The sequence below is a fragment of the Corythoichthys intestinalis genome, chromosome 11 (genome assembly GCF_030265065.1).
Source record: "Corythoichthys intestinalis isolate RoL2023-P3 chromosome 11, ASM3026506v1, whole genome shotgun sequence".
Classification (NCBI taxonomy): Eukaryota; Metazoa; Chordata; class Actinopteri; order Syngnathiformes; family Syngnathidae; genus Corythoichthys; species Corythoichthys intestinalis.
The window spans coordinates 12,294,624-12,354,488 of record NC_080405.1 but is presented as its reverse complement, the minus strand read 5'-3'; the positions used below and the strand labels follow the sequence as shown (position 1 = coordinate 12,354,488).

The 59,865-nt window shown below is 41.5% G+C and overlaps 4 protein-coding genes and 1 long non-coding RNA gene across 8 annotated transcripts; 3 read left to right on the top strand and 2 right to left on the bottom strand.

Annotated features, from left to right (window-relative positions):
- The first annotated feature begins 458 nt into the window (after positions 1–458).
- Positions 459–7,549, top strand: LOC130924408 (uncharacterized). The gene is made up of 4 exons (XM_057850954.1): positions 459–1,069; positions 2,852–3,010; positions 5,360–5,494; positions 7,452–7,549. The coding sequence occupies exons 1-4, from the start codon at positions 823–825 to the stop codon at positions 7,547–7,549; spliced, it is 639 nt and encodes a 212-aa protein (XP_057706937.1). The 5' UTR covers positions 459–822.
- Positions 5,359–13,466, top strand: LOC130924406 (uncharacterized). Its single transcript, XM_057850953.1, has 9 exons — positions 5,359–5,494; positions 7,442–7,594; positions 7,914–8,066; positions 8,283–8,435; positions 8,754–8,906; positions 9,138–9,290; positions 9,507–9,625; positions 9,979–10,132; positions 13,399–13,466. The coding sequence occupies exons 2-9, from the start codon at positions 7,564–7,566 to the stop codon at positions 13,464–13,466; spliced, it is 984 nt and encodes a 327-aa protein (XP_057706936.1). The 5' UTR covers positions 5,359–5,494; positions 7,442–7,563.
- On the bottom strand, positions 12,798–41,679 carry ogt.1 (O-linked N-acetylglucosamine (GlcNAc) transferase, tandem duplicate 1). Of its 3 annotated transcripts, none has more exons than XM_057850392.1 (22): positions 41,288–41,679; positions 30,932–31,112; positions 26,764–27,007; positions 24,260–24,328; positions 20,966–21,082; positions 20,789–20,868; positions 20,452–20,647; positions 20,200–20,340; positions 20,017–20,117; positions 18,454–18,607; positions 18,109–18,210; positions 17,842–18,021; positions 17,507–17,665; positions 16,581–16,670; positions 16,384–16,509; positions 16,138–16,308; positions 15,921–16,037; positions 15,547–15,717; positions 14,494–14,646; positions 14,139–14,391; positions 13,948–14,071; positions 12,798–13,775 (listed from the first exon to the last, which is right to left on the bottom strand). In XM_057850392.1, exons 1-22 carry the CDS (start codon positions 41,322–41,324, stop codon positions 13,595–13,597), a joined length of 3,147 nt encoding a protein of 1,048 aa, XP_057706375.1. In that variant the 5' UTR covers positions 41,325–41,679; the 3' UTR covers positions 12,798–13,594. The 3 variants fall into 3 exon arrangements, with proteins under 3 accessions (XP_057706375.1, XP_057706376.1, XP_057706377.1); XM_057850393.1 differs by having other exon boundaries at positions 30,932–31,082; XM_057850394.1 differs by lacking the exons at positions 30,932–31,112; positions 41,288–41,679 and having other exon boundaries at positions 22,366–24,328; positions 26,764–26,852.
- An 8,685-nt stretch (positions 41,680–50,364) lies between these two features.
- LOC130923631 (uncharacterized) lies at positions 50,365–51,715 on the bottom strand. The gene is made up of 3 exons (XR_009064738.1): positions 51,458–51,715; positions 51,278–51,339; positions 50,365–50,890 (listed from the first exon to the last, which is right to left on the bottom strand). It is a non-coding gene; the product is annotated as an uncharacterized LOC130923631 (long non-coding RNA).
- Positions 51,716–51,821: 106 nt separating this feature from the next.
- LOC130923630 (skin secretory protein xP2-like) lies at positions 51,822–58,254 on the top strand. 2 transcript variants are annotated; one of them, XM_057849433.1, is made up of 4 exons: positions 51,822–51,885; positions 55,862–56,017; positions 57,159–57,214; positions 57,306–58,254. In XM_057849433.1, exons 1-4 carry the CDS (start codon positions 51,873–51,875, stop codon positions 58,173–58,175), a joined length of 1,095 nt encoding a protein of 364 aa, XP_057705416.1. In that variant the 5' UTR covers positions 51,822–51,872; the 3' UTR covers positions 58,176–58,254. The 2 variants fall into 2 exon arrangements, with proteins under 2 accessions (XP_057705416.1, XP_057705417.1); XM_057849434.1 differs by having other exon boundaries at positions 51,860–51,885; positions 55,072–56,017.
- Positions 58,255–59,865: the final 1,611 nt, after the last annotated feature.

The following is a 59,865-nucleotide window of genomic DNA, read 5'->3' as shown; positions in this document are numbered from 1 at the left end:
TTGAGTAAATTGTTTTATAAAGTATTTTTTTTTAAAACTAAATATTAGACATCAATTAATGATTCTAGGCTAAAAATGACAGAAATTTTGAATAATAAATATAATTACCTTCGTTTTATGGCTGGGTTGAAACAAAAGCAGTTGCGCGACGCCTGTAAACGGGGGTTTCCCGGGTAAAACGGGCAAATTAAAAATTGTTCGAGGGCTTAATGCGCCATGAATCTGCTATGGCAGCATATAGACATATTGTTCAATCAAACACAACAGTTGTTTTGGCTTAAAATACAGCAGTTTCTTTTAAAGAGGAGTGCAAGACCAGAAACTGTTTTTTCAGTCTTGTCTGAAAATCTGTCAATTTTATTTAAACCTTGAAAATAAAACCGGAATAAAAATAAATTGTGTGTAATGTGTAGTCTTACATTTTATATCTGAAAAAAGTTATATTTCATTTTGTGTCCTTTTAATGTCATGTATTTCAAGCATTCGTGCTTTTTCAATTCTATTTCATTCTAAACTATCAAATTTCTAAATGAAATAGGTGTTTAGTTTGAACTCCAAGAAACAAATGTTGGAGATGGGCGGAGCAATAGGTTCGGATAGGATAGCTTGTGTACAGTACTTGATTTGATGCAAGCTCGCACTGTCAACCGACAATACATTCCATCCATGATGTCATTCGAATAAGCAAACAAGTAGGAACAAGCAGAGAAGCAGACTTCAGATCAGATATCAGATTGTTTTTGTCAGAGCAACAAAAGCCTCCTTTGCTCACTCACACATTGCCTGTGAGTCTCAGCATTTCCAGTCCAGCAATGACTCGAGATGGACACCGAAACGCTTGCCATCTTGTGGTCTTTAGAGAGCTTGTCCAAGGACGACTATGACAGGTTCTGCTTTGCTCTGGTGGACCGGCGCCCCGAACCGCGGGTGTCACGGCGTAAAGTGGAGAACAAGCCTCCCACGGAGGTGGCCAGAGTGCTGGTGGCAACCTACACCGCTGCAGGAGCTCCAGCTGTTGTTTCTGAGCTCCTCAGGCGCACCCGTTGCTTGGACGAGGCCAAAAATTTGGGTATGAGTGCAACTTTTTCTCCGGGAATATGGAGATGGTCTGGTTTATTTTCACTTCGGAGTGTGTGTAAGATTTACTTGAACAGAGTGGGTTGACTTGTTTTTCAGGTTTAGTCATCTTGTCTAAGTGTTTCCATTCAAATAGTCCCATGTGTTTTTTTCACATATCACACAAATAACATCCAGTTTGAGCACTTTGTTGCAATGGTTTTGTCACAGTACATGATTCCACTTGGGACAAGATCGCACTTGAACACCATCTTCTAGATCCTTTTTAAGTTACTCTTAGGGCCCAAGTACACAAGATGCATGATCGTTGCGGTTCCGGTCCGACTCCGGTAAAAAATAGCGCCGGAGCCAATCCGTTCCCATTATATCCTATTGTTCAACGTATACCGGCCGCGTCAGTGCTCCGGATGCGAACCATCTCCGGTGTGCCGCATGCCCGCCAGATGGTATAGGCTATTTTCTATTTTTGCCGGACACGCATCCGACAAAATGGGCGGAGCTGGGCCTGGACGTAACAGCCCAGTTGCTTATTCACGGTTTAAACACCAGCGAACATGGACGAAGAACGTTTCGTCATGGAGGTGGAAAGTCACAAAGTGATATACGATGCAGCAGATCGTTATTTTAAGGACAGCATTAAAAGAGAAGCTGCAAGGTGTCCTATTATGTGTGTTTTTCTGGCAATGATATCAAACACGACGTGCTGACAACTTTGAGCGGAAAAAAAAAGCGGCGTATCTGGAAGTGGTTCCACTGCAGAAATTCTCGTGCCCGGCGCATATGGGATGCCGTTTGAGTCGAGGGGGAAAAGTACGAAAGAGAATAAAGAGACACCCACAAGTTTCGACCTGGTGGTCTGTTCAAGACGTTTCTCTTTCTTTCCTTCATTTTACTTGACTTTTTATAGAAAAACCAACAGTTTGCGCTGGGCACAGGAATCTGCAGTGTTGAGACACCAATTCCAAGTACGCTGTTTTTTAGTTCGTGTCGTATATAATTTGCTATCCATTTTATAAATATTACAGAATATTTAACAGTTGTTTATACCAGCTCTATGAGATGTTATGTACCATAAATTTTAAATATGCACAAAGATATAAACCCACCGACACAATCAAGGGCATAACAGGGACCCGCCCCCCCTACCCCCCACACACGGAGCCCTGATCTCAACATGATGCAGTCAATCTGGAATTAAAAGACACATAACTAAAATACCAATATGCAAAGAAAAAATGTGCTCTCTTTCTGCTTCACTAATGAGTATAGACTCCATGTGTTTTTCGTTGTTTTAAATGGCACATTATAGCGCGCGATCACGCGAGCGCTCAAGAGGGAATGGAGTTGGCGGACTGTAGCCGTGCGCAGCCGGTATGATTTGCCTTTTTTTGACATACTGCGTGGCACGCAGTCAACACTGAACCGGACCGGAACCGCAACGATCATGCATCTGGTGTATTTGGGCCCTTACACACTACATAACACATCATAATCAGAATTATCTTTTTTCCCTTAATCATTCTTACACCACACATTAATCAATTAGGATGTTTTTTATGAACTCTAAACCACATAATGACCCTGACTTATTCATCAGTGTTGAAAAGGCTCAATTTGACTGAACTGTAAGTAAAGCTCCTGTTTTGCAAATGCCCAAATTGCTCAAATTAACAAAAGGTCATTGACTGCAACTCCTGACAAATGTGAGTCTTTTTATTTTTGTTTCTGTTTTAAAAAATTTTATTTTGATCTCTGATTTTTTTGGTTTCCAAAGCGTGCTCTGCGACAGACTGGCTGCCAGCTCATGATGCAGTTGGCCCCTCACCTAGTGTCAGCTGTAATAAGCTCCAGCGAACCACGCCCCGAAGGAGGCGCAGAAGAAAGGACAAGGAAAGAATGGATGTTTCCACAGCGGAAGAACATCTTGTTGAGGGTGATATTCTCAGGGAAAAAACACCTGTTTGCTCTAGGGACAAAGACGCACTCCACAGTAGATGACAATCAATTACAATCATCATTTATACTCACTCCCAACACCCCATGATAATCATACGGGACCATCTTTTTTCAGTCATCCTTAATATATTCCACACAATACACACAATCAGCATGATTTAGAATAAATAAAATAAAAAACAAACACTCTACACCATTTGTTAATTAAGATTTTTTTTTAAAAAATCAAATCTCGCTTAATATAACCCATTTAACATGATAATCAATCAGGATCATCTTCTTTTTAAATTACTCTTGATGCACCCCAAGCACATGATAATAAATGATATTTTTTTCATCATTCCCAAATCCCGAGAATAAACACTCAGGGTCATATTTGGTTTTTCCTATCATCCTTGACATACCCCTCACCACACAACAATTTTTTGAATTACTCTTAACACACACTACCCCATATGTTAATCAGGTAGGAATGATATATTTTTTGTATTAAATCACTCTTATTCTCTTAAAAAAATCACATGATGCATCCAGCCCATCTTTTCCAGACATCAGATGGATGTGGATTCCTTTACTGCAGTCTCCTCAATTATTTTCTGTTACGCCCCCCGCAGGAAGACGTAAATGTTTTGTGCCCCCCCCCCAAAAAAAAAAAACTCAGCCACCACTGTAAATAGTATCATTTGTCTATAAAATTATTATTATGAGTACACCTCTGCCTTACAATGTGTCCTTTTTTTCTGTTAAAGAAGAGAAAACACTCCCCCTCACCCTTGTGTTCATTACACTGCGAGTCATGTATGTGTGTTATTGACTGCTTTACCGTCAATTTGCACTGTTTATTGCATCAGCACTTATTTTCTTTCCTTTCAGAACCACAGACATACTCACACATTCCAGTCTTCTTCCACACACATACAAATACATCACATCTTTCCACGCATGCTCTCACCCGCTCATTGAGTGATTCTCATATCAAGTGCCATTGCTTGTATATAGTTGTGCCTGTTGCCAAGTTGGATTTAAAGTGCCAAAGACCAACTCCACTCTCCACTCCTTATTTTCTAACCGACACCTTGAGGCGAATGAACCGTAAAACATATTGAGCCCAGAACCTCATACAGTCCATTAGTCCAAATTAGAATCGATAGGAGAATCGATAAAGAATCGAATCTTTAAGCAATATCAATAATGGAATCGGAATCGTAAAAATCTTCTTAATTCCCATCCCTACTCAAGGTACATTTTTGACCATTTGTTACTATAATAAAAATGTAAAATGTGTATTAAAAAAAAAATGTGTAAAATCAACAAATAATAAATTCAAATTGATTAGCAACATTAACCCACGAGGACAATATGCCAAACAATTTGACCCAAAAAACAAAACTGAATATAGGAAAAACAACAGTGCTATTGGACAGAGGGACAGTTTTTATTATTGCTGCTTGCAATATCAGCTCCTTTGCAATGGTGTGGGGTTATTTTACACTGAGCATGCTAACAGTGCTCGCTGGTTTACTGAGGTAACACTGACAAAGCGAGACAATTGTTGACAATATTCGGCACGTTTTCGCAGAAAAACAGTCAAGCGGGTTATCAATGAGATCGGGGTCTAATGTCTTTAAGTGACGTCTTAATTGATTCGGCTTCCCGCTGTCTGCTACAAACATTTTTAGACACAATAAACTGGTCTTTCCTCATATCCCACTTTATTAAAAGTCAAAGTCAAATGGCCCGAAAACAGCTCGTTTTTGGGGGGGGAAATCGGAGGTGAGGGTGGTCGTCGTAACGATCCAAAGCCGAAAATGGCACTTCTCGGGTGGACACGTGAGAACCGGAGAAGACAGTGGGTCGCTACGTGAGCCCAGCCGGAAAACGGCGCATAGCTCTTCATATCTCTCTTGCTTGGTTCAAAAATACTGCGCACACTCTGAAAATGAGAGCGCCACTGCCACCAACTGAGTGGATGTGGGAATACACTTTATTCTAGTACGGCAAAAAAAAGTATGTTTCTTGAGGTCACATGCGCCACCCCCAGCATCGCTCTGCACCCCCCTGGGGGGGCGCCCCACTATTTGAGAAGTACTGCTTTACTGACTTTGATAAAACAGGTAGAAAAAAAATAAATAAGAAAAGGCTAAATTTTACTGGGTCAAAAATGGTTGTATTCCATTTCAATCTGTTTCTCACACGATCAAATTGACAAAGTCATTGATTGCAACACTGCATCAATTAGAGTAGTTTGTATTTCTTTTTTTTTTTTTTTTTTTTTGGCTATTTTACTCAGTTTCATCTTCAAACTTGATTTTGTTTGTTTCCAAAGCATGCCCTGCGACCTACTGGTGTCCAGTACAGGGTGCAGATGGCCCTTCAACCAGAGTCAGCTGTGAAAGGATCCAGCAACCCGAGACCCGAAGGAGGATGAATAGGCAAGAAAACACAGTGAAAGAACTTTTAGGTGAGGTTCATATTCTCAGGAAAGACTCTTTTCTCTTGGAACATAAAAAAGGCAACTAAGAGAAAAAAATGTAGCTTATAGCTGTGGTAAAAGTGGTCAAATTCAATGTTTTCCAAAATGTTCTGTAATCCTGGAGAGGTGCAGAAGTTAAGTTTGAAAGTTGCTCATCCAGAAACTCCTGCTTTAATATGAGCTATAAACTAAAAGTTGCGCGGCATTGGATTTGGCTATCATAGGCACATTAATAGATTCCTACCAGTTACTGTATGGAAACGATTTGTTTGATATTTCGGCCGCAGTAATTTGTGAATGGCAGTGTCAAAAGTAAATGCTATGAGTAGACCATACAAAAACATTGCGCTGTAAAGCAGGGGTATCCAAACCGGTCCTCAGGCGCCCTGTGGGTGCTGGATTTTGTTCCAACTGGTCAAGCACAGACAGTTGAACCAATGAGGTTTCTGCTAAAACAAGCAGCACCTGACATCAATCAACTGATTGCACTTGCAAGGCACCAGATTTGTGAAAAGGTGTTATCTTGTTAAATTGGAATTAAATCCTACACCCACAGCAGGACTTTGTGGAATAGGTCTAACTCCTGCTGTAAAGAACTGTTACCAAACCAATTCCGTAAATGGCCAAGTGTGTGCACGTTTTCGTTCCAACCAATGAAGAGGACACCATCCATCCATTATCTACCGCTTAATCCGGGGTCAGGTCGCTCGGGTAGCTGCTTTAGCAGGGAAGCCCAGACTCCCCTGTCCCTAGCAACTTCAACCAGCTCCTCCGGCGGGATTCCAAGGCGTTCCGAGGCCAGCCGAGAGACAAAATCTCTCCATTGTGTCCTGGGTCGTCCCTGGGGCCTCCCGCTGGTGGGGCATGCCCAGAACACCCATCTGGGGAGACGTCCAGGAAGCATCCGAACCAGATGCCCGAGCCACTTCAGCTGGCTCCTATCAACACGGAGGAATAGCGGCTCGACCCTGAGTCTCTCCCAGATTACCGAGCTTCTCACTCTATCTCTAAGAGAGCCCGAACACCCTGCGGTGGAAACTAATTTCGACCGCTTGTATCCAGGATCTTGTTCTTTCGATCACAATCCACAGCTCATGACCATAGGTGAGGGTAGGAACGTAGATCGACTGGTAAATTGCCTTTTGGCACAGCTACTTTTTTACCACAACGAACCGGTACAGCGTCCACATCACTCCAGACGCTGCACCGATCCACCTGTCGATCTCCCTCTCCCTTGTACCCTCACTCATGAACAAAACCTCAAGAAACTTAAACTCCTCCACTTGGGGCAAGATCTTAACCCCGTCCCGGAGAGGGCACACCACCCTTTTCAAATTGAGGACCATGGTCATGGATTTGGAGGTGCTGATCTTTATCCCAACCGCTTCACATTCGGCTGTGAACCGCTCCAGTGAGAGTTGGAGATCTCGGCTTGATAAAGCCAACAGCACTACATCATCTGCAAAAAGCAGAGATGCACATCTGAGGCCATTAAACCAGACCCCCTCAATGCCTCGGCTGCGCCAGAAATTCTGTCCATAGAAATTATGAACAGATCAGTGACAAAGGGCAACCTTGGTGGAGTCCAACCCTCACCGGGAACGAATCCGAATTACTGCCGGCAATGCGGACCAAACTCCAGTCGTACAGGGACAGAACAGCCCTTACCAATGGGCTCGGTACCCCGTACTCCCAAAGCACACCCCACAGGACATCACGGGGGACACGTGCCAAGATGGATGGAAAAAGCGTCGTTTGACCCAATTGTCGGTACATGTGTGCATTGCACTGAAATGTCCACATTTTGCAGATTCCCAAATTACCGCGATCGACAGTTATTGAATGAAACTTCTGATCAACATGAGACTTTTCCCTTTTTTGGAATTTTGCAGCAAATAACAGCAAATTAAACTTGGATTTTGTTTGTTTCCAAAGTATGCCCCAGGACCAACTGGCGACGAGTCCAGGGTGCAGTCAGTCCTTCACCTAGATTCAGCTGTGATGAGCTGCAATGACCCGAGGCCCAAAGGAGGAGCAGCGTGAAAGAAAACAAAAATATGGATTTTTCCACACCTGGAAGATATCAAGGTGTATATGATATTCACAGGAAAAAGACATGTTTCCTTTCGAGAAGTCATGGGTAACGTAAGCGAATTATGTGGTTGTAGCCAGAAGTGGCAAAAGTGACCAAATTCTCTTTAATGAAGCCGCTGGTGAAGAATAATTTTATTTGCCCAAATTCGTTGTCATCATCGATGATCAGTCAGGAGAGCTACAGTATTTTGCGAAACATCCTCATGTAGTCATACAGCATTCTAGTCAAATCCCACCAGACTCTCTGTAAGGTAAATTACACGACACGTTTAATGCAAAAGAACTTCAACTTTCTTTGACATTGTTTCCAAAGCACACCTTGCGGCCGACCTACAACCAGTCCAGGGTGCAGTGGGTCCTTCACCTGAAATCAGCTTTGAGCAACTCCAGCGTTCCGAGACACGAAGGAGGAGCAGCGTTAAAGGAAACGAAAACATGGCTTTTTGCACACCTGGTGAACGCCCAGGTGAATGTGCTATTCTCAGGGAAAAGACACATTTCCTTTTGAAAAGTCATGGGTTATCCATTCTAATTATGTAGTTTTGGCAAAAGTGATCAAATTGTCTTTAATGAGGCCACTGGTGAAGAATGATTTATCTTCCCAAATTTGTTGATCAATCTGGATACATTTTTTGACACGTTTGATGCAATAGAACTTCAACTTTCTGTGATGTTTCCAAAGCACGACTTGCGACTAGCCTGCAACCAGTCCAGGGTGCAGTCGGTCCTTCACCTGGAATCAGCTGTGATGGAATCCAGCGACCCGAGACACGGAGGAGGAGCAGCATGAAAGGGAACATAACAATGGATTTTTCCAAACCTGAAGAACACCTAGGTGAATATGACTTTCTTAGCAAAAAGACACGTTTCCTTTTGAAATGTCATGAATTATGGAATCTAATTATGTAGTTAGAGCCAAACCTGGCAAAAGTGATCAAATTCTCCTTAAAGAGGCCACTGGTAAAGAATGATTTATCTCCCCAAATTTGTTGTCATCATTGATGATCAATTTGGATAGCTACAGTATTTTGCGAAACATCATCGTGTAGTGATACAGCGTACAAGTCAAATCCCACCAGACTCCCTGTAAGGTAAATTAAACGGCACGTTTAATGCAAAAGAACTTCAACTTTCTTAAACTTTGTTTCCAAAGCATACCTTTCAACCGACTGGCAACTAGTCCAGGGTGCGGTCAGTCCTTCACATAGATTCAGCTGTGATGGGCTGCAACGACCAGAGGGCCATAGGATGAGCAGCGTCAAAGAAAACGAAAAGATGGATTTCTCCACACCTGGAGAACGCCTAGGTGAATGTGCTATTCTCAGAAAAAAGACACGTTTCCTTTTAAAAAGTCATGGGTTATGGAATCTAATTATGTACTTGAAGCCAAAAGTGATCCAATTGTCTTTAATGGGGCCACTGGTGAAGATTGATTTATTTCCCCAAACTTGTTGTGTCATCATCTATGATCAATCTGGATACAGTCTTTGACACGTTGGATGCAATAGAACTTCAACTTTCTGTGATGTTTCCAAAGCACGACTTGCGACTAGCCTGCAACCAGTCCAGGGTGCAGTCGGTCCTTCTCCTGGAATCAGCTGTAATGGAATCCAGCGACCCGAGACACGGAGGAGGAGCAGCATGAAAGGAAACGAAACGGTGTATTTTTCCACACCTGGAGAACGCATAGGTGAATATGATACTCAGGAAAAAGACATATTTCCTTTTGAAAAGTCATGGGTTATGGAATTTAATTATGTAGTTGTATCCAAAAGTGGCATTTGTGATCAAATTCTTTAACAAGGCCACTGGTGAAGAATAATTTGTCTCCCCAAATTTGTTGGATACAGTTTTCGACACGTTTGATGCAATAGAACTTCAACTTTCTTTGACTTTGTTTTCAAAGCACGCCTTGAGACCAGCCTTTCATCAGTCCAGAGTGCAGTCTGTCTTTTACCTGGAAGCACCTGTGATAGGCTCCAGCGAACCGAGATCCCTATGAGGGGCATCAGTAATGGAAACGGAGTAAGGGATGCATCCACAGCAGCAAATCGTTCATCGGATTTTATTGTTTTCACCCAAGAAGCCGTTTGCCATCCGTATGTCAGTGGTAATGAAAGCAGAAATTATCCAACCTTTAGCTGCAATTGACGGCAATGGAAGTCAAATCCATTTGAACTGGGAAGGCTGATCTCTGCCAACTCTCCTAGTTCAAATGGATTGGGCCTCAATTGCCGTTAAAGGTAATGTCTGACCTCATCCCATCTTTTGTCATCATCGTTAACTCTTGTTTTCAACTCACACGCAAAGAACAAGGTATTTTACCTTAAATGGGAATATACAAACAAATGAACCTATACTGTCCTTTCCTTCCACAGCAGAAAGATGGAGGCCTGAAGGTTCCATATACAATGTCAACGGTGACGGTAGCAGTGACGATAGCAGTGATGACAGCGGCCTCTCCTGCGACAGTGCTGAAAATGAAGTTATGGGAGCTGCATTATATTTTCTTAAGTTTTTATGAAAAAGCATGTACATCTAAAAAAAATAATAATAAAATCTGCATTATTTTTGATTTTCCTTTCCTAATTTAAAACTTGAAAGTACATGTTGATAACGCAAAGCAACAAAGCTCATGAAATTATGAATTACATATTTTTCTTTTTTCTATTCTGTATATTCGAATGATGCATTATTAGGTCGGTAAGCATACGTGAGCCACACTTCTGTATATTCGGAAAATGCATTATTAGGTCGGTAAGCATACCTGAGCCACACTTCTGTATATTCAGATGATGCATTATTAGGTCGGTAAGCATACCTGAGCCACACTTCTGTATATTCAGATGATGCATTATTTGGTCGCTAAGCCTACCTGAGCCACACATACAAGTCAGTATTTTCAATAGACCTTAACCTTTCTTCCCAACCACATAACAGATGATTCAGAAGATAATGGTATTTTGGGAGACATTTTGTAACATTTAGTTGTGTGTTTGTCTTTTTTTTTTTATCCGGGATTTTACTGAAGACTGCTTTGACCAAGTGACAGGTTTTTCCAATGAAGAGTTGTTGACAGTGACTTTGGAACCGCACTAACAAGGTATTAGCAGGTGTTGTTGGCTTGTTGCCAAGAGTGCAACAGTGTGTATAACCTGATTTTAATATTTTCAGCGGATACATTTTCCAATCACTATGTAGTATATATATAATGTTGTAAGTTAAGTTGAGTCATCAACATGCCCCCCCCCCAACAAAAGACAAACTCCGCCTATGCCTCTGGCCCATTTTCAATTTTGTATTCCAACTCGTCATGTGGTAAAGTCAACGAGTCTCAACTAGTTTTCACTGACTCATATTCCTTTTGATGTTATCAGTTTCAACGATACCGAGGCAAACCACTACATAAATTGTTTGTATCGCACAATTTTAATAGTTGTGTGAGTCTTATTAGTGTAAGCGCTGCAAATACATCATGTCCTTTTGCTCCATAAAAATATATATTGTAGGTTGACCAAACGTCCTCTTTTGCCCGGACAAGTCCTCTTTTCACGTCCTCTCCGTAGCGTCTGGCCAGGTTTTATGAATTCATGAAAATGTCCAATTTTCACGATTTTTCACAGGACCAATTTGAAGAGAATCCTTCTAGCCGCTGGGGGGAAACGCCTGCCAGCCTTGACGTGGCTCCTACCAATAGGGGGAGAAGGAGTACTTCTACTTAATTTTGTTGGCAGTTTACTCCTTGTATCATGGGGCATTACCGCCATCTACTGGATTGACGGTTTGGCAAGAGATCAGGCAGTTACAGACTACAAATAGGGAGTAGTTCTAAGAGACATTTATGCTGTTGTATTGTGTTCATAGTGCTCCATACACTTTTCTGTTGGTTTTTCTCCTGTTCATGTCAAACATGTCTTCTGTTGTATATTGGATTATATGTGTACAGAGATGCAGTAGAGTGTATTAGTCTTGTATTAATGCTTCTGCGTTCGTGTATTTGGTTGAATGTTAGAATTACTGTATATTCTAAGTAGCCGTTTTTTGTTTTTAAATATGCGTCATCTATGTTAATAAAAGGAAATTACACAGAATACTACGGTACTGCTGCCTGTGACGTGTTCCCAGAAAAATGTTTAGTTGGCACTTAGCCTACTGTGTGTGTGTGTATTGACTGGACTATTTCCATGGGTCTGTATTACAAGTCACCTGAATGTTTTCCGCCATATATACTCTGTGTGTGTGTGTGTGTGTATATATATATATATATATATGTGTGTGTGTGTGTGTGTGTGTGTGTGATTGTATACACACATAAACATGTCCGTGTTGCCCAACGACAGCCCCAAAACATCACTGCTCTAGAGGAGATCTGCATGGAGGAATTGGGCCAAAATACCAGCAACAGTGTGTGAAAAGCTTATGAAGAGTTACAGAAAACGTTTGGCCTCCGTTACTGCCAACAAAGGGTACATAACAAAGTATTGAGATGAACTTTTGGTATTGACCAAATACTTATTTTCCACCATGATTTGCAAATAAATTTAAAAATCAAACCATGTGTGTTTTTTTTCCCCACTCTCTCATGGTTGAGGTTTAACCAGGTTGACAATTACAGGCCTCTCTAATATTTTCAAGTGGGAGAACTTGCACAATTAGTGGTTGACTAAATACTTATTTGCCCCATTGTGTATATATATGTGTATACACACACACATATATATACACACATACATACACATATTATATATATATATATATATACATATGCATATACGGTATATTTTTTTCCTAATTTTATTATACTTGCCTTTTATCTATCATGTACTATATATTGATTTCTTGTAAAGCAGTTTGAGGACCAAGTTTTTGTCAAGGGCAAAATAAATGTGTATATATATATATATATTATATAAATTTTACACAAAATTTTTTTGTAAAGGCTTGTGTAAAACAATACTGAAATTCTCCGGTTTCCGACGTTGATAACGTCAGGTTTTGACCCAAGCTAATGAGGAAGATTGTGACTAGCTTTATCTAGTGTTAAAGCTGAGAAGTGCAACAGAATGTAGTCTGAATTCAAGCTTCATGTGCATGCCAGATTGAATATTTGCATTATTTGCTGCAGGCCAAGAAAAAGAGCCAGGTTTGGACATTTCTGATCCACGATATCTACACAATTAAAAAAAAAAGCTCCACAGAAATTTGAAATTGCCGTCTTTATTTTCCCTATATTCAGAGCAAACCTTACGTGATAAACTCATGACCATACAAAAAAAAAAAAAAACTGCTAAGAAAATACTTACCTAGGCTCTTCCTTCAAGTGTGATTTAAAGAGAGATCGATCCACTTTCAGTGATACTGCAATTTCTAACATGAGCTTTTTTTGTCCAAACGACCATTCGTGCTAGTTAGTGTAACATCAAAACAGGACGACAGCTAAATTTTAGATTTGGCAAGGAGAGGATTTCGCATTACACACAAAAAAAATACTACTCCTTTAGTCATTAAATAACATCTTAGGAGAAATTGGAGAGCAGTTACAATTTCTGCTAAAATGACATTGATGGTCGAAGAACTTAATAAAAAAATTTCCATTGTGCGACATTCTCATACAGACAAAAAAATGGATCCTTTTATAAATACAACTATATGTGTTGGATATTTTCTTCACGAACTGCAGTTACTCCTGTACACATACACGCGCACAAACACAGCCGCACAAACAAAACTACTACTGATCAAAGTATTTAAGAGTGTTCAGTGGTTGCTCAATTGTCTCATGTTTTCTTCTATTTTAGTCTCAAAATGTAATGGGGAAGAGATGTGTGTCAATGACACGCTGAGTCCCACTTCCAAGACATCGTGACAAAATCTTTCACAGGAGAGTGCTGCAAGTAATCCATACCAACTAGGATCTCCGTTCATGATTTTGGGGGGAAAAGATGGTGGGGAAGAACACTGGCATTCTGAAAAAGTTAGCAAGGGTATATCAATTCAGGCACTGTCACTGCTTTCTACAGTGTGGACTTTAAACATGTTTTCAGGTTTGTTGCCGTTGCTGTGGTGCTCCCACATCTGCAAGTAAAGTTTTTCCAGGTCCATCGTGTACTGCTTGGTGTTGAAGAGAGGACTGCAGATACGCTGCTTCCAAACACGTGCCCGGATCATCTTTAGGCTGGGAGTGAAGGGGAAGGAAAAAGAAAATATCCATCAGCCACAAATTCAACAAGGTAGGCTTTTCAAAAGGTATTAATTCAGGATGTCCTGATCACATATTCAACACAGTTTTCCCAATTCTAAGGTTTCTTAGAAATGCATCCATAGTTTTAATAAAAATGTTTTCTTACTATTCCATGTCAGAGCCCAGCTTGACCGCTATGTCTTCATACTCCTGTCGACTATGAGCGATGAGTTCTGGACAGCCAAGGCAGCTAAGTTGTGAAGCTGCTACTCGTGAAGCAAGAGTTTCACCTTGACAAGGATTTTAATGGGTAAGAATAAGTTAACACTGTTTATTCTTCTTGAACTGAAGCCTCACCTGGCATTGTGACCATGGGTGTCCCAGCCCACAAGACATCCATGCCTGTGGTGTGACCGTTGCATAGAGGTGTGTCTAAGCACACGTCAGCTAGCTGACCCCTCCTTACATGCTCTTCTTTGGGGGCCACAGGAGAGAAGATGATGCGAGAACTAGGTAGGCCCATGTTCTGAGCATACTGCTGGATGTTGGGCTCACCCACCGCGGGGAACCGAAGGAGCCACAAGACACTGTTCTGCACACGTTTTAGGATCTGTAGGGAAAGCAGTTTAAAACATTAAAAAAATTAAAAAAATAAAAAAATAAAAAGAAGGATTTTCATGTATAGTCCAGAGTAGAGGCATCTCTGACTTACATTGGCCCACATTTGGAGGGTTGGTGGGTCAATCTTGTAGAGTTGGTTGAAATTACAGTAAACAATGGAGTCCTCTGGAAGACCATACTGGGATCGCGTTGTCACAACAATTGTGCGTGGCACCTCCTCGCCAGTGGCAGCTTTATTATTGATCTAAACATTTTTTTAAAGACAAGAATGTACAAAACAATATAGCACCATTAGAGAAAATGTCCATCCTCACTGGTTAGATAAATACAGGTAGTTCCCAGGTTATAAACGAGTTCCGTTCCTATGCTGGCGACATAACCCAAATTTCCACCTAAGTTGGAATTAACCCTCTAAATATCCCTAAATACCTTCTAAATCTCAAAATAACTAAGCAAAAACATGTATTATACGTCATTGTAATGTCCGTTGGAGCTAAGCCCTAGCTAGACACTGAGCTAAATTCAGAAATGTCAGACTTCGGTGGTTTACTGACTTCATTCAGCTGCTCATGACATTTGCAGAATGAAACTATAATAAAATAAAAATTAAATTAAATCAGTTTCATCTTTAATAACAGCAACTCAAATGTGCCTTTATAACTAGCTGCTGATACATCTATAACAACCCACACAAATGATTAGCATATATCAGTGTCTGCACATCATCAAAAACAATCACATAAACTCGAACCCTAGTATTCCACCACAATTGAAAACGCACAATAAATAATACAAAAGGTGTTGCCTTTGTGGATGCTTCACAAGAAACAAATGTGCGCACAGGCTTGCAGCCGTTCTTTTCCCTCTCTCAGCTGCCCAACTTTTTTGTGGGAGCAAATAGGTTCGTGTGTAGATGCGCGCTTACTCGCGTGCACAAGTACTACCTGCTCTACGCTTCCTGCTCCAAAATAAAAGCATGCATCACAAAACAAAAGTCAAGATTATTTAAGAAGAAAAAAACAAAACAACTGGAGACAAAATGGCGGTTGAGACTCCGATGTCGTGAAGTCAAATCACGGAAGTCGGGAACGTCATAAACAGGGGACTACCTGTATAGGAAAATAATCAAGAGTTGAACGCATACCTGTGTGGTAGCAAGGCCATTGCTGACAGTAAAGCTGTTGATGGTGACTTGTATTTGGCCTTGGTTGATCATGTTGATGATTGCCTCAGCAGCTGTGTTCATGGGGATCACAGGCATTGACAAAGCTCCATTTGTGTCTGTAGCAGGTTCCTGATTGTTGTCACATTTCATCTGGCCAAGTGAATGGATTCAAAATTATTGCTGCAGCCAAATTTTGAGTACCAAATTCAACAAATCGCAACCAAACGCACACGCACAAAAACCATCGTCATTCAAGTATTGCGAATATGTGTCATTATCTGACTAGATTAGCAGTTATAAATCATCATCATCAATGATCAGCATTCCCATCAAAAATTAAAAATGTCATTCACCTTTATCACTTTAACATCTGGCAGACTGTCCAAGAAGGCTTTCAGATCAATACCGTTGAGAACAATTCGGTTGTCAAAGATGTGTCCATTTGATTTGAAATCAATCACTGCCTTTTTCTGTGGGTAAGAGAAAGCGGCACCATTATGTTTCAGCAACTATTGAAGAAGGCAAGCAAAACACTCAAAGTAAGTGACAGCACAATGAGGCAGGACAAACCTTTAGATGAGGAAACATGTTGGCATGATCTCCAATGAAGAAGGTATGAGGCATGTATGCAACCTTCTCAGAATATTGCTCAACTACTTCCCCAGGTGAAGTTTCCTTGTCGGTGATGATATAGTCCATGAAGGGAGCACCACTGGTTCCAGGGTAACCTAGCCACATCGCCTGATCCAAAAGGAGAAAATTAAATGACTTTTGTTGGGAGGGCGGCTTTCAGTACCACTCTAATGTTAACCGTACCTGAATAGGTGCTGGGCGTAGGGCGAACAGCTCATTTCTGGCCCCTTTGGTGTAGCCATTCATGTTAATCAGAATGTGGACTCCATCCTGGTGAATGCGATCAGCTGCTTTGCCATTGCAAGGAATCTACAAGAAGAGGTACAAGCATCTGTAAAAATCGGTACACGTGCCATCGGTAGGAAATAAGAATACTTTACCTGAGATAGGTCTGTGAAATTATGAGCCTCTGCCACCACTTTTACTCTGAAATTTGTACTGTCATCAGGGCTCAGGGCATAGCAAAACACCTTGGCGTAGAAGAGAATGGCACAAAAAAATTATAATTGATTGAATATGACTTTACAAACAGTAATCAGGAGGGTAAAATGTGAGGTAAAGCACAACCCGATACGGGCAGTTCAGTCTCCGTATGCCAGCAGTGAACTGTATTCATTTCTAGTGAGGGTTGGACTCTGCCAAGGCAGCCCTTTCCCAGAGTTTCAGTTCATAACCTTCATAAACAGAAAATGTAGGTGCACTTGGGGTGTTGAGGGAGTCCAGTTTGGCAGTCTCAGTATTGCATTCGCTGCTTACAGCAGAATATATAGAAGATCACGAACCAAACCAAAAAATTCATTTCCACTGGATCGGTTTGAAATTTAACAAGTTCAAAACATGTTACTGTACTGTATTGTTTACAGTACTTGCTCTTCTTCAGGGAGTGTTGCAAAGTATAAAATCTTTATATTTTTGTTTGTTTTGGCAATGCCATTGTATTTCTAGATAGCCCTTAAAACATGAAAAAATATATTTTTTAATTAAAAACCCGATCCTTTTCACCCGATTCCGATCCTCTGAAAAATGGCTCGATCGGCCCGATTTCCAATCACATGATTGGATATAAAGTACTGTTAACATGGCAGTTAATCAGGCTGGAGGTTGACCATCGGTTGACAATTAAACAATACATAGATTCAGAAGTACACAGTCCAATGACTTATGTTGTGGATCGAATGGTCAAGTGCTAACCAACGTCAGTCTCCATTGAGCACGAAACATCTAGCCAGATATATGATATCTATGGGAAACACTACCAATCACGTTAGCAGCTAGAAAATTGACATTTAAACTGAAGTTGACTCACTTCAAATTTCTCAGAATTATGCATCCCAGGAATAGATTGCATCAAATGAGAAGTCGGGTGGTTTCCAAAGTCTGAGCTGACATAGCCAACACGCAGACGCCCACCGCTGGCTGTCAGATCTTTTGGATGCTCGTAGGCAGGTTTGTGCAAAGCATTGATCTGTGCAAGAAGCAAATATTTAGGGTTGGGATAGTGAGGAGTTTATTGCAGATTCTACACAAGAAGTTTGATGGTGACTTTGGAACATCATCCTCAATATATTTTGCTAATCAGTATCCCCTGACCCATAACACAAAATTTTCCCAAATGACGTTTGCTCTCAACAGAGCGTGTACCTTGTCAAGGCAGAGGTTTCCATGGCGCTCAGCAATGGCCTTGCGAAATGCGTGGGAGAGCGGGTACAACATACTGTGGTGAGGATGTACTGATGGTAAACGGTTTTTCTCCAGCTGGTCAGCAACAATGCTCACTAATTTTTTCATCCTGTCATCATAATCTGTCCAATCACACACAATCTACAGAAAAAGAAATTACAAATGTTGTCATAAATTACCACAGTCATTTCAGGAATACACGGCACACACACTAAAAATCACACTAACCTGTAAGCAATGTGCAAGGTTACAGTAAGCATCAGGGAAATCAGGCTTGAGTTTCAAGGCGGTGCGGTAAGATGCAATGGCCTCTGGGATGTTCCCAGAATCCTAAAAGTCCAGCAACACCAAATAGTTCAATATATTTGAAATGTATTATATTCATATTTCAAATAATCAGGAAGTCATAACTGCGCAAGTACTTTGTCCTTTGATCCATGCACTTTATAGCAGGAAAGATCCTACAACTATGGTTTCTAGTTCTAATAGTACATGCAATAGGATAGGTATAGTGAATACATTTTAAAGGGGTAATCAGTGTGTCAGCCAAAAGCAAATTACAATAACACATACTTTGTGTATTGACGCCAAATTGCTGTGAGCATCTGCAAAAGCAGGATTGATTTGGATGGCACGTGTGTAGCACTGGAGGGCTCCTTGAACATCTTGCATTTCCTTCAATGTGTTGCCCATGTTTGAGTAAGCATCTGCAAATGTGGGGCTAATTCTGTAAATCACATAAAAAGTGTTCAGAAGTTTAATTGAATGCACATTGTGATCTGCGATTATAGAGACAGATTTGGTATTGTGGCTGTTATGACAGCACTCTATATTCAGACCCCCTTAAATGTTACTACAGCAGCCATTTGCTGAAATCATTAGATCATTTTTTTCCCCTCAATAATTTACATACAACTTGAGAAATTATTGCAGATTTTTTAAAAAATACATACATATCACCTGGCCATAAGTATTCAGACCTTTTAAAGAACTCACAAAGGAGATCAGCTACTCAGAAGCTACAATAGCAGATGTCATCTCAGCAGCCACAGCACTCAGTTATTGGAGAGACAAGCAGACAGACCAGGGTGTGGCTACAGCCAAAGCAACACTGCTGGAGGCCGTCTTGAGATGATTCAGCGGCTTTGAACATGAGCCCCTGGACCACTTTTCTTGAGCCAAGGCAAGAATAAATATTGTTTATGTATTTTTTGTAATTACCGATGACCTACCAATATATTTACAAATCTATTTTACAATGAAACTTTTTTTCTTCTGAAACAGGGCCCCGGACTGCGACCAAATGGTCGCATTTTGAGACAAATTAGAGCTAGTACGAGTAATTATTTGTATTTTATTTGTTGTGACAAGCTCCTTTCAAGGTTAAATCCACTAGTTGGCAGTAATGTAACAATGTAACAATTGCCAAGGGAACATACACTTGGCAACATACAACAGAAAAAGAAGGTTTAGGTGGGCGATATGTGGAGCAGATTATAATTTGGGTAGCAGGAAAACTTGACAGCACTTGTGAACAATTGCGAAAAGGACAATAAGTGAGTAGTTTCTTTCCAAAAAACCCGCCAGCACCATTTCAGGCTGTACAAGTCCGACACGGCATGGGAGGGGATGGTGAAATGCGAAAGTCATCGCTGTTGAGCTGAACGCCAACACATGGGGCGTGATGCAACTACAGCGGTAAGCGACAGCAAAATTAAAGGAAAACTTTGCAAGTCGATTTACAGTGTGCACCTCCAAAATCTCTGCTCCTAGTAAAAAATGTTAGCCTAGAGCCCTGTGAACTATATTTCCCCGTTTGAAATTGATGAAAATTAATGCGTAGAAAACAGGATGATCAACATACATCTTAATTTGAAACTAGAATGAAGAATCACTACTTTTCAGAAGTCAATAATGAAATAAAATCTAGTTGTGAAAAACATTCCCCTAAAAGACTATTGGCTGTATTAGCTCGTAAGGGTGCTTTTACCAAGTACCTATTGAGACCACTTATGGCTGTGTTATATTTCAATCAACATTTAAGTGGGTCTACTCTGAATATTTTCCATTCCCACTGTAAATTTTCTTGACAAATAGCCAGTCACTCATAAATATTCTTACTGCACGAATACAAACCTGATGGCCTCCTTGTAGTGCATGAGGGCTTCCTGAAGTTTGCCCTGCTGTTGTAAGACACTGGCCAAGTTGGAGTGAGCTGCAGCAAACTCTGGGAACACCTGTGAATAGCCATTTTGGTAATCATGTTTAACGTCTTAAACGTTTTAAACATTGGTAAAAACAACTATCTTCAAGCTGTACCTCTAGGGCCTTCCTATAAAGCTGAACTGCCTCCTCAATGTTGCCTTGTTCACGTTTGATATTAGCTAGATTGTTAAGGGAGTCAGCGTGTGTTGGGCACAAGCGTAAAGCTGTGTTGTAGCACTCTTCTGCCTCGGACACCTGGAAAGACATCGGCCAGTTTAACATTAATCAGAGACTTGTATTATGTTGTAAAAGATACTCAAAACTACTTTACATTTATGCAAATCTGTGGACAAGTTGTTGCCTTACATTGCCTTTCTCCTTTAGGGCATTTGCCAAATTGCAGTAGGCATCTGGAAAGTGTGGCTGCAGTTCAATAGCTCGACGGTAGGTGTCAATAGCAAGGTCAATAAGGCCTTGCTCATAGTAGACACAAGCCAGGTTTCCATGAACAACTGCATGGTTAGGACTAAGACTCAAAGCTCTCAAATATCCAGCCACAGCTCTGAAAACATGATATAGTATGCCCAACGTGAATATTTAAGCAACCACCTAAAATTGAATGCAGCTTTGTAATTTAACAACATTTCATCTTAACAGACGGGATAGGAATACATGGCAAAATAGCGTGAGGGAAATGACTGACCTGTCAAAGATTCGGGCTTCCTTCAAGACATTTCCTAAATTGATGTATGCATCAAGGAAATTTGGATCCAGTGTCACAGCCTTTAATATGATAGCAATATGTATATAATAGGCATTAATAATATCACAATATTTGTTATTACAGTCATACCATATATTGTAAAATAAAACAACTGACCTTTTCAAAATGGTGTATGGCCAGCCATATTTCCCCCTGGGCATTGAACACACAGCCAAGGTTGCTCCATGCCACTGCGAAGTTGGGCTGTGTTTCAATGGCTTTCAGGTAGCAAGCCTTGAATTTTCAATGGAAAAAGCAACAGGAGAGGAAGAGAATAGGTAGGGAGGGCAAGTATAGTAAAGAGAGGACAAGGGATTGTAAAATAAAAAAAATAGGTTGAGAATAAAAGCAAGAAAAAAAAAACAAACAAGGGCAGAGAAAGTAAAATTAGTGACCAATCTCAGGGAAAACAAAAAGTGAGTCTACAGCATGGGCTCGCATGCGCTTAAATCTGCTGCGCTAAGCTGCATTGCTTGTTCCTACGCTGCGCGGATCCAACCAACACCAACACATTGGCCCTCATCGTGCAGTTATGGCCACATTTTTAAAAGATTTGTGGCAAAATACGTACATACATTACGATCTCATCAAAACACCCTTCCTTTACTGTTACATTGTATTATTTGGCAACCTGTTTGTTTAATCTGGACATGACATTTCACAACCTCCGATGGAGAACATTGTGCAGGTGATGGTCCCTGAAATGCATGCGCGACAAAATCACAGGCGCGCGGGGTGTCTGTATTGCCGCCACCACCACAATGCACCACGCTTGCGCGGCTTTGCTCTTGGCAAAAGCCATTGCTTTACTGCTTCGCTTGCTGAATGACCTGGTTCAACAGCTACAGACCTTCTCCCTATGACAGACAACCTGCCAAACCAGACTGGCACACACCCATACCCACTCATTAAATAAATGGGTTTTTGAAAAAAATTAAATAATAATAAGCAATAAGTAAGTGCCTACATTGTAACGCGAATAAGAAAAATTTTATGTCAGTAGCGACTGTGGAGAGCAAACTTGTACATGACAAAGTTCAGAGATATCGGGGTATTTGGGAGCGAGGCTGGTTGTAAGGGTAGAGCGGTCTGCAACCGAGAGGCCATAGGGATTGGGGTAGGGGTCGCATGCTGGCGCGCTGTGCCTTTTTAGTTGCCTGGTAGGCATCGCTGCGCAGCCCCTGCGTCGCTGTAGACTCACAGCGCGATATCTGCATCATCAGAGCGCTGCAACCCAATAAAGAAGGAAAAAATAAAACAAAACTGGAAAAAAATAATCAAGAGTTACGTAAGAGTTAGGGTGTTCTTACTTGTTTTTCACCACTATTGCGTCCAAATCCAAGTTTCTATATACCTAATATAGAATTCAGTAATATGTATAAGCATATCTTAAAAATGCTTACTGTAATTTTTGCTATTTTTTTTTTTTCATTTGCTCTTCAAGAGATGCCACAAGAGAGGAGCTCAAGCATGAAGTGAAGTGGTTTTTCTTTTGCTGGCCGTTACAAACCCGTTACCATATTTTTGGACTTTGTCAGAGTGGTGGCCGCGGCTGGCTGGAAGAAGAGAAGACTGACGCTGCCCCTAGTGTTCCTTTCCGCCGGGCCCCTACGCAGGAATAGTGTCACCCACCTGAAACCTTCTATGCAACAATTTCAGTTGAGGAAAAACCAAAAGAGACAAAATCAGAAACAACATTGTTAGTAAATTTGATAAACAATGCATGTCTTTCAATATGGAAATGTAGCAGGTTCTTCCAAAACACAACAAACATAACACAGCACAGTATATTTAGTAGTATTTCATGCGAAAAACGTTTAGTTGAAAAGAAAATACAAAAATGTTTTGGGGTTGCTGTGGGGAAGAAAGGCTTTTCTGTGTCCGTAGGTTCAATTTCAATCGGTTGCAAGGATTTAACTTCGTTACCACAACAGGACGGCAGTTACTGGCTCGATCATCAACATAATGAACTGATCCCATTGCTTTGGGGGAATTACAGATCTGAAGCAAAATGGAAGAAGAATTAATCATTGATTTTCTGCCTTTTAGCCTTTACAGGAAAAGTTTTAATACTTAAAATGCTTTGTCCTGGCCTGCTCTCTTGAATCCTGGCCAATGGGGTAGGGAGAAAAGTCTGTGGTTTATTTGGATCTAGAAGTCTCCACAGCTCTGAAATGAAGAAGTCATCGCTGTTGCTGCGCACGCCTGTCCTTTTAGAACCGCATCTGACGCAGGTGGTGGAGCACAGAATGTGAACTGTCTGCCTGACACCAATGGAAGGGACTGTCCAGAAAGGCACCCACGTTTTAGGATTTTACAACTGTATGGTTGACTATTTGAGGGATAATAGAAAATATGGGACAAATAACTGGTAACAGCAATTAGTGCGTGTAGAGCACTGCTAAAGAGCTCTCTGGCACTTTGGGACGATGGGCGAAAGGTCAGGAAGACAGCTCTTGGCGCGCACACTCCACCAATCCTTAGCATGCGCGCGGGGGGTGGAGCGACAGAGCAGAGGAGTTTGACGCTCCCTGATACTCCATCCCCACTCCTCAACCCCCCATCTATCATAAAGTAAGATGGCCTGTAACCACTCGGACAACTGCACATCTCCAGATTTGACCCGATCTAGGGAACCCCATTTAATGGAAAAAGAACTGAAGTGGCAAATGGGAGCCTAAAAGTACTCAGTCTGAATGGGGGTGGGGGGGAGCAGGTGTAATGTCTATTAATTGTTGAAAATACTGGAGTACAGTGGTGAGGTTACAAACCATCTTACCTTTAGCATTGCAGATATAGTCTAGTAATTTATCAGTTCATATATTCTTCACTGACCTAGCCAGCATTTTCCGCCCCTGAATCAACAATCAAATTCACAGAAAGATTACAATGTGTTGTATTTGAGTTAATGCAGCCTTTCTTCCTAAAGGGAAGGATGACCTTTATAAAAGGTCAAGGTAAAATAAAAATGAATAAAGACAAATGGTAATATACGGGGTTGAGGGGGAAATTTAAAATGTTTAAACTGGGGGGAAACTAAAAGGGGAAAAAAATGTTTCAATTTTATCAAAAAATTTTCAGAATAAAAATGAAGCAAATATAATTTTTTTTCAAATGTCCTTCAGACAATTTATGGTCCGAAACACCAAAGGGATTTAATACTATGCAATGCATACTGACATACTTACTTATACTACACTACATTTTCTGATATACTGGACAAAAAAAGGCTAAAGATGGGAGGGGGGTAGCTAATTGTTAAAAACAATAATAGGTCAGTGAAAAAAGATGACTTTAGTAAGAGGGGTCACACTTAAAAAGAACACAGGAACGAAAAAAAAAACAAAAACAAACAAACAAAAAAACAATCAAATGCCCCATCACTGTCAGCGGCAGACCTGAATGACATACCTTGGCCTCTTCCAAGCGCCCGAGCGCCTTAAGCAAGTTTCCCAAGTCACTACGAACACAGTATAGATCCTGGTAAAGAGAAAACACACCTTTCAATATGATGCAAAGGACTGCTTTACGCTAACATTTGTTTACCTTACTGATGAATACATCTAACTTTTAAGTAGACATGTGCCGATTACCGGTTTCAAGGTATACCGAGGTATGAAAACGTCGCGTTTTCAAAACCGCAAAAAATTTCCATCATACCGTCCCTAAGGTATTGGCTATATTTTATGTCCCAAAAATGCAGGGAGAAATCCCTCGCTTGCAGCTGCAACGCTCAACCCTCCCTCAATGGTTGTTGCTTATTGTCAGTGAGTCAGCTGTGCTACACGATGGCTGGAGGTGGTGAAGTCCTGAACTTTTTCCCCATAAAAGAAAAAGGAAATCCTTGGTATGGGAATACTTTGGCTACAGAAAAGCAGACGGCCGCGGCTTAGAGGAGGGCCAACTGACATGTAAAACATGTTTGTGGACGGTGGCTGCTCCAATAAGATTTCGCATTTATACAAAATTAAAGGTTCGTAAACAATGTCATGAATGTTTCCCACCAGGTACGAGAGTTAACTCCAGCGTGTTTAGTGTATCTAGCGGTGGTAAAACATGTTTTTTTCTCTTTGGCAACTGTCTGTTGAGAAAGTGTGTGTATAATGTAAACAAGATACGAGTAATACACACGTGCTTTTTATGGAAAATAATTCAAGTATTTTTGTTCTGATGGTAATGATGTTGAGCTGTGGCTGTGGGTTTAGGTCAGTACTTCTCAAATGGTGGGGCGCGCCCCGCGCGAGTGACCTCGGGGAACATGCTTTTTTTTTTTTTTTTTTTTTGCCGTACTAGAATAAAGTGTACTTCCACATCCACTCCGTGGGTGGCAGTGGCGCTCTCATTTTCAAAGTGCATGCAGTATTTTTGAAGTAAGCAAGAGCACACGGAAGAAACTCATGTAGAGCTGGACTCACGCAGCGACCCACTGTCTTCTCCGGTGTAGGTTCACTGTCCTCTTCCCCTCACTATCCACTCGCTCTCGCTATATGATTGGCCGAAGAGTCGAAATGCTCTCCCGTGATTGGCCGAAGAGTCGAAATGCTCTCCCGTGAAATGCCTGTTTAAAAATGTTCCCGTTGTTACTTCTTGCGTTCGCTTAAAAGTGCTCATTTAAAAAGGAAAATCGATGGATGATACTACACACAGAGCATATTATTAACAAATGCTAAAGTTGTATATTCATATAGCGAGAATAAGGAACGTCACTGACAAGCGCAGGCCCCCGCGAGTGGATAGTGAGGGGAATACCTGTCACCTGTTCTCACGTGTCCGGCCGAGGAGTGCCGTTTTCGGCTTGGGATCGTCACGACCACCGCCCTCACCTACGGTTCTCCCTCGGCCGCCGAGAATGCGCTTTTTTCGGGCCGTTTGCCTTTTGGCTTTGACTTTTAATATAGTGGGAAATGAGGAAAGATCACTGTTTACTGAGTCTAAAAATGATTATAGCGGAGAGTCTGAAGCCAAATCAGTTAAGACGCCACTTAAAGACATTAGACCTCAATCTCATTGATAAGCCGCTTGATTGTTTTTCAGCGAAAACGTGCCGAATATTGCCAGTTGTCACAATCGTCCCGCTTTGTCAGTGTTATATCAGTAAACCAGTGAGCACTGTGGTGAATCAGCGAAAATAAAAACTTTCCTTCTGTCCAAAGACCCCCCCCCCCCCCCCCCCATTCAGTTTTGTTTTTTCGGTCAAATTTTTTTGGCATGTTGTCCTGAAGAGTAAATGTTTCTAATCAATTTGAATTTGTCATTATTTACTGATTTTATTACATTTTATTTTTCAGTATCAAATGGTCAAAAATGTACCTTGAGTGTATTTTTACAGTTTGGATGTGACTTTTTTATTTTGTTTTTTACTTCAGGCAAATTGATACGCGTTAAGTCTTTTCTGTTACAAGCAAAACAATGTTAATGAAGTCATACTTTATTATAAGTTTATCTATGTTACTTTTTTTCTTTAATAGAAAAAAAAGGACACAATGTGAGGCTGAGGCGTATTTATAATAGTAATATTATAGACAAATGGTACTATTTACAGTGGCGGCAGGGAGTTGGGCGGGCGCCAAACACTTACGTCTTCCTTGGGGAGGCGTAATAGAAAATAATTGAGAAGCACTGGTTTAGGTTCATCTAAAGGGCTGCATTTATTTTATTTATAATATATATATTTTTTTTTTATTTTTTTTTAAAGAAATTATTTCAACTTAACATTATACTTATGTTCCAATTTGCTCATAGGTTTTGAAAAATAAAAATTCTGTTCAATGGATTTGTTTTTTAACCCAGATCTCAAAGTAACACATTTCAGAGCTGTAATTGCAATAGCGTGATACTGGGAAACCGTCATATTTTGGCTTAAGGTTATCATACCGGCACATGTCAAGTACTTTAAGGTGCAGTTTTCGACTTACAGGGTTATACTGTAATGCAGACACATAAGCCTGCACCGCTCCTTCCATATCCCCTGCAGCGACTAGAGCTGCTGCCAAATTGATGTATCCGTCGATGAAGTCAGGCTTTAGTCGCAGAGCATGACGATAATGTTCAATGGCTTCCTGCAGTTGCCCACGCTCCTTGTACACATTCCCCAGGTTGGAGTACGCCTCAGCCAGCATTGGGTTCTGTTTGATAGCCAACGTGCTGAAGTGAGCAGATCTGTTGGGTGGAAAATGACATGTAGAGAAAAAAGATGGGAATGGTTGTGAGTTTCAATGTGATTAAGTCACGATGGTGCTGCAAACATGTGAATACTGGATTAGATCTGATCTTGTGACCAAATCCGATACTAGCTGTATTCTGCGTCGATACAGATACTGTGTATCGGATCAGAACAGCACTACAACATACAGTGCTTAAAAAAAATCAAAATCGCATTTTGAAATTATGTCAAAATATAGCATAAACAATCGCTCATTACTTTACCGCTTTTGTAAATATCCACACGGAGGATCCCCGATTAATCCCAGATCAGTGGAAAGATAATGATTACCTTCTTTGTTAGGAGTTAAAATTAGAATGTGAATGCATGAAGATTTTCAGATATACACCAAATCAGGGACTGAGCAGCTGCTCCGAAGACCCGGCCTACGTGCCGAAAGTGGGCCTGGGTAGGTGGGAGGAGGGGCTAAAATGCATGCCTGATGATGCGCTTTATTAGGGCGTGCGTACTGCAGCGGGCATCAAAATCTACCCTTATTTGTCATTGGAAAAGCTCTTTTGATTATGCCAAAGCCAGCACCTTGAAAACGGGTTTACTGTGACTCATTTTGCTGCGCTGGGTCACATATGTATTACCCCCAAATTCCAAATTGTCCATGTCCGCTCAGCGTAGTTCCCTTCTGTAAAACGCAACAAATAAGTTTCTATTTTGATCAATACAAGGTGGTCCACATCATCCACTCAGCTTCGATCCGGATCTGGTTTGAGTCAGTCCTCTCCAGTCTGTCAAACTAAAAATACAGACAATGTATTTTCTGGTCCCTCAAAATGCGGCCGGATCAAGTCCTGCCGTTTATTTACGCACCAAAATGTTTAGTGCATGCGTTTACAGGTTTACAAACCGGATGAGAGACATATGCAGTGGGTATTGGGCAACCGCAAAAGATCGGTGCAAAGCTGTGACAAACTATGTGGGATTTCGGGGTTAGGAATATCCTGATCACTTATTGTTATCTGAGTCACCTGATTTTAAGGAAGTCCAGGTCCGATACCTCGGCAATGTATTTAGGAGGGGAGAAGAATTTTTTTTTTTTTTCCCAAAAAGCACATCCAAGTGTTTTTTTTTTAAACAAAAATCCCAACAGTGTTTCTCCTGACCTGAACCCTGCGTATTCATAGTCCAGTGAGACTAATTTATGAATTTTTACAGGCTTTTGAGCTGTGTGTCTTTTGGCGTGAATATCCCATAAAACAATTTTCTTAGATTGTAAGACAATATCCTTGCGTGACAACAGATCGTAGATCCTGGCATGTAGCATGCATGGACTTTATGGGGAAAAAAATTGTCAAGGTAATATTGTTTTTGTTATTGCCTGTCCACAATAGCGTACCGCACAAATGCTATTTTTAGACTGTGACGTCGCCAACGTAACGTGGAAGTGGGTCATTATAGACACGCCCTCGCATTGAATCCATGTTATTCCTGCTTGTTTGCTCAGGTAATCTTTCAAAAAAGAACATACCAATCAAAAACTGCTGCTATGGAACTTGTAGAAACGAATCTGGACATTACGACATATATGGATGCTTTCTTCATATGTTTCCCGAAACCAAAAACTCAGGACAAAATGTGAAGAATGGATCAATTTGCGCGGACGTCCAAAAGACCAGTTTAACGCCAGCAAGGTGAAGCCATTCACATTTCATATGCAGTAAACATTTTGTTGGGGACTGTGGTCCTACAAAGGACGCAGAGGTAAGCCATTATGATGTTTTCACTTATTTTTTAGCGTGGTGTATTTTTTTGCCGTGCTGCTTCTGTCTAACAAGCATAGCAATGTAAATTGCCACAAAGAACGCTCAGAGACGCAAGACAACCAGTGCATATAATATATAAGAAAGACAGGGAATATGGTGGTAAAGGATAGACTGTTGAAACAGGAAAATGTCATTGTCCGTGGCATAAGGCAATGCACACAAGAAAAAGGTGTCAATAAAAAAGCTAACTCTGGATTAGGTCGGCTCTTTTTCAGCCCGCGACACTCAAGCCATCTCTTTAACTGAACATTTGTATGTTCTTCCACATCTTTACCAGTGAATTTGGCACTAGGGAAATAATTTTCGGATAGAACTGGTAGGTTTAGCTTAGTAAACATCTCGTTCGTAAACCATTTCCATGCATTTACAATTAGCGACAAACGGGGGGTCGACCCACCAAGCAACAATGGCTACCGTCATGAATATTAATGAGCAAAAGTGACGTGTTGCTTGCAGTACGCCATTGTTGGGATTTAGCTTTCAGCTGGTTATCAATTGCATGATTCAACTTGTGTTCCTAAAACAAACCTTTGGAAACAAACGTTATCAGCGTAGGCAATGCATGTTATGACATACAAATGTTCAAGTGTCCAGTGAACAGTCAAGCAGAAGTAGAAGTTAAATGGGCAGTAGAGCAGGGCGGTAAACCGAAAATTTACCGTCACCGAAATTCTTAACGATGACCGACGTAATTTTGACCATGTCGGTAAATTCGGTAAATTAATAAAACAAGAAAATATAGTCTTTTCATCCCGCTTTGATTCTGTGTTGTCCGTCTATGTTCATTCCCCTTTAAGAAACCGTCAATGGGCTTACGTAGGGAGTCACGTGATCATCAAGGAGCCAATCAAACAAAAGCCCAGTAAGCTAACGCTAGCAGCTAACGCTACAAGCAAAACGTGATGGAGTGTGGCTTAAGAGAGGTTCACCAAACTTTTAACCGACATTTAGTAGACTCTTAGTGGCATCCAGACGGGCTTTCACCCGCTGTCCTCCCTGCTGTTCTCACAATTTCCGGAGATGGTGCTTTCAGTGCTTTCTACTGGTAGCCAGGCTAGCGCTAGCTAGCGGCTAACGCTACAAATGAACGTGATGTAGTCGGATAGCGGCTCTAACTTGTCGAAACGGCTGAACTTAATGAGTGGATTGGGCACGGACTGCATCTAGCAATTACTATGTGGCATTATTTTGTATCTGTCTGTGTGTGATTCCTCTGATAGCTTTTGTGATGGTAAAGCATTCAGCTTAAAGTACAATCCAACGGCGAAACTTATAATGACCGAGAAATGGCCCCAGCTATTTTTCTGTATGTGCTTATTTCTGTGTCATTATTGCTATCATAAAATCTTAAGCGTTTCATTTGAAGAAGATCAATATAGCTTTAATGTGTGTGTGTCTCTCTCTGTTTGTTTGGGGTTTCATTTGTGCGTGCATTTATTAAAAAATGCACTGGGGGGGACCCTGAAACCATAATGTAAACACTTGTATTTAATAATTATGTCACAGCAGCCATTAACAAGTTGTCTTTTTGAAGTGTACTGTTCAAGCTGCAAGTCATTTGTGTTACAATGACATGTTTGCACAGGCATATTGATTTTGATAATGTACATTGTTCAAGTCATACACGCTGTTATAAATGTTCATACTTGAATTCTTATTGCTTACATTACATTTTTATAAACTTAATGTTTAGACTGCATGTACAATTGTTAAATACAGTATATGAAATTGAATGCTGGTAAATAAATCAACAAGAAACAGTTAATCTGTATTTCATGCATTGATTCAGATTTTCAAATTATATAACAGTACGCTTGGGCGAATTTATCGTCATTTATCGTTATCGAGATAAATCTGCTCAATTTATCGTGATACATGTTTAAGGCCATATCGCCCAGCCCTAATGGGCAGTACTCAAATTTCTATAAAAACTATAGCACTCATTCAAATTCGGATTTCTGTAGTTGTTAACTGGAGCTTTCTAGCTAAAGACCTAAAAAGTGTGAAGAGTTAATGAGCTAAGAACAAAATAGCCGCTTGTTGACAAACGAAATGGACAATCCCTCCACCTTCACCAAATGTACTTCAACAACGCCATCTTACCTGTCAAGTCTTCGGCACTGGAAGTGAATGGAAGACAGGAGCAGCAGCACGCCTGTGTTATCAGGTTCTTGACGCCATAGCTGCATGCAATGGCGCTCTGCTGCTTCAAAGTCCCCTGACTGATATTCCCGATGTGCCAGCTCAGCCAACCCTTGGAAGGAAAGAATACGTTTTGTCGGTTCTGGAGCACCAACACAGCCCAAGGAGCAGGGGGAGTAAGGGGGGGAAACAAGACGTTAGATGCAATGGATGGAAAATGTCAGACAAATGAAAAATAACTAAAAACACAGATAACATATGACAAACTCAAAAGAAAAAAAGATGGATTTGTTTTTTTACAAACAATAAGGGGGTGGTTTTCCTTGAGGATCTCATGTATTTAAATACATGTGGTATAAGCCCCTTACGCCCACCACACACATACACACACCTTAACCATCTTTAAGGAACTTACTCAACTTATTGGCTGCCACTGACATCATGAGAAGTCAGTTGACATCATTGGCACTGACAGATGAGCATTCACAGCCTGCCCCCCAAACCCCAGTTAAATGAATTGGAAATCCTTTGTTTTCAATAGCAGGCAACTATTTAGATGCTATGACAAAAAAACAAAAACAAAAAAAACAAAAAAAAAAAAAGTATGAAAATTAAAAAAACAAAAACAAACAAAAAACGTATTATTGGGTAGGGATGTCCCGATCCAGGTTTTTGCACTTCCGATCCGATACCGATATTGTTTTGCACTTCTGATCCGATACCAATACTGGCCGATACCGGCCTATCTGAGCATGTATTAAAATTTAAAGTTATTTAGCCTCCTTACTTAGTTGTCAGACTCATGTTGAAAAGGGTTTTAGTACTCTTGATAACAACTAGCCAGCTGAATTAGGTGAGTTTGAATAACACACAATGGTTGGTAACAAGAAACTGACCTGTTTATTCATTGACAAACATAAAACATTCTAAATAACAAACAGAAATTGCATAGTCAGTCAGTAAAACGTGCAAATAATATTGTAAACTGTCAGTGGAAAATCCCACAAACTTCCCAAGCTATTAGATGCTTTTAATGTTTCGTGCATTAGTTACAAAAATTGTATAAAAAGCCTCTCAGGTTTAAATAAACGACTATTTCGGTATCAAGTTAGTATTTTATTTACTGTTTTAAAATGTTAAGTCCCCATTCTGTATCAGCAGCTTTAAACTACATTCAATTCATTTAATTTTGCGAATCAACTGTTAAAGTTGTTAAAATTGCTCCCGTTATTCCATCATTTCCCTTCTGTCTACTTTTGACGTGTGAAAGTTTTTAAACTGTTTTGAAGATAGATTCAAGTCAAGATTTTGCCGATTTAGGAGTATTTTAGATGAAAAGTTAATTAGGTTCGCTTGGAAGGTTCACTACAACAGCCTACAAGGGAAGTCTTCTGCTTTAAGATGGCGGCTGTTTACTAACGCACGTAGTTTTCATTGCAGGTGTTGCTAACGGCGTCCAGTCTGTCATATTGCATCTAGTTCTATATACATATGATATCTATTAGACACCCACGATGTTTGTGCTGCATTCCAGAGAAGTGAGAAGTCAGATTTATCCCACTCGGACGGTACCAGTTCCGACCTCAAAGCGTTCCAAGCAAATGTAAACAACAATGATGGCTGATCGCGACGAGGTGTTTTTTATTTTGGCCATCCAAAGACATTTTGACCTCCAGCGAACTTGCCTTCCAATAAGCGATCAAATAGTGGAGGAAAAACGACGGCTGCGTTAATAGCCCACACTGTAAACTGCCTTTTTTTAGTTACATCCTTTGCTGATCGTCAATATAAAAACATAGCACAACAAAGATGATGTCGGACTTTTCCAGCCTCCGACTCGGAAAATATCATTAGAACGCCACTCGAACTGGTAGGTCCAAGTCGCGAAGTCGGAGAAAAAATAACTACCCCGACTTCAAAGTTGTTTCAATCTGACGTCACTGGACAAAATGGCGCTCAAGAAAACGTATTGAATGATAACACAATAATGACGTAAATCAAGTTTATTTGAGACGCCATGTATTTTTTTCTCATACAGTGAATTATCTTTGTTGTGCTATGTTTTTATATTGACGTAAGACGTTGTGCTATGTTTTTATATTGACGATCAGCAAAGGATGTAACTAAAAAAAAAGGCATTTTACAGTGTGGGCAATAACGCAGCCGTCGTTTTTCCTCTACTATTTGATCGCTTATTGGAAGGCAAGTTCGCTGGAGGTCAAAATGTCTTTGGATGGCCAAAATAAAAAACACCTCGTCGCGATCAGCCATCTTTGTTGTTTACATTTGCTTGGAACGCTTTGAGGTCGGAACTGGTACCATCCGAGTGGGATAAATCCGACTTCCCACTTCTCTGGAACGCAGCATAAAAGTGTTGGATGGTGCGTCTTTACTCACGAGAGATAATGGCTCGTCATCCAGAATGAATTCTTCGGCAATGACTCGTTATTCCCTAGGCTTTGGAACTGTCGAGTACCAGTTTGTTACGCATAGCAAAAGTTTCTGCCAGTGTTAGTTGCGTGGGACCTTTCTTTTTGTCTTCGGTTTTCTTAACATACTTCTTATATTGTTAGTCGCTAAATGCTTGATTAGGTTGTTTGTATTAAAACCTCTTACAGCTTTACCACCACGGTTGACTTTATTGTGGCATATGTTGCACTCTGCCTCTTCATCTTTGTCGTACTTTAAGGTGAAACGATCCCACAGAGCTGACATTTTTACCGATAAAGTCTCTCGGTAAATTGGGAGACGGTAATGCAGTGTGTTGAAGGAGTGCCGTAAAATGCGGACCGGATTTTAGGGACACCGACACAAAAACTGGAAAGGATTATGTATATCGGTGAGCTGGAAAACACTGATCGGACTTTCAAAAAAACTGGATCGGAAGTCTGGATCGGAATTTTTCCGTGTCGGCCGATCCGATACCGATGCGCATTTTTTTGCCCATATCGGCGTCCGATCCGATCCAAATATCGGATCGGGACATCTCTTTTATTGGGTATATCTGTTTATATTTTTAATTTTTAATAATTTTGTTTTTATTAACATGTTATCAAATTATAATTGTATGTATTCATGAAAAATTATATAAAGTAATATTTAACAATAAATGCAAAATATACCTGTAATTATACATGGGTCCTGCAGTCCACACTGGTGGACATCACATATTGAGCCATGAAGGCCAAACTTGAAAACCAATAATAATATTGTTACCCAATGCCTACATGACTCAAAATGCGATGTCTACCTATGTGGAAATCATATTTATAGAGTTATTTGTAAATTAGCACAGATTGTCACTTGCCCTTGAGGGCTTTTTCAGTCACGTCCTCTTGACGTGAATACCACCCTAACGAGAACCTTCCGCCATTTTGGATGTCTAACAGCGTGTTTTGGCAATCCAAGTTGATTTGACTCGACACGAAAACAAATGGGAATTATTGTGTTGTCAGAAAGTATACAACGATTAACATGCATTCATCGGGAGCAGTAAGTTGACAAGATTACCCAGATTGGTTTGACAGATCCATATTTGTTGCCTAAAACATTTAGCGACATTGTGGGCTTCAGAGTAGTGTAATATGGATTACCCGGGCATTTACAATTACCTTTTAATACAAGGAGTACATACACACGCCCGAGTTTAAAAGCCTATTAAAGCCTTGGGGACTACCAGTCGAGCGGTACCTCTACTTACAATCATCTCTACCGACAGAATTTTCAGGTTAAGACACACCTCAATGGGAAAATATTGCCTTTTGTTAGGGTTCAGGATACAAAAGGCAAAAATACAGTATGGCTGGTACTCGCTAGGGATGCAATGACACATTTAAGTCACGGTTCGGTACAATTTTCGATATGAGGGACACGATTTTCAATTCAATTCATTTAATGCTCTGAAACAAAAAATTCAAGTGTTCTTTTCCGATGTTTTTTTAATTTTGCAAACAAAACAAAAATAACATTGCCATCATATAAACATGCATTTTAGTGCATAATATTTATGTGCTTACTTCTTACTGATCTGAAGAAATTTTGTATAAAAGTTCTGAGAACAATCTTTACCGTTCGTAAAGTGAGGCACAGTGTTGATTGCCACAGCTCTCTTAGCAGCTAGGTATACCACATGAGCAAAATATCCTATTTGTGGTCAGAGTCCATCTGTGTCACGTACTGAATTAACAATATTTGCAGAATTATCTATAGTCACTGGTATGGATTGATTTGGCCTGCTTAACTTCCATTCAGTCATCACGGTTTTTAATTCATCAATGTAGCATATGGATGGACTACGTGTCCCATGATCACTATGGGCTCACATAGCCGATGGCATGGGACTTGGGTAATCTAATGTAGCACTTCTAGCTTGCTATTTGATGATATCTAGTGTGTGTGTGTGCGCACGCGAGTGTTGTCGGAGCATTAAAAAAGCTAAACGCCACAGAAGTCACGTCTGCTCATTACTGCAGAACACCAGCTTATGACAATGAACTTTCATAAACAGGACGAGTTTGAAGTGCAGCGCTCTTAATTTGGCACTCACTGTTCATCATGTAACTGTGAGGTAGCTCTCCCGGGGTACCCAGCTGTCTGTTGTCAAAGGGAGGCTGTTTGTAGCAGCCAAGTCGGTAACAATGTTTTGGAGGATTTTGTTCTAAATATCAAGGAAGACAGTCTTTGTGAAATATGTACGAGAGGGGATAGCATATCAGCAAACCCAAAATGCTGCCACACAGCGGATCTGTACGACGCTGAAGCCACCTCCTCAAACTTCTGTCTTTCCTCGCTAACCATGATTGTAGTGTCTGTTACCTCTGCCACAAAAGAATGCAGCGTGCTTCACTCCGCCCTCCATGCAGTTTGGGGGAGGAGAGGAGGAGGGCTGCTCACGGGGAGGCGCTGTCTCAGAGCTTTTCAAGGCACAGCCCTCAGTTTTCGATGCACCCCGGGCATTATAGCGAGCGCACGCAAGAAAAAAATGGGAAAATACATTTTTGGGAGCTTTTCATTTGCGTCGAATATTTTTGCGTATTGAATCAAAGTGGGCGTAACGAACGGTTCAATATAAAACCGAGTATCGTTTCATCCTTAGTACTCGCAGCTCCCAGAGTTTACTGAACGTAACAAACTTATGGCTGCTCGGCCATTGGCTATTGCCTAGCATTCCTGGCATCCATTTGGCCAAGAGGGACTTGTACTATATGTGTATGTGTGTATCCCAGAGTTCTCTACCATATTCTTGTTTTTTTTACATTATGCACAACTCTAGTTTCATGTTTATTGTGCAGTAATGGAATTGTTACATGTATATGTTAGGTGTTTTGATATATTTTTATGTATTATAAAAGATTTATGTCTGATTTTGGGGGAGCTTGGAACAGATTAGCGCATTTACATGGAAAACGCATCTCTACTTACAGAAGTTAAAGAAACTACTTCTAGAACCAATTCATTTTGTAAGTAGAGGTACCACTGTACTTCCATCCATCCATCCATCCATCCATTATCTTACGCTTATTCCGGGGTCGGGTCGCGGGGGCAGCAGCTTCAGCAGGGAAGCCCAAACTTCCCTCTCCCCAGCCACTTCAGCCAGCTCCTCCGGCGGGATTCCAAGACGTTCCCAGGCCAGCCGAGCGACAGTCTCTCCAGCATGTCCTGGGTCGACCCCGGGGCCTCCCGCCGGTGGGACATGCCCGGAACACCTCTCCAGGGAGGCGTCCAGGAGGCATCCGAACCAGATGCCCGAGCCACCTCAACTGGCTCCTCTCAACGCGGAGGAGTAGCGGCTCGACACCAAGCCCCTCCCAGATGACCGAGCTTCTCACCCGATCTCTAAGGGAGAGCCCGGACACCCTGCGGAGGAAACTCATTTCGGCCGCTTGTATCCGGGATCTTGTTCTTTCGGTCACGACCCACAGCTCGTGACCATAGGTGAGGGTAGGAACGTAGATCGACCGGTAAATCGAGAGCTTCGCCTTTTGGCTCAGCTCCTTCTTCACCACAACGGACCGGTGCAGAGTCCGCATCACTGCAGACGCCTGTCAATCTCGCGCTCCCTCCTACCCTCACTCGTGAACAAGACCCCAAGATACTTAAACTCCTCCACTTGGGGCAGGATCTCATCCCCGACCCGGAGAGGGCATGCCACCCTTTTCCGGCTGAGGACCATGGTCTCGGATTTGGAGGTGCTGATCTTCATCCCAACCGCTTCACACTCGGCTGCAAACCGCCCCAGTGAGAGTTGGAGGTCACGGCTTGATGAAGCCAACAGCACCACATCATCTGCAAAAAGCAGAGATGAGATGCTGAGGCCACCAAACTGGACCCCTTCAACGCTTCGGCTGCGCCTAGAAATTCTGTCCATAAAAATTATGAACAGAATCGGTGACTAAGGGCAGCCTTGGCGGAGTCCAATCCTCACTGGGAACGAATTCGACTTACTGCCGGCAATGCGGACCAGACTCTGACACTGGTCGTACAGGGACCGAACAGCCCTTACCAAGGGGCTCGGTACCCCGTACTCCCGGAGCACCCTCCACAGGACTCCCCTAGGCACACGGTCGAACGCCTTCTCCAAATCCACAAAACACATGTAGACTGGTTGAGCGAACTCCCATGCACCCTCGAGGACCCTGCCGAGGGTGTAGAGCTGGTCCACTGTTCCACGGCCGGGACGAAAACCACACTGCTCCTCCTGAATCCGAGATTCGACTTCCCGACGGACCCTCCTCTCCAGCACCCCTGAATAGACTTTACCGGGGAGGCTGAGGAGTGTGATCCCTCTATAACTGGAACACACCCTCCGGTCCCCCTTTTTAAAAAGGGGGACCACCACCCCGGTCTGCCAATCCAGAGGCACTGTCCCCGATGTCCACGCGATGTTGTAGAGCCGTGTCAGCCATGACAGCCCTACAACATCCAGAGCCTTTAGGAACTCTGGGCGGATCTCATCTACCCCCGGGGCCTTGCCACTGAGGAGCTTACCAACCACCTCAGTGACTTCAACCCCAGAGATTGAAGAGCCCACCTCAGAGTCCCCAGACTCTGCTTCCTCAAAGGAAGGCGTGTCGGTGGAATTGAGGAGGGCTTCGAAGTATTCTCCCCACCGACTCACGACGTCCCGAGTCGAGGTCAGCAGTACACCATCTTCACTATACACAGTGTTAATGGTGCACTGCTTTCCTCTTCTCAGACGCCGGATGGTGGACCAGAATTTCCTCGAAGCCGTCCGGAAGTCGTTTTCCATGGCCTCACCGAACTCCTCCCATGTCCGAGTTTTTGCCTCGGCGACCGCCGAAGCCGCAGTCCGCTTAGTCAGCCGGTACCTGTCAGCTGCCTCCGGAGGCCCACAGGCCTCCTTCTTCAGCTTGACAGCATCCCTTACCCCAGGTGTCCACCAGCGGATTCGGGGATTGCCGCCACGACAGGCACCAACCACCTTACGGCCACAGCTCCGATCGGCCGCCTCAACAATGGAGGTGCGGAACATGGTCCACTCGGACTCAATGTCCCCCACCTCCCCCGGGACAAGGGAGAAGTTCTGCCGGAGGTGGGTGTTGAAGCCCTTTCTGACAGGGGATTCTGCCAGACGTTCCCAGCAGACCCTCACAATACGTTTGGGCCTGCCAGGTCTGACCAGCATCTTCCCCCACCATCGGAGCCAACACACCACCAGGTGGTGATCAGTTGACAGCTCCGCCCCTCTCTCTCGCTCTCTCGAGTGTCCAAAACATGCGGCCGCAAGTCCGATGACACGATCACAAAGTCGATCATCGAACTGCGGTCTAGGGTGTCCTGGTGCCAAGTGCACATATGGACACCCTTATGTTTGAACATGGTGTTCGTTATGGACAATCCGTGACGAGCACAGAAGTCCAATAACAGAACACCGCTCGGGTTCTGATCGGGGGGGCCGTTCCTCCCAATCACGCCCCTCCAGGTCTCACTGTCATTGCCCACGTGAGCGTTGAAGTCCCCCAGCAGAACGAGGGAGTCCCCAGAGGGGGCACTCTCCAGCACACCCTCCAAGGACTCCAAAAAGGGTGGGTACTCTGAACTGCTGTTTGGTGCATAAGCACAAACAACAGTCAGGACCCGTCCCCCCACCCGAAGGCGGAGGGAGGCTACCCTCTCGTCTACTGGGGTAAACCCCAGCGTACAGGCACCAAGCCGGGGGGCAATAAGTATGCCCACACCTGCTCGGCGCCTCTCACTGTGGGCAACTCCAGAGTGGAAGAGGGTCCAACCCCTCTCGAGAGGACTGGTATCGGAACCCAAACTGTGTGTGGAGGAGAGTCCAACTATATCTAGTTGGAACTTCTCTGCCTCACACACCAGCTCGGGCTCCTTCCCCGCCAGAGAGGTGACATTCCATGTCCCAAGAGTTAGCTTCTGTAGCCGGGGGTCGGACCGCCAAGGCCCCCGCCTTTGGCTGCCGCCCAAATTGCTACGCACCCCACTGTACTTCGTTGAAGGATTTGTTAAAGGGGTTTAATTAGTGGAACAACTCCTATGCTTACATTATCGTCAGTAGGGCGAGTCAATTTTCCACATACACTACTCACAATGCATTACACGCATAGATTAATTTCACGCAGACCCATTGCCAGACATTAGTCTTAAGGGTGACATATGAAATGGGTGGGCCGGCATGATAATTATTACCCTCTGTCTTCTCTATATTTTGAATTAGTCTAAAGGCTCTTCGGAACTAGTATATTTTGTGGCATGCGTAATCACTCTGCTAGCACGGACAAAAAAAGTCAGTTCGCCCGCTGCGCCGTTCCATTGGCTTTTCTGATTACGCTCAGAGGGGTTCAGAGTACCCCCAACATCTTTGCGAGGGGAAAGTTGGGAGGCTTCCTTTATAGCAGGGGTGGGCAAACCGGTCCTCGAGGGCCGCAGTGGGTCCTGGTTTTTGTTCCAACTGATTCAGCACAGACAGTTTAACCAATGAAGTTTCAGCGGAAACAAGAAGCACCTGACGGCAATCAACTGACTGCACTTGTAAGAAACCAGATTGGTGAAAGGCTGTCCTCATGATGGGTATGAACAAAAACCCGCACCCACTGCGGCCCTTTGTAGAATAGTTTGCCCACCCCTGCTTTATAGTGTGTAAAGGGTGGACAGCTATATGTAACAACCCTTCCACTCCACAAAAAAAAAAAAAAAAAAAAATACTCCTTGGTCATTGTTCGATATTTTTACTGATTTACTGCAATCTACATGTATTTAACTGTTTGAAATGATGACATACGAAGTTTTCCAGTTAGATTGCAACTAGCCACTTTTCACGTCACCCCTTTTTTGGGATCCAATAAAAAGGCAGATTTTTTTCTGCTAATTTGTGCAGCCAAATGCAACACAGAACTTCCCCATTTCGTGTTGTGGGGAAGGGAAAGTAGAAAGCTGCGAATTGAGAACATTTTGAGAGCCTACAAAAGATGCAGCGCGTGTACTAGTAAAAAGAGACTTCTAAAATGGCAGAAACTGGCCATTCTTTTTCGGATATGTGCTTTAATTTCAAGTGTCAAAAACAGTTTAGTTTTAGCATGACGGAGCACCACCCAAAACTGCTCTATAAAAGATTTCAATGAGAGAAAATGCATGTTGAGTTCAACCTAATCACAGCCGTATAACGTACATTTAACCAACATGCTAGCACAACATGATTTTATTTTACTGACTCAACCTGATCACAGCCGTATAAGGTACATTTAAACAACGTGCTAGCACAACATGATTTTGTTTTACTTAGAGATGATGGCAAAATACATGCATGGGGTAAAAAAAAATATATATGTACATGAATGCGGGGTAGCATAACATCAAGCATTTGCTTTCCTTAACTCCGGCTAAGCACCAATGCAAACCTACCCATTTTTATCATTGTTGTCTCTTCAGTAAATGAAATTCAAGGGATTAAAACGCTTCAAACATGCAGAACATGAAGTACAAAAACATTTCACACCAAACATGGCCACACTGAATTCATGTGACAAAACGCTATTTATACAAGCAATCTAGAGTCTAACAATTCGGGTTTGCTGATTGACAAGTCCATAACTACAACAAAGTATGACGAAAAGCATAAACACTTGTCTGCCTTTACGATACGTTCGTGTTTAACATTTCCCAAGGAACGACACCAAATTGCTTAAAACACATTAATACATGATCCACAACAGAATCTCCAAGTTGTTGTATCAGCTTGGTGGCATCCGGCACTAGCCATTTGCTAACTCATGGATGGCATCTATCGTTTTTTCATGACTTATGCCCCTCGCCATTTTATCTTTAAAAAAGGAAACCAACCTGTGCTGTCAGCCACGTTCCCCACGGAGCTCGCCATCTCCTCGGTCTTCGATTCTTGCACGGTGGACGTCAATGTGTCAGCTGGTAGGTATACAGTTTAAGAGAAAAAAAACTTACGACCGAGAAGTCGTCTTTCTCGTCGAACAACGAGCAGCAAGCACGCTGCCAGACACAAAGCGAGCCTTAACCTTTAATTTTCGCCACGTCACGCGCTGCTAATGGGAAACTATTCTTAACAGCTGGTGAAAAAAAATCTCACCACTTCTAATGGAAAAACGAGTAGCTTTCAGAGTGACATTAGCTGTATATTTTTAAGCTAAAACCTAAATGCAGTTTCTATGCAACGCACTCCACGATCAGAAAATGGCGAAGTGGGTGGAACCAAATTTTGGACAGAAAGTAGTCCCACACTCGTCACTTAGACGAAAAATAGCGTGGAAGACATCAAATAATATTTAATTCGTATCAATGTGTTTTTGTATTATTGTAACATTCTTGGGTTTCATCAATCACACAAACGGTGATTGATCCTTACTGCAGAAATAAATGAAGTGAAAAACTATTCCGCGCGCGGGTATACATTGGTGCAGTAACGATGAGGTCAGGCGTAGTGCCAGTAAAACCAATGCGCGAGCTGATCACGTGACAGTCTAAAATAAACCCTTTGCAGAATGCAGATATGAAAAAAACTACAACACTCCAAAATGCATGTGCAAATAATGCAATCCTTGACCTAAAATACACAAACATAATGCCACATTAAAATGCAAGGATGTGGCTTGTCTTTAGTCATTGGTAGGCCGAAAATATATCCTTTTTCATGATAATTGCGATGATGATGATGATGATGGAGCCTAATGTGGTTTGTCTTTATTGCTGTAATGACAGGCTACAGTATGTTGTTTAGCTGAGATAAAAGGAGGCAACCTTCCATGATCTCTCTGTTCATCCATTTTCAAAACCCCTTCTGTCCTTGTCAGAGTGCTGGATACTGCTGTGTATCACAAAAGTGAGTACACCCCTGGCATTTCTGCAGGTATTTATGTATATCTTTTCATGGGACAACACTGACAAAATGACACTTTGACATAATGAAAAGTAGTCTGTGTGTAGCTTATGTAATAGAGTTAATTTATTTTCCCCTCTAATTAACTCAAAATATAAACATTAATATCTAAACCCCTGGCAACAAAACTGAGTACACCCCTATGAAAAAACGTACATCCCTAAATGTCCAAATTGAGAACTGCTTGTCATTTTCCCCCCAAAATGTCACATGACTCGTTACAGGAGTACTGTCAGCATTGCTGCAGAGATTGGAGAGGTGGGGGGGTCAGCCTGTTAGTGTTTAGACCATACGCCGCACTCTACATCAAATTGCTGTGCATGGCTGTCACCCCAGGAGGAAGCCTCTTCTGAAGACGGTACGCAACAAAGCCTGCCCGTCTCATCAGACCATAGGACATGATTCCAGTAATCCATGTGCTTTGTTGACATGTCTTCAGCAAACTGTTTGCAGGCTTTCTTGTGTACCGTATTCAGAAGAGGCTTCCTCCTGGTGTGACAGCCATGCACAGCAATTTGATGTAGAGTGCGGCGTATGGTCTGAGCACTAACAGGATGACCCCCCACCTCTTCAATCTCTGCAGTAGTGCTGACAGCACTCCTGTAATGAGTCACATGACATTTTGTGAGGGAAAATGACAAGCAGTGCTCAATTTGGACATTTAGGGATGTATGTTTTTCATAGTGGTGTACTCACTTTTGTTGCCAGGGGTTTAGATATTAATGACTATATTTTGACTTATTTTGAGGGGAAAATAAATTAACTCTATTATATAAGCTACACACAGACTACTTTTCATTATGTCAAAGTGTCATTTTGTCAGTGTTGTCCCATGAAAAGATATACTAAAATATCTGCAGAAATGCCAAGGGTGTACTCACTTTTGTGATACACTGTATCTTAGCTGACTTCGGGTGAAAGGCAGACTACACCCTAAACTGGTCAGTCAGTCGTCGGGCACACACAGAGATGGACAACCAGTCACACAACCACATCGCCACTGAGTGGGAACCGATCCCACTACAGACTACACCATCGCTGACTCCCAAAAAATATTGTGCATGCAAAAAAAGTAAAAATAATTATGTTCCTGCCTAAAGGTCATGCTCTAGAAATACAGTGCCCCCCATAATTATTGGCACCCCTGGTTAAGATGTGTTTTTTAGCTTCTAATATTTTTTTTAATTCAAATAATATGGGACCTTAATGGAAAAAAAGAGAAAAATCCAACCTTCAATACATGTGCATTTATTCAGTGGGGAAAAAATCCCACATAAAGAAATAATTATTTGACATCAAATAATGTGTGTCACAATTATTAGCACCCCTGGTGTTAATACTTTGTACAACCCCCTTTTGCCAACAAAACAGCACCTAATCTTCTCCTATAATGTTTCACAAGATGGGAAAAGACAGAAAGAGGGATCTTCAGCCATTCCTCTTTACAGAATCTCTCTAAATAATCCAGAGACCTGGGTCCTCTCCTCTGTACTCTCCTCTTCAGCTCACCCGGCAAAAGATTTTGATTTTTAAATGTCCTGATATTTCAAAGCATTCATGATGTCATGCACCCTAACAATGTTCCCAGGGCCTTTGGAAGCGAAACAGCCCCACAGCATCACTGACCCACCCCCATACTTCACAGTGGGTATGAGGCCGTTTTCAGCATGCACATCTTTCGTGGCATGGCAGACCCACTTCGACTGTTGCCAAAAAGCTCAATCTTGCTCTCCCAGGCTCTCCCAGGCTTCAACTGGGACCATGTGTTTTGGTCAGATGAGACCAAGATTGAGCTTTCTATCCTAGGCTCCGAACTTCCTTTGTGGATCAGTGGCGCCACCAGGGGGTGGCCAGGGGTGGCCACAGCCACCCCTATAAATTGGTTGGCCACCCCACTGGCCACCCCGCTTGGCAGTATATCGTTAGATTGTTGTAGCATCGGTTATGCATTTCATCCCAAATGAATGCATTTATTTTGTTTTGTTAAATATAGGGCTGTCAAATTTATCGCATTAACGGGCAGTAATTAAATTTTTTTTAATTAAGCACGTGAAAATATTATCGCAATTAACGCATGCGCAGTACAACTCATTCACGCATTGCCGCAAACAGCCTACCATGGCGTCGTTTTACTTCTATACAGAGATTTGAGGCAGTGTCAAGTGAGTGGAGTAGATAAAAGCGTTCATTGGGGCCGTGCTTTGGCAAAAGCTTTGTCATCTCTCCCACAGCAACTATAAATATTGTGGGAAGCGACATGGGGAAGAATGACAGGAGTCGATCTTTTTCTTAACACCCTGTAGTGTACCCAATGCAGAGAAGCTATATCATTTGCAGCAACCACACACAGTCATGGTTGCACCACTTCCCATCATGCATTTGGGCAGAACAGTTAAGTCGCTACAGTATCATTTACTGAAATCTCAAGAAATACACTAGATGGCAATATTTAGTCACAATATACAAACTCACATTTATCCTTTAAGAATTACAAGTCTTTCTATCCGTGGATCCCTTTCACAGGAAGAATGTTAATAATGTTAATGCCATCTTGTTGATTTATTGTTATAATAAACAAATACAGTACTTATGTACAGTATGTTGAATGTATATACTGTATCTGTATTGTCTTATCTTTCTATTCCAACAATAATTTAAAGAAAAATATGGCATATTTTAAAGATGGTTTGAATTGCGATTAATTACGATTAATTAATTTTTAAGCTGTGATTAACTCGATTAAAATTTTTAATCATTTGACAGCCCTAGTTAAATGTACACCTTATGCCTAAAATATACATAACACAATAAACAGAATTGTTGCGGAACTCAAAATGATGACTGGACAGTTACGGACTATGCACATTAAATCATTAGTCACATCAAATATTACACAATAAACCAAAGTATATCAGTAGCCGTGTCCTTAAGTCTTTCTGATAGTTTTCCCCTGACCTTTTTACTGCAAAAATATAATAAAAACCTGAAATTATAGCTTTTAGTTTTGGCCACCCCAAGATTTTAAGTGGCCCCATCTGGCCACCCCTATGAAAAATTTCTGGAGGCGCCACTGGTGGAGTTTGCAGGTTCTCCCTGTGCGTGGGTGGGCTTTCTCTGGATATTCTGGCTCCCTCCCACATCCCCAAAACATGTATAATAAGAGGAATGATGACTGTTATCCATAGTTAGGAGTGTGCAAGGTTATTTGTCAAAATGTGGCCATGCAATAGCCTACCGCAAGAATGGTATTTTTAGATCGCAAGGCTGTGTGATGTCACCATCGTAAACCGGAAGCGGGTCAACATAGAAGCGCGCTCGCATTCAACCCATGGTAGTAGGTTATCTTTCAAAAAAGACCATGCCGAGTAAACACTGCTGCTATGGAACTTGTAGAAACAACTCTTGACATTAAGACTGTTTAGCCTGGAACTCCAGACTCACCGCTGTTCCAGCTATAGAGTCTGGGACCCAGCTCCTTATTGGCCTCTCGAACCTGAACAAAATCGTCCGTGCAATCAGATTTGTTTGTTTGCGTAACGTGTTCTCAACGAGCAACGTTACTCTTGCACGTCAGAAGTCGTCTCCACAACAACACAGATGGTGAACGGGAGAGCCAAGAATATGTTCCTATCCGTGGTAAATTCAGTTTTAAATGACCAAAAACACATTGAGTCGCTAAAACCAACAGTCTGTCTCGCGCTAGCCATGTTGAATAAACTTCTCCGTTCTCTGCCCTCCGCGTATGTTTATGTCCTCGCGCTAGAGTTTCTTGTTACTTCATCTACGTCACGTCCGCCCGTCGCTGATTGGTCCACTCCGCTGTCGGTTTTCTGTGGCTTGCTCCGCCCTGGGAATTTGATCTGCTGAACAGTCGCCAGACTCAATAGCTAGAAGAGCGGCGAGTCCGGAGTTCCAGGCTAACGACCGTCCACATATGAAAGATGTTTTCGTCATATGTTTCCCGAAGCCAAAACTCAGAGGAAAAAATGTGAACAATGGATTAACTTGTCCAGACGTCCAAAAGACCAGTTTAACGCCAGCAAGGTGAAGCCATTTACCTTCATATGCAGTAAACATTTTGTTGGGGGCCGTGGTCCTACAGACGACAACCCTAATTATTGCCTGCCACAGCCTGCCCCGAAGAGGTAAGGCATTTTGATATATTTATTTATTTTTTTGCGTGGTGTTTTGCCGTGCTGCTTCTGTCTGACAACGAATGACCTGGAAAAAAAATATATATATATATATTCATATATCACAACAGGCCTAGTAGGCCTATTTTTCTAAAATACGGATATTTAATCAATTAGCCATGTTTGGCCTTGGTCTTTTAGTAGTAAGCCTGTTCATGCCTACAGGTAGGCTCTAGATTTAACACCTTTACCCTTTCTGTTGTGAATAAACAACTTTGGTAACGGGGAAGTGTAAATAAATTAACCGAATTAAGATTTGTTATTCATGAAAAATGAAGTGTCCGTTGGCTGTCACAGTACCATTTACGATTGCTACACAAAAATAGCAATATAAATTACCCCTAAGAACGGTCAGAGACTTAAGACAACCAAAGGATATAATATATAAGAAAGACAGGGCATATCGTGGTAAAGCATAGCTTATTGAAACAGGAGAATGTCATTGTCAGAGGTGTAAACCAGGCAATGCACAAGAAAAAGGTGTCGATTAAAAAGCTACCTCTGGATCAGGTCGGCTCTTTCCCCCATTAGGCTGTATTGGCTGAGCGAAAATTGTGTTGGTTCATTCCACTAAAGTGGATCTACATGACCTCTGCATTGTAATTTACATACGTTGCTAATTAGTACCAAAAAAAAAGTTCTACTCACGGTTTCCAGTCATTTTTTAGTAATTAGCGTTTTCGTGTCGGTCTTTTTTCCCCGTGGGGCAGTGATATTGATACGGCGGAGTCGTATCATCAGTGTGTGAAGCCATTTTAGGTCACGTGCACCAATAGAAGACGAGGATTGTTGCTATGGGTTTCAAAAACAAACAACATGGCGGCGACTGTGTCAAGCTACGACACGAGCGAAGATGAACAAAAGATAAGAAAACCGCATTCGAAATTTAGTCAAAAGGCATCGAAATGATGCTATATAGATCTCTCAACTGTCCAAGGGCGAAAAAGGGCAGGAATTTGGAAAAAACGTGCAGAGCCCACGTGGTTGCGTCAGACAATGGCTTTCTCCCCAGGCTCCGTCGAAGGATCTTGCTGAAAATGCGTCGACTGGGATTTTTAATGATATTAACTACAGGTAAGCCACACGCACGCCTTTACTACAAGGTTAATTGTTATTAACTTATGCTCACAAAATTCTTATTTAAACTAGTGTTGTAACGATACAATTTTTAGCCCAGATATCAATACCACTTTGTTATAAAATGTATATACAGTGTATAGAAAGTGAATCCAGTAGAACTTTTTATTGCATACCTGTTATGGGTGACAAAGGTTAAATAAACCTTTTGGCTCAAGAACATCAAGCTGTAGTCAATAAAAGCCCTGATACTTACGTGGCAGTGATTGCTGTAAGTCTGCAGATAGATTTACAGTGTAAATTGCATTTTTTCACAGGAGGAGGCAACAGAACGAGGACTGACGTCTCTAAGGTCTCTGCAGCTCCTGGCACTAGTGTGTGTTCAGCACTCATTGGCATCCATACATTCACAGGTTGTGACTCTGCTTGTGCCTTTCATGGCAAAGGCAACAAAACATTTTCTTTTGCACGTCATAAAAAAGAATACCTGACTGGGTTTACAAAGCTGGGCAGCAGTTTTAAACTTGACCTACAAACATTTAACACGTTGTGTAAATACGTGTGCCACCTGTTTGGCCAGTCATATGCCAAAAATGATGCCAAATGCAGATCTTTCTGTATGGCCTCGTCAGTCTTGCCAGAACATTCTATTCCCCCAAAAACTAATGCTCTGTACCAACATTGCAGGACAGCAACCTATCAAGCAGCAATTATGAAACGTTGTCTGACAGGTAAAATGTGTGCCACTTCACCCACTGGGAATGGGTGGGACATTGAGGATGGGCAGTTGGCAGTGACATGGATGACTAAAAATCCTGCCCCTGATACTGTTTTGCAAGTAGTCAACTGTACTTGAAAGACAACCAACTGTGACATGGGAAGATGTTCCTGTATGTCTGCAAAACTTTCTTGTGCTGATTTATATCGGTGCAAAGCATTTGAGAATGTTTCCAAAGAAACAGAAGACACTTGGATGGGATGATGACTTTGATGAAAGCGATTTTGAGGAGTAATGTTGTCATGTACAGTTTTACTATTTTTTTTATTTATATACTGTATATATATATATATATATATATATATATATATATATATGTATATATATTTTTTTTAAATTCGTTTTTCAATATTTGTATGTGTAATAATGTGTATTTTTATAGTATGAGACACTTCCATGTTTAAATAAATGTTGTGTACCAACAGTACCATACTTGAACGATTCCAACCTTTTGTGTATATACAGTGTGATTAAAAAAGGCTGTGCCAAAATCATAATGTCATGTCAAATACGAAAAACATTAAAAAAAAAAAAAAAAAAAAAAACTCTACCTTGGACAGATGTAGGAAGTAACTAAATTCAATTTCATGTTTTCATAGTATTCATATATGGCCATCACCAGCATCATGGACAACATCAAGTTGGCATGACAATTCCTCCCTCCCGCGTTGATTGCGTCTGTTTAAATCTTTCATGTCATCAATATTTGCTGGAAGTGGTGGAACATACACTTAGTGTATAACATACGTATGTGCCATAAAGGTGGATAATGAACTTTGTCTTTAACATACCCACACGTCCAGCAAGTACTGATGATGTGAAATATCGAACAACAGTTGCAATCAAGACAATAACTGCGACATGCACACGTTTGAGAGGAATTCTCATCGTGGCTTGATTTTGTCCGTGCTGCTGGGTGTGCTCACATTTGAGCACTTGTGAAACATGAAATAAAACTTGGAAGTTATCTTCAACACGTGTCCATCACTTCTTTTGTGATGTCTTTCATTTTTTAAGTATCACCTTATGATTTTGGCACATTATTTTTTGATCATCCTGTAATTTTTTGTCTTATTCCATTTTTGCCATGATTCACATTTAGGAGGGTGTGGTAGCAATTCGGTTGATTTTCAGCCAGTTATGATCATGGTGTGCATTTTTTATTTTATATTTTCATCGCATAGTAGGTTGTGATATTTTTAATATATGACACATAAGCCTTTAGCTTAATTCAATATATATTTCATTGTGCTGGGTGCAAATCATTAATGTTGAAGTGTTTCCTTCAAGAAATTAGCTACATTTCTCATTCTGAATTCACCTATGTGTATACTAAGGCACCAATACTTGTTTCAAATGTTTGGTAGATGTGTTTATGACATTTGATAAAGATTTTGTGTTGCCAGAATTAATATAACACTTAAAACAAGCAAAAACAGCAACACTAGATCTGTATTTTTGTGTATTCACATCAAGATACATTTCTGGCTGGTGACTAAGTTTGGAGGGTATTGGCTTTGAAAAAATGCATTGAACGCATAGATCCAGCGTAGTGGAATGAAATCCATTTTCTAAGCACTTTTTCCATGGTCCCAATAAAGCCATATTTCCACAAGCTTGTCCATTCGCAGCACTTCCTGGTCAACTCTAATCTTTTAATGGACGACGGTCTCACAGAAGAAGTTGTAGCTGTCAGTGAAGGGCGTTTCAGTTCTGAAAAACACGCACACACACATAAACCATGTGTGAACTGTTTCATTCATATCATATTTACATAATCTTCCAATCCAAATTGGCAGAATAGACAAGCCTAGATAGGCTTGTCTATTCTGCCATTTTTTCCTGAATAAAATTATCAAATAGGTTTTTGGAACTACAGTTAAACAAACTAAATACTATGTTATTTGTCAATCTAAACTTTTTGCTCAAAGTTAACAATCTAACATCATAATAATGACCGCTACAGCCCAGAACTCACATTGCAAGTGAAGGAATTTAGTCCTCCCAGCCCAAACCCCACGGGGAGGCCGGCAACAGAACGGAAATGTGCTCCGCCGCTGGACGCCCCCGAAGAGCCAGGCCAGGAGGAAGCCAAACTCCGCGCGTTCCTGTGTTAACCCTTTGCACACTGACTCCATGTTTCAAAAGCTTGAAGAACACTCGCCGAAAACAGGTTGACAATTTATTCGTCGACAATGGTAAAAAACAAGGCAAAAACAGACGACGGAGGGACAATTCTGGATCCAAAACAAGGCTACATGTTTCCGAGCAGAAGAAAATCTGTCTTATCTCAGTGTCCAGTCTTTTTGAAGTCTTTGCTGACGTGGGTCTTGTCGAAGGCATTTCTGGGCGTTGCTTTTGGGCCGCCCCCGCTGTGGCCGGTTTTGGGCGGCTTAGGTTCGTGCGCGGATTGGGACGCCCGCTATCAACTTTGCTGCCCGGGCTGGTTGTACTTGTTTTAGGACAAAGCGCTTTGTCCTTGGAGTTTGCTGGGAGAGCAGATTACCCGAGTTGGTGCGTCACTCTTGTGATAAGACGGCATTGTGTATCTCTTCTATTTCTTCTCATTAAACTATGGTGTGCTATTTATTTTATATTAGTAGTGTAGTCCTACCGTAAATATGAAAATGATACTATTTCCTGATTAATTATATTACGTGTGTTAGACTAATGCAAACAGTTAGACGGTGCCTACGAAAACCTGTACCATATGTATGTGTTAGACTATATATGTGTTAGACTAATGCAGACAATTATATGGTGTGTGCGATGACGATATTGTTTCTCCTTCACAAGTCTTAACTTCATATGTGATCTGACCAGAAGCCCCCCAACTCACATAGTTATTCACAACAAAAGACGTGTGTGTGGTTTACCTGTAGTCAATGTCGTTAAAAATCCCACTCGACGCATTTTCAGCAAGATCCTTCGACGGTGCCTGGAGAGAAAGCCATTGTCTGACGTAGCCACGAAGGCTTAGCAAGCTGCCCGCCGTTTCGGCCAAATTCCTGCCGTTTTTCAATTAACCTTGTAGTAAAGGCGTGCGTGTGGCTTACCTGTAGTTAATATCGTTAAAAATCCCAGTCGACGCATTTTCAGCAAGATCCTTCGACGGAGCCTGGGGAGAAAGCCATTGTCTGACGCAACCACGTGGGCTCTGCACGTTTTTTCCAAATTCCTGCCCTTTTTCGCCCTTGGACAGTTGAGAGATCTATATAGCATCATTTCGATGCCTTTTGACTAAATTTCGAATGCGGTTTTCTTATCTTTTGTTCATCTTCGCTCGTGTCGTAGCTTGACACAGTCGCCGCCATGTTGTTTGTTTTTGAAACCCATAGCAACAATCCTCGTCTTCTATTGGTGCACGTGACCTAAAATGGCTTCACACACTGATGATACGACTCCGCCGTATCAATATCACTGCCCCACGAGGAAAAAAAAGACCGACACAAAAACGCTAATTACTAAAAAATGACTGAAAACCGTGAGTAGAACTTTTTTTTTGGTACTTATTAGCAACGTATGTATATTATAAAGCAGCGGTCATGTAGATCCATGTCAATGGAACGAAATCCATTTTCTAAGCACTTTTTCCATGGTGCCAATACAGCCTACATCTTTTTCAGCCTTCGACACGCAAGCCATCTCTTTAACTGAACATTTGTATGTTCTTCCACATCGTTACCGGTGAATTTGGCACCAGGGACATAATTTTCGGATTGGTAGTTTCAGCTCAGTAGACACCTCGTTCGTACACTATTTACATGCATCTAGCATGAGGGACAAACTCGAGTTTGACCCCCCCCAGCAACAGTTGCTAATGTCATGAATATTAATGAGTAATGGTGACGTGCTAAGTGCAGTACGCTATTGGCTGCCCATAGTTAGCTGGGCTAGATAGGCTCCCATGCCCTTCATGAGCATAAGCAGTACACAAAATCAATACATTATTAATTAAAGTAAAAACTTCCTTTTCATTGAAGTACATCAACACTTTTCCTCTTTTTTGTCATCTAGTCATGTCTTTTGTCAAGTTCACATACACATATACAGGGTTGCTATCCTGAAAGCATAGTATCCAATCCGAATTGTCAACCGCTAGCAAGATGTTTAGCTGGCTCATTTATTGAGTACGACTTCAAGAATCTGAGAGAAGGCCAAATTACGTAATGTGAAATTACGGTAATGGGGAGCTCAACCAATAATGTAATCAAATGTAATTTTGGGTTTTATTGGCCAAAATGGCATATGTTGATGCAGGTTGACGCGCGCGAACCTGAATGACCTCAGACCTGCTCATTATGGTCGTTTTGTGCATTTCTGGATCAAAATACATCTCCAGGCACTCTGTGACACTTTCGTGGCCACCCGAGACATACTATTTTGGGCCACACTCGCATAGTGTAAAACCTTAGTTCTCTAGCAAAACATAACGTTGGACATCTAGCCCTTTATGCAGGACTTTCAAGCGGAGAAACTGGCAGAAAGCTCTCGGAATTTCCTGATAAACTGTACAACCAATCGCTGAAGATGATTGAAGATTTTTTATATATGGTATCACCATTTTTATGTTCATTTAGGGGGCCAGCATTGTTGACGTGGCCGTCAAAGCTGACCGAGTGGAATCAGAGAAAAAAAGCTTTTTTCGTTGAAAATTCTTGTGAATAAATGCTTAAATCTCTGAATTGTTTCAGATATGGACATGAAACAGTCTCGATTCTTGGTTAAAAGCGAAAAAAAAAAAAATAAACGTGTAGTTAGCATTTATTTTACATAAATATGTCGAAATACGATGCTAGTCTGTCAGTCAATGTGGCGGCCGCCATATATGTAAACAGAGCTTTTCCGGTGAAAATTTTTGTGAATAAATGCTTAAATCCTTGAATTTTTTATAGATATGGATGCCAGTCTCGATTCTTGATTAAAAGCAAAAAAAAAAAAAAAAAAAACGTGGAGTTCGCATTTATTTTACATAAATATGTTGGAGTACAATGCTAGTCTGTCAGTCAATGTGGCGGCCGCCATATGTAAACATAGCTTTTCCTGTGAAAATTCTTGTGAATAAATGCTTAAATCCCTGAATTCTTTATGGATATGGGCGCAAGACAGTCTCGATTCTTGGTTAAAAGCAAAACATAAAAAAACCGTGCAGTTAGCATTTATTTTACGGAAATATATTGAAGAATGATGCTAGCCTGATAGACAATGTAGCAGCAGCCTTAAAACAAAGAGCTTTTTACGTTGAAAATTCTTGTGAAAAAACAAAAAATATAATAATTACCTTGAATCTTCGAACAAATCACTTCTGAGTAGGGATGGGAATTGATAAGATTTTTACGATTCCGATTCCATTATCGATATTACTTAACGATTCGATTCTTTATTGATTCTCTTATTGAGTCTAATTTGGACTAATGGACTGTATGAGGTTCTGGGTTCAATATGTTTTATGTTTCATTCGCCTCAGGGTGTCGGTTAGAACACAAGGAGCTGAGAGTGGAGTAGGTCTTTGGCACTTTTAATCCAATTTGGCAACAGGCACAACTATGTATTTAAAGGCAATGGCACTTGATATGAGAATCACTCAATGAGCAGATAAGAGCATGCGTGGATGTGTGGGTATATGTGTGGTTCTGAAAGGAAAGAAAATTACATCATATTAGTGCTGATGCAATAAAGAATGCAAATTGACTGTAAAGCAGTCAATGACACACAAACATGACTCGCACAGTATAATGAACACAAAGGTGGGGGGGCGCGAGCGCGCGCGCACAACCCGGAAGCACGCTGCGTGCATGTGCTGTCATCTTGGCCATAAAAGTGGCAAAAACTAAGCACTTTACACTCATATGGATGTACAACACCATTTGCTAAACTAACACGTTCCCTCTTAACACAAATGTGCAACGCGAATATAATGTAAACAACGCTCTCCTCGACGCAGCGAGGACGAGCGGGATCAACCAGCCGACGTAACAGTAAAAACACGAAACGGTCGCGCTGATAACGGCTCTAACTTATCATCATAACTTTATGACATGAAGAGGAAATACATTTGTTCATGGACGCACACAGATTAACAGGTTGCTGCACTCTGCTCGAAATGCGCACCTTACACCTATTCTCGGTCCCAGAGTACGCAGCACGAGTGACGTAGGACAATAACAGGAAGTAACTGATTGGTTGCTATGGGAACGAAGGCATATCCAAGGAACTTTTCTAACAGGAGTATTAAAATTGCTAATAAAATCGTTGAGGATTATTTTAGATGTATTTATGTTATATTTTACTTATAGAGTATTCAATAAGGAATACGATAGACCCATTAATAGACTTTTTGGGAAAAATCACCATTTCTTTAAGTAGTCTCATAAATAATGACCTGGCCTGTGAAAATTATTGCAATGCATACTCACTCAGTGACGACTCCTCAGATTATACTTGATGAGTGGTCATTCTTTGAGTTATCATGTACTCTTACTTGTTGATTCGACTGTGTGTAACATGCGTAAATTACAGGACGTAATTTGTGCTGGCTGGAATCGACAAGAGAATCGTTAGATAAACTGCCAAACGATTCCATGGAATTAAAACACACGGAACCGGTTCTCTATACTCGATTCCCCATCCCTACTCCTGACACAATCCTTCCTGTTTGTATATGGTACAGCTTTCGGACTTTTTCAACATGAATCTGGCATTGATTCACTGCATGTGTCGCTGTGACTGACTGCAAATAACTGAAGCGGATTGTGGAATGCCCCCTACTTGAAGACGTGGCGCAGTGAAGGTCGAATCTGCCCTGTCAACATCATTATGAATTCTATGAGTGGCTGCATGAGTTGGGAGGCGCGATTGTATCTTCTAATGTGAACAAGTGGAATCCCACAAATCCATTATAACTCTGTTACACTTGCACTATTTGTTGACTTTGGGTCACTTCCTGCACATTTTGGGGCAATTCAGGGTCACTTCCTGAACATTCTGGATCATTTCCTGTTGATTTTAGGGAATTCTAGTGTCATTTTTTAGATTCTGGTGATTTTTTTTTCAGGTGACTTCCTGTTGCTATCGGGGTTTTTTCCCCCCTTTAGAAATTAGCGCGGCAGTTGGAAATAAATGAGGATGTTTTTCCTCAAATTTCGATGGAACAGTACTTTTTTTGGCTTTTGTGCACCTTGATTTCCAGAGTTTTTTGATGTGCAAAGCATGTGAATTAAAAAGAAATACTGTATATAGGATGAGATACATTTTGAAATGTGGAGATTTCAACGTTTTTTTCCATTGTAAATTAATTAATGGGGCGTTTTTGTTTTTTTTGCTTTGCAAAGCATCCCCACATTTAGCTTAAGGGAGGGCAAACAAATATGACCATTTACCGCCTAACTGAAATCGAGTTCAAAGAGCATGACGTCAGAACGGTCTCTTTGCTCTTTCATCTCAACTCTGCATATAAGCAGTTCACGCCGCGTATAAGAAAACTTTCAGATGCACTACTGGAACGCGCACGACTCAGCCAAAGACAGTCGACTCATCTGGACAAGAGTTTTTTGGACCAGCCATGGCCATGGAGCACCTTGCATCTCATCTTGTTGCAAACATTGAAAAACTGGGAGGTAAGTTTGATTAACATGCATTATTTACTCGCAACGTTTATTCGTTGTGTGACAGAGACACGCTTACCTGTTGCTGCGTCTACAAATGCTTGAGATGAGACTCATAAATATCAAACATCATTTGTGAATCTTTTATTTGCGGAGATTTCCTAACGGTTTTTTGTCCATTTTGCGTTGCGCGAAGTTTTTGCGATCTATTTGCACTTAGCTTCGGTCGTGAAACTGACGGAGAATGTTGACACTTGCAACCCGCGTTCAGCATCTTTGTTAGCATGTTGTCTTTGGCTAGCTTGACAAATGTGCAGCAAAAATAAATAGGAAATGCTAAACCGTTTGCACTTCTCCTGCCTTCAGACGTTAAGTGAGACTACATATACTGTATATTTTCTTTCTTCGTCATGTAGTGGCCACAAGTGGCACAATAGTTATAACAATTAAATCTCACATGCACGCAGCCAGGCTTCTTCCGAGTAAGTGGAACACGAGGTTACGAATTGATAAATAATTTAAAAGCTGTTCATTGTTGATGAAAATGGACGTGAATTCTCAAGTACTTAGCTTCATTTCGAACTTAAAAATGCAAAAGATTTCAGTTACTCCAAGTAGTGATTAGTGAGGTAAGTTTTCTAAGCAAGCCTAAACAATATTATAAAGCAATAAATGCCAAGTTTGCACTATAATACTAACAGCCCAAAGCAGTGCTCAAAGCCACACCATTTATAAACTCAGAGCAAATTCCATCCCCACAAACCCCACTTCAGCACAATCCCGTCGACTGAAAATGAAATTAAATTTGAAATGCTTGTTAAAAACTGAATCTGAATAATGTACTTTAAAATTGGATTGCTTGATTTGAATCATTGGATTAAAAAGTGAAAACGATTAGTATAATTTGAAAATGAATATATCAGTTTGGAACCGTACTCCAACAAACCTGAAACAAATAATCGTAATGATCATGACATTCAATTTGGCTTCTCAGAAAATTTATTTCACCTTCACAAAAAAAATAAAATAAATAAATACAAAAATATAAATAAAACCCGCCTTTCATTTTTTCAGATTCAAATATTTCAACTGAAATTCAGTTTGAAAAATACAATTTCAGTTTTTCATTTTTTTCTACATTTTGTTTTCACAGACATTCTTGATGACCTGCTTGAGCAGTATATGGCGTTGAAACAGCATGCACAACAGGTAAACAAAAAAACAAAAACAAAAGATGCCTTGTTTGACTTGAGCAAAAATATAACTTTAACAAAAATATAACAACTTTGTTTGTGTTTAGGTCATGGAAAAGATGCCTGAAGTCCCTGTGCCCCGGGTGCGGCAGGCCCCCATCCCTGCGCCCCGCCTGCGATGGGCCCCAGTCGCTGCCCCTCGGCTGTGGCAAGTCCCTGTCCCTGCACCCTGGTGGACCAAGGCTCCTGTCCCTACGCCCCAACTGCAAAAGGCTTTCCTTATGCCGCAGCTGTCTGAGGCCGCAGTTCCTCTGCCCCGGCTGCATCAGGCCCCAATTCCTTTGCCCCGGCTGCATCAGGCTCCAGTTCCTCTGCCCCGTCTGCGTCAGGATCCAGTTCCGCTGTGCCAGGCCCCAATTCCTCTGCCCAGGCTGCGCCAGGCCCCAGTTCCTGTGTCCTGGCTGCAGCAGGCCCCTGTAGCTGCACCACGGCTGCGTCAGGCCCCAGTTCCTCTTCCCAGGCTGCGTCAGGCCCCAGTTCCTCTGCACGGGCTGCGTCAGGCCCCGGCCCCACGGCTGTGTCATTCCTTGGTTCCTGTGACTTGGCTGCAACATGCCCTTGTCCCTGCTCCCCGACTGCCTAAGGCCCCTGTCGTTGCGCCCTGGCTGGGGCAATCCCCTTTTCCTGTGCCACAGCCCGAGGTCCCCATACCTGTGTCCCGGCTGCGACAGGCCCCCGTACCTGCGCCTCGACTGCAGCAAGCCTCTTTTACTGTGCCACAGCTACTGCATGCCTCAGTCCCCGAACCCCAGCTGTGGCAGGCCCCCGTCCAGGCGCCCAAGCTAATGCAGGCCCGCATTTCCTCATCCCAACTGCCCAGGACCCCTGTTCCTGTACCCCGGCTGCCTAGGATGCCTATCTCTGCACCCCCACTGTGTCAAACACATCAAAACAGCTTTGTATTTTCTATTGTTTGAGATAAATTGGAAATGATTGTGTTCAATGTGTATATAATATTGTATTAAATTGATTACGAATTGGTTACGTTTTGTTTATTCCTCTTTTTTTGCATGCACCTTTTATATTTACCATTCAGTAGACAGTAGGCACCCAAGATCCGATGGAAATGGAGCGCAAGCTTCGGTGTTGGACTCGTCACTTGTGCCATGTGACAGTGGTTCTGCTTCTGGTTCGAACATGTATGGTAGAATCTCTCCAGTCTGATTCTTTTAGATTTACTTTTAAATCCTCATATAACCCACTTTCAAATTTGTATTCCAACTCGTGACACGATAAAGTCAGCAAGTCTCGACCACTGTTTTCCACTGACTCATATACCCACTGCTCAAATCAATAGTTATAGATCTGTGTAGGCCTTTATATGGTGTTTTTGAATACACCTCCAGGCACTATGTGACGCTGTCGTGGCCACCCAAGACACACTATTTTTGGCCACATTTTCATGGAGACATGGTGTAAATACTTAGTTCTCTGGCAAAACATGACTTTGGACGTTTAGATGTTAATGCAGCACATTCAGGTGGAGAAACTGGCACAACGCTCTGAGAGTTTCCTGATAAACTGTACAACCAATCATTGAACATGATTGAAGATTTTTTTATATCTGCTATTACTTTTTAAAAGTTTATTTAGTAAATGTGTATTTTTCTAATTCTCATCCACAAGAATGTGACAGGAGTAAACTTAAAATGAGTTGTGGTGGCAAGCACTTTACTGAGATCACAGCTCATGCGGTAATACAAAAGCAGAGGTCAAAATAGCATATGGACAATGGGAATCACGTCTCCTTTTGACTCCCTCCACTTCTTCTCGGTTATCAGGCATCATGGTGTCATTGGGTAAATATAATTAGCTAATGATAGCACCACTATGTTCATGGGTAGCATCTCAATGTATTTCTTCTTCTTGTTATTCTCCTCTTCTGTCTGCTTCCCTCCTTTCCGTCCTCCCAGTACCTAAGAACTACAGTAAGAAAGTAAGAACTACAATAGTAATTAATGTAATAACTAGGGCTGACAAAAATATCGCGTTAACGGGCGGTAATCAATTTTTTAAATTAATCACGTTAAAATTAGGGCTGCCAAACGATTAAAATTTTTAATCGAGTTAATTACAGCTTAAAAATTAATTAATCGTAATTAGTCGCAATTAATCGCAATTCAAACCATCTATAAAATATGCCATATTTTTCTGTAAATTATATATATATTCTGTAAAATAAATTGTTGGAATGGAAAGATAAGACACAAGATGGATATATACATTCAACATACGGTACAAAAGGACTGAAGTGGGCATTTCACTCTACTGTCATTTAAATCTGTCTATGCTGTCCTCACTCCGAAGCGTCTACATTTTCCAAAGCTAGACAGCTAGTGAACGACGCCTTAATAATTAGACTTCTTCCTTTTTCATCTGATATATTAATAAAATGGCCTCAAACCATTGTCCTCTTTAGACCGTCGTAAAACTACAAAAAAACAAGTACACAAGCATTGCATTAGCAACAACGTTAGCTTAGCACGCTATACAGGTTCACTAAACACAAACAAAAAGCGTCTCATACAAAAAATATAACATTTTGTTTACTAACATAGTATGTACATTCTTTACAACAACCATACTTACGGACAAATCTTGTCCAAG

Excerpts from the sequence above, each read along its gene's own strand:
- LOC130924408 (XM_057850954.1), top strand. The coding sequence starts at position 823 with ATGGACACCGAAACGCTTGCCATCTTGTGGTCTTTAGAGAGCTTGTCC. Across the intron at positions 3,011-5,359 it reads GGAAGAACATCTTGTTGAGG|CATGCCCTGCGACCTACTGG; the intron begins GTGATATTCTCA and ends TTGTTTCCAAAG. Across the intron at positions 5,495-7,451 it reads CACAGTGAAAGAACTTTTAG|GACCAACTGGCGACGAGTCC; the intron begins GTGAGGTTCATA and ends AGTATGCCCCAG.
- LOC130924406 (XM_057850953.1), top strand. The coding sequence starts at position 7,564 with ATGGATTTTTCCACACCTGGAAGATATCAAG. Across the intron at positions 7,595-7,913 it reads CACACCTGGAAGATATCAAG|CACACCTTGCGGCCGACCTA; the intron begins GTGTATATGATA and ends TTGTTTCCAAAG. Across the intron at positions 8,907-9,137 it reads CACACCTGGAGAACGCCTAG|CACGACTTGCGACTAGCCTG; the intron begins GTGAATGTGCTA and ends ATGTTTCCAAAG.
- ogt.1 (XM_057850392.1), bottom strand. The coding sequence starts at position 41,324 with ATGGCGAGCTCCGTGGGGAACGTGGCTGACAGCACAG. Across the intron at positions 18,211-18,453 it reads ATTTGGCGTCAATACACAAA|GATTCTGGGAACATCCCAGA; the intron begins GTATGTGTTATT and ends CTGGACTTTTAG. Across the intron at positions 17,666-17,841 it reads GAAACCTCTGCCTTGACAAG|ATCAATGCTTTGCACAAACC; the intron begins GTACACGCTCTG and ends CTTCTTGCACAG.
- LOC130923630 (XM_057849433.1), top strand. Across the intron at positions 56,018-57,158 it reads AAACATTGAAAAACTGGGAG|ACATTCTTGATGACCTGCTT; the intron begins GTAAGTTTGATT and ends TTGTTTTCACAG. Across the intron at positions 57,215-57,305 it reads TGAAACAGCATGCACAACAG|GTCATGGAAAAGATGCCTGA; the intron begins GTAAACAAAAAA and ends GTTTGTGTTTAG.